Raw genomic sequence first — 72,089 nt, 5'->3', positions numbered from 1 at the left:
CACATGGAATATTTTCCAAAATAGACCACGTTTTAGGTCACAAAGCAACTTTGTCCAAATTCAGAAACATTGAAATTATGCCTTGTATTCTCTCAGCCTACAAGGGAATAAAATTAGAACACACCACCAAAAGCCACCAAAGAAATTCCTGTAACACATAGAGACTGAACAACACACTATTGAACCACCAATGGGTTATGGAAGAGATTAGAAAGGAAATTTAAATGTTCCTGATATTCAACAAAAATGAACACACAAATAACCAGCTCCTGTGGGACACAGCAAAGGCAGTACTCAGAGGCAAGTTTATAGCTCTGAGTTCCAGCATCAACAAATTGGACAGATCTGAAACCAACAATTTAATGACATATCTGAACCTCCTGGAAAAATAGGAGCAAGCTAAACCTCAATCCAGTAGACAGAAAGAAATAATTAAAATAAATCAGAATTAAACAAATTATAATCCCCCAAAAACCATATAAAGAATCAACAAAACAGAGTTGGTTCTGTGAAAAAAATAACAAAATTGACAGACCCTTAGAAAATCTTATCAGAAAGAGAAGAGAACACACCTAAATTAACAAACTCAGAGATGAGAATGGAAACATCACTACAGAAACAACCAAGATTCAGAACATTATAAGGGAATACTTCTCAAACCTTTATACTAATAAATTTGGGAACCTAGAAGAAATGGACCTTTTCCTAGCAAATACTGACATGCCAAAACTAAATCAAGATGATTTAAACCAAATTAACAGGTCCATATCAAGCATTGAAATAGAAAGAGCAATGAGAAACCTCCCATCTAAGAAAAGCCCAGGACCAGATGGATTTATAGCGGAATTGTACAAGGCCTCCAAACAGAACTCAAAATACTTCTCCAACTCTTCAATGAAATTGAAAGAGAAAATTCACTACTGAGCTCTTCCTATGAAGCCATCATAACCCTCATCCCAAAACCAGGCAGGGACTCATCAAAGAAAGAGAACTATACACCCATTTCTTTGATGAACATCGATACAAAAATTGTCAACCAAATTTTGGCCAATCGATTTCAAAAATTCATCCAAAAAATCATGCACCATGATAAAAGAAGATTCATTTCAGGGATGCGAAGCTGTTTCACTATGCCCAAATCAATTAATATAATTCATCACATCAACAAGATCAAGGATAAGAACCACATGTTATTTCAATAAATTCAAAATAAGCATTTGAAAAGATCCAACACCCTTTATGATGAAGGCTCTGGAAAAACTTGAAATACATGGAACATTCCTCAGTACAATAAAGGCTGTGTATGACAAACCTACAGCCAGCATTATAATAAATTGTGAAAAACTAAAGCCATTTCCTCTAAATTCAGGAATGAGACAAGGATGTCTACTCTCTCTACTTCTCTTCAATTTAATATTAGAATGCCTACGCAAGCAATAACAAGATGTAAACATAAAAGAGATCCCAATAGGGAAAGATGAAGTGAAACTCTCCCTCTCTGCAGATGACATGATCTTGTATTTAAAGAATCCCACAGAATCCACTCCCAAATTACTTGAGCTGATTCGAAACTTTGGCAAAGTAGCAGGGTATAAAATTAACCTTCAAAAATCTATGACTTTTCTGTATGCCAACAATGAGAAGAACACAGCTGAAATCAGGAATGCAACTTCATTCTTAATAGCCCCACAAAAAATAAAATACCAAGTATTAGTTTAACCGAACAAGTGAAGGACCTCTATGATGAAAATTTTAAAATCCTGAAAAAGGAAATAAAAACAGAACTTAGAAAGTCGAGAAACCTTCCATGCTCCTGGATTGGCAGGATCAACATCGTGAACATGGCAATACTTCCCAAGGCTATCTGCAAATTCAATGTGATACCTATCAATATTCTAAACTCATTCTTCAAGGAAGTAGAAGAGGGAATCCAAAACTTCATAGGAAACAATAAAAGACCCTGAATAGCAAAAATGATCCTTAACAGACAGAAGAGTGCTGGAGGAATATCGATACTAAATTTAAAACTCTATTATAAAGCCATAGTAATCAAAGCAGCTTGATAATGGCACAAGAAGACACCTCAAGACCAATGGAATAGAATTGAAAACCCAGAAATGAACTCACAGACCTATAGTCACCTAATCTTTGAGTTAAAAAATAGAATGGAAAAAGCCAGCCTCTTCAGTAAATGGTGCTGGAAAAGTTGGTTAATCACCTGTAGAAAACTAAAGTTAGATCCTTATATATCACCCTTCACCAGAATCAACGCCAAATGGATCAAAAACCTGGGCAAAACAGACACCCTGAAAACATTACAGGACAAAATAGGAGAAACCCTAGGTCTCCTTGGCACAGGCTGAAATTTTCTTAATAGAGACCCAGAAACACAACAAATCAAAGAAAGGTTGGACCAATGGGATTGTATGAAGTTGCAGAGCTTCTGCATGACAAAGGACACAGCTAGTAATATCAATAGAAAGCCCATGGATTGGGAGAAGATCTTCACTAGCCATAAAACGTACAAGGGTCTCATATCTAAAATGTACTTGAAACTCAAAAAATTAAATCCCCCAACAACAAATGCTCAAAAAAAAAAAAAAACAAAACAAAACTGCCCGATAAATAAGTGGGCTAAAGACTTAAAGAGAAACTTGTCTGAAGAGGAAAGAAGAATGACCAATAGACATCTGAAGTAATGCTCAACCTCTCTAGCCATAAAAGCAATGAAAATCAAAACAACATTGAGATACCACCTCACCCCAGTTAGAATGGCTATAATCAAGAACTCTAATAACAACAGATGCTGGAGGGGATGTGGCCAAATGGGAACCCTACTGCATTGTTGGTGGGAGTGTAAACTTGTTCAACCACTTTGGAAAATATGGAGGTTCCTCAAAAGACTCCACATGGAGCTCCCCTATGACCCAACATTCCCAATATTGGGCATTTATCTGAATGATCACAAACAAGACCATACTAAAGCTACCATCACAACTATGTTTATTGCAGAATTATTTACCATAGCTAAGATATGGAACCAACCCAGATGCCCGTCAGTAGATGAATGTATCAATAAAGTGTGGTATTCTAGGTCTCCATCAGAAAGAATGGCTTTGCCCCATTTGTTAGGAAATGGAAACTCTTGGAAAAATTATATTAAGTGAAGTAAGCCAGATTCAAAGAAACATAGGTCCCATGGTTTCCCTAATTTGCAGTAATTTGTATATGTCAGAAACAAGCAGAAAAGATACCATGTGATATTTTGGTTGCTTTGTATGTCCTTCCCCCATGGTATAACCCAGGTTTTCACTGTATTTGATGTTGGTATAATTTGGTTAGGGGAAGGGAAAAACAAATTGTATAATAGGGATACAGTTTGACCTATTGCAACAATGAGGTGTGCAAGATGATATGACAAAAACCGAACTTTACTGTTTAGGCAGGGAGTGGGGGGAAGCAGAGTGTAGTTGACGAGGTATGAGGGAAGGGATGATGGGGGAAAACCAAAGGAGGAGGCAACAGTGCTTGGTATGAAAAGTACTCAACACCTTGTTCCTGTAACTGTAACCCCTTTGTTCAGTTTTTTTCACGACAAAATACTTATTAAAACAAAATATCTGTTTTAGGTGGAGGAAAACCTGGAATATGTTAATCCCTGCATAATGTAAAATTTACTTTTTGTCCATACCAAAAGTAGACAGTTGAATAAAAATATTTGTATAAAACCAATAAAATATGACGTAGAAATATAAATACATAAGCAAGTAAATACTAAGGTAGTACATTTACATAAATACTCATCTATTCTAATTTGATATATCTAGCAACATTTGTATATTTATACAGTTATTAGTATATCATATGTTAATAATTAAATCTAAAATGCAAGAATATTTATAGGGTCCGTAAATAGATCATAGGACACATTAATAGTGAAGAGAAATTAAATTGATACAATCACCTTGGAGAATAAATTAATATCAACATCCAAAGTCAAAACCAATTGCAATCATATGTTTATAAAATACAGATTTTAAAATTACTTTGAAAAATATACTCCATGATGCACAATTCGTAAGAAGAAAGAAATGAGGGCAAAATAAATTTTTACCAAATGGATTATAGTTTTGCAACTACAAGAATTCTGCCTGCTCTTCAATAATACCCAATGTATGTATGTGTTTGAATTATATTTTATCTGATTGTACAAGAATTTAGCTTCCCAATTAGACTGTGAATGCTAAAGAAAAAAGTAATGACATTAATATTCAAGTCTGCAGTGTTCCAAGTATGTCCATTGGAAGCAAGTGAATAAATAGACTAAAGTGTCTATGCCAAATTTTACTACAAACAATGGTTTCACTTAGCTCCTTGCTACTCAATGATCCTCTGACCTGTACAGAATCTTTAATAAGATTATAGATGATTTTGTGTACTTTAATGTTAAAAATGAATTGAACTGAAACATTTAGTTGCAAATTTATCTCTGTTGCTTGAAAGAACATAAAATTTAGGGTCAACCACCTATTTTCTCTGGCTCTCACCCTTTTCAGTTGTAATACCGGACATTCATTCATTGCATCTAACTCAGATGTGTGAATATGATTTTGATACTATCAGTATCTCAGACTTTTAAAGGATGACAGAAATTAATTTAAAATAATTTATGATATGATTGACTTGTAAACTGCCTTTCATTTTCAGTACAAATAGAAATAGAGGAAAAATCTATCACTTGACTTAATGTAAAAACACTATTTGTGCAGCGAACGCCTTCTCGGCCAGCGAGAAAGAACGACCACCACACCAGGAGTCTTCTCAGATCACACTTTATTGGAGAGCCTTTTAATTGATGGGAGAGCTTGAGCGCGAGAGAGCGTGCACCCAAAACATGGCCGCTTATATAGGGAATAGGAACATGGGTCTTTCTACCATTGGTCGTCTGCCTTTCACCGTCACCAGGTGCCACGGGATTGGCTGGGGACTGTACGTGGCTCGCGTATGCGCAAAGCCCAGGACCCACCGTCCCGCCAAGCACCGCCTGAAATGGAGTGGTTACCTCAAAGCTGCAAGGGAGTGGGCGCCATCTTGTAATGGCGTTTACCCTGGCTCCCTACAGTTCCCCCTTTTTTGTTTTTTGGCAACAGGTAAGAGTAGAGGTTGGGCCTCTGTCTAAAACATTAGGACCTTGCACTGGCCTTCGCCTGAGGGGCGCCTTCCCCAGTGATGACCAGGCCCGTCCGATGCTTTTTTTGCAGAGGTGGGATCTTGGGCATCAACCCACTTGCAACCCAGCATGCTCTTCTTGAGGAGATGGTCCTCCTCAAGTGCAGTGCACTTGCCTTGCACCCTGTCCCAAATTGCAAGTTGCATACCTGTCCTGGTGCAATGGGATCCCCTAATCCCTCGGGGTGCTAAGGCTATGCAGGATGGTAAGGCTTAATTGCCTCTCAGGGCCGACAGCCAGATCTGGGGTGAGGATCCACTCTCCAAAGCGGCTAATGCTTGCAAGATAACAACCTTGTCCCCTCTGGTTTGTGCTTGAAGGCGACAGACCAACCGTAGGCAGACCACGCATCCTCCCAGGCAGCAGGCTAAAAACATTCTGACTCCCACCCGCTCTTTGAAAAAGGAAACCGCAGAGGCAATCCAGTCTTCCATCCTACAATCTGCGGAAAATAAGGTGGGGAGAAAAAGGGAGTCTGCATGCAGGGGCATAGGAACTGGCCAGGCCCTGGTGATGGCCCACAGCCATTGGTTTAGCTATCACAGGGGTTGCTATTAGCACTGTTGCTAACAGCAGGAAGATCAGCTGCATCAGGAGATGAGCGGATGGCATCTTCAAGAGGGGGTTCTGCTGCAGTCTCCACCGGCCTGGTCAGTCTCGTTGGCACCCAGTGAGGTACATCTTGACTCTGTGGAAAAACACAAACAGCTCCCCTGGATCTCGTTATTACCGGATCCGGTCCATACCATTTATTATTAATAACATCCTTCCACATAACCATGTCTTTAGTATCCATGGGGTCTCTTGTCATATGCCGATCTGAGGCAGACTGATCGTTGTCATTTAGAATTAAAAAATTAAGGGTAAAGAGCGCAAGAGAAAGTCTTTCCCTGGGGGACGCTGACTCAGCAATTCCCCCTTTTTGTTTTTGAAGCATTTCTTTTATGCTTCTATTAGCTCTTTCCACTATACCTTGTCCTTGAGGATTGTAGGGCAGTCCGGTGGTGTGGGCAACCTGCATTTGTGCGCAAAAGGCGCGAAAACCATGGGAAGTATAATCAGGGCCATTATCCGTCTTAAGTCTAAGGGGCTTTCCCCAAGCTGCCCAAGCTTCTAAGCAGTGTATTTTGACGTGAGACACCTTTTCTCCTGCCAAAGGTGTGGCATGAATGACACCAGAAAAGGTGTCCACAGACACATGTAAATATTTTAACTTACCAAATTCTGTCAGATGAGTAACATCCATTTGCCATAGGGCGTTTGGTCTCAACCCCCTGGGGTTTACCCCCACATGGGGAGGATGAAGAAAGGTAACACAGGATTTACAGGCTTTAACAATATCTCTTGCCACATGCCTGGACAAATTATATCTTTTCCTAAGGGTATTAGCAGGTACATGATACAATCTATGAAAGTCTTTTGCCAATTCTACAGGATCAGCAGCGAACAGAGCCACAGCCCGAGTTGCCTGGTCCACCAAATCATTGCACCTTGCCATCGGGCCCGGCAACATAGAGTGGGCGCGAATATGTCCAATATAGAAAGGGTGTTTTCTGTTTAAGATAAGGGATTGAATCTGTAACAAAACATTAGAAATTGTACTGGCCTGCTTAATTGAAGCAGCAACTTCAAGAGAAGCAACGGCATTTACAACATATAATGAATCAGAAAATAAATTAAAAGGTTGATCAAATCTTTTAAAAACTTCAAGCACAATTAAACATTCAACAGCCTGTGGGGCATTCGGCCGAAAATTAAAGACTACCGGCTGTTTGTGTCCTTGAACAAAAAAGGCACCTTGTCCAGATTTTGATCCATCCGTAAAGATGGTCAGAGCATCAACCAAGGGCTCCTTTGAAGTGACAACAGGAAAATACACTAAATTTTTGTTAACTATGGCAAGCAGAGGATGCTTAGGATAATGGTTATCAATTACATTGGGAAACGAGCAAACAAGAATTGCCCACATATCCACTGTGGCTGCTAAAATTTCAACTTGTTCACGGGTGTATGGAATAATTAATTTATCTGGAATTTTTGCAAAGTGCATCAAACAATACTTTATACCCAAAATTTCCTGCTTAGCCACTAATTCAGGAAAATATTGAACAGTTTTTGCTCCCACAGAATTGCCGTGGAGCCACCATAAGGGGCCATTTTGCCAAAGAACCCCCATGGGATAATTTTTTGTTTTTAATATGCATAAATCGATAGGTAATTTTAAATCAACCCGTGAAAGTTGAGCCCTAGACAAAGCTGCCTCAACCTTTTGTAGGGAATTTAGTGCTAAAGGTGTCAGGGATCTAGAGGAGGTGACTTCAAGGTCGCCCTCCAAAATGGCAAATAAAGGTAACAACTCTGACCGAGGGAGATTAAGAAACCCCCTTATCCAATTAATATCTCCTGCCAATTGCTGAAAATCATTAAGTGTTTTGAGATGACCAGTTAGAATGGAAAGTTTTTGTGGTTTAATCTCAGTAGGAGAAACTATGGTTCCCAGAAATTGAACAACACTAGTCTGTTGCACCTTCTCAGGGGCAATAATCAGTCCTTTATCAGCTAAGGTCTCCGTTACCTGCCCAAACACTTTATGAAGAGTCTCTACCGAGGGAGCAGCCAACAAGATATCATCCATATAATGGACAATCCGTACTTTTGGAAATTTTTTCCTGACAGGGGTTAATGCAGCCCCTACGAACAATTGACAAATTGTTGGGCTATTAGCCATCCCTTGGGGGAGAACTTTCCACTGATAGCGAGCATCCGGGGTTTCATGATTAACAGAGGGCAAAGTAAAGGCAAAGCGCTCCCTATCCTTTTCATAAAGAGGTATGGAAAAAAAGCAATCCTTAATATCTAAAGCTAAAATACGCCACTCTCGAGGTAACGCAGAGAGCCATGGAAGTCCCCTTTGGATGGGTCCCATAATTTGCATCTGGGCATTTACTGCTCTAAGGTCATGTAATAATCTCCATTTTCCGGAGGCCTTTCTAATCACAAAAATTGGGGTATTCCAAGATGACACTGAAAGCTCAACATGCCCCAGCTGCAGCTGTTCCTGGACAAGAGTTTGAGCCGCTTCCAATTTTTCTCGAGAGAGGGGCCACTGAGGAACCCACACCGCCTTTTGTGTTAACCAAGTTATGGGTACCCCACCTTCAGTGGAAGCTTTGTTTTCAGAGGCCCCTAAGAAAAACCCAAACCCTTCCTGTCCTGTTTAGGAAGTGGCTCTATCGGCTCCTTGCGTCCTTGGAGATGCCGACCAAGCCCCAAGGCTGGCACAAATCCTTGTTGTTTCATCATATTCTGACTGGCCTCAGAATAATCATTAGTTAAAGTTAGCTTTAGCTGTTGCTGCACATCTCTTCCCCAAAGATTGACAGGGACGTCTACCACAAATGGCTGCATTTTTCCAACTTGGCCTTCATCTGTTCTCCAAGTCAATTCTTTTGCACTTAACTGTGGGGCATCGGCATAGCCCAGCCCTTGTAAGGTCTGGGAGGATTTCTGAGTTGGCCATTGCTTTGGCCACTCCCCTCTTTGGATGATGCTTCGATCTGCCCCTGTATCCACCAGTCCCTCAAATCTTTTCCCTTCCACTTGGAGAGTTAGCATGGGTCTTTGGTCTAAAGTTATGGACAGGCATGTAAGGTCGACTCCAGTGGAGCCTAGCCCTTTATCTCCTCTCTCTATCTCCTTAGCAGGGAAGTTGCCATGAAGAGAAGGCATAAGCAGGAGCTGTGCAATTCTATCCCCGGGAGAAATGGACACCACTCCATGGGGGACATGGCAAAGGACCTTGATAGTCCCCGTATAGTCAGGGTCAATCACTCCCGGGAAAATTATTAATCCTCTCATTGTGGAGGAGGAGCGTCCTAAAACTATTGCTACAGTGCCTTCATCTAGGGGTCCTGTCATGTCTGTCTCCACAATCTGGACACCTATCTGCTGTGTTAATACCCGTCCGGAGGTGGCACAGAGGTCCAACCCTGCGGAGCCTGAGGTTGCTCTCTTTGGCTGGGGGTTTGTTGCGGGTGCTGTCCGGGAGCCAGAGTCTGAAATGCCCCGTAAATTTTCGGGTCCTGGGGACGAGGGCCCTCCTTCCCGTTTTTTGGCTCTGGTTCCGAATCAGCGTTTGGAGTAATTTGGGGGATAAAATGTCCATTGATGTCTCTAACTGACCTGCACTCGTTGACCCAATGCTTTCCCTTTTAACAACGAGGACACACTCCTGGAGTCCTTGGCGGCCTGGGTACGTTTTGCGCAGGACCACCATTTTTTGGGCACTGTTGTCTAAAATGTCCCAACTGACCACACCGGAAACACCCTTTTCCTTTACTATCTTTTGCGGCCCCGGCAGCCGACAAGACAGCAGCCGCCAGCCCCGCATTGGTCAGGGGGCCACCTACTTCTCTGCAGGCTTTTAACCAAGCTTCTAGGCTTTGAGTTCTTACTGGGGTAATTGCCCTCTGACATTCCTTGGTGCTTTGTTCAAAAATGATTTGCTGTACAAATGGCATGGCTGTTTCCAGATTTCCTAACACCCGCTCGGCTGTCTCTAGCATACGGGCAACAAAATCAGAAAATGGCTCATTAGGGGCCTGCATGATTTTTGTTAGATTGCCAGCCATCTCTCCCTTGTTTGGGAGGGCCCGCCAGGACTTGTAAAAGATCTCGTTTACCTGGCGGTATACTTCAAAGGGATATCCTGTCTGGTCTACCGTGTAGGGCCCCTGCCCGAGAAGCATATCTATGGTCCAGTCCGGGTGCCCGTCACGGACATTTTGTCTGTATTGGGCTTGAGCCTTGCCTTGAACAATAGACCAGAAATCGAGGAACTGCCCATGATTGAGACAGGTACGGGCTACCTCAAACCAGTCCTTGGGCGTCATAGCATTGACAGTCAGTCTTCGGAGCAGGGCAGTGGTATAATTAGCCGTCACTCCATAAGTCCGGACTGCCTCAACTAAATCCTTAAGCTGGAAGTAGGAAACCGGCTCAAAATTTCTTTTATTAGTAATTGGATTTTCAAAAACTGGAAAAGCGGCCGCCAGCCGCTACCAGGTGCTTCCTTTTATAAAGTGACTCCGCCCCGCCGGCGGGTACGCCCGGGGGGCCGACGGGTGAGGGCCAGCTCCGTTTCCTCTTCCTGGCTGCTGCGGTACTCCCACCCCTAGGGGGCGCCACCCCCCATATCTGTCTGCCTCATACTCCGCCGCAGCCTCTTCTAAGTCTTCACTATCAGCTGGATCGAGCTGCTGCTCTCCCTCCTCCTCCAACATTTCTTCCTCTGAGTGGCTCACAAGATCACTGCATTCTTGGTCCCGCCCTTCCACATGTAGGGCTGAGAACCGGTTTGCTTTTAAAGAAGGGCATGGGGGTCTCCTTGAGACCCCCTCCTCCCTAAGACCCTTCTCCTTTTGTGAGGGCTGCAGTCCCTCCTGCTTTAATTCTTTAGGATCCTTTTGTCTTTTTTCCCTTTTTCTTTTAGGCCTATTTTCCTTCCCTTTACTGGATGCTGCCTCTGATAGACTATCCTGATGCCCTGTTAGTACTTTGCATCCTTCCTGGATTAAATCAAACCCTCCCTCCTCAAGGCAAGTGCGCACCATCAAAAAGACAAGCCACAAAGGAAGAAGCAATGCAAGCAACCAATAAATATCTAAATCTACAGTGAACAGCATACCGGGGGATACTTACCGACGTCCCCTCTCCGCGTGTTGAGTTCTGGCTCCTGTACGGCCTCTCGCGCGGGTCCCGTGTTTCGGCACCACTTTGCGGTGAACGCCTTCTCGGCCAGCGAGAAAGAACGACCACCACACCAGGAGTCTTCTCAGATCACGCTTTATTGGAGAGCCTTTTAGTTGATGGGAGAGCTTGAGCGCGAGAGAGCGTGCACCCAAAACATGGCCGCTTATATAGGGAATAGGAACATGGGTCTTTCTACCATTGGTCGTCTGCCTTTCACCGTCACCAGGTGCCACCGGATTGGCTGGGGACTCTACGTGGCTCGCGCATGCGCAAAGCCCAGGACCCACCGTCCCGCCAAGCACCGCCTGAAATGGAGTGGTTACCTCAAAGCTGCAAGGGAGTGGGCGCCATCTTGTAATGGCGTTTACCCTGGCTCCCTACATATTTGTAAGAAGATAACAAGCAGAATACACATTTTAATCCTTGCTTGCATTACTCCTCTCAGTAGAAGCATACCTAAATAACATGTCAAATTATTTCTTGACAGCAATGATCTAGAATTCAACAGTGCCAGCATAAAAAGCAGACTGCATGACAGAATTGTAGCAAACTTTTTGTCCACATATTAATTGGAGCCTCTTTGCTAGCTAACATTCTGTCAATTATCTTGAGCTCTAAGATCTTGCCACTACTATACCAATGTTTGATGTCACAGTGTTCATAATGCATGTGTGCAACAAGCAGTTATCCTAACCTTGATACCAAGACAAAATACATACACTTATAGAGGAAAAAGAAATGTCAATTGCAAAAGCCACAGTCAGCCTGTGGCAATACTGTTGATTAATTATTTATAAGAAGATGTGTGTGTGTGTGTGTGTGTGTGTGTATGTGTGTACCTGTGTGTGTGCACGCATGTGCATCTGCATAGCTCATAAAGAATAGCAATATAGCACAAAATATATCAAATGAAATAAAAAAGAAGACAGAATTTTTAAAATTTTGTGATGTAAAGGCGCTTATATCAGGGTTCAGTTCAACACTGGTATAACTTTAACAAACATAGCACACTATGCTTTACTGTTGCCATCCGTAAAGTTTCTGATATAATGAAAGTATCACTATCAAGGGTTTGCTTAGGGATATTTATGAAATAATGTAGATATGGGTTATTATTATTAGAGAAATGACACATATATTCATATGTGTATATTGTGGGTTTTAAATCTGGATTTTTTTTAAAGCAAGTGGTTGGTGAGATTTAGAACTGTTCTCTACCTTTTGTTTACACCCCTCAAAGGTACGTGAGATAACTTCTAGGAGAAAATTTAGTCTTTCAGCTGAGCAACTAATTTTATTTTGCCATAAATGAAAATATTAGTGAAAATAATCAATTAGTTTCTTATTTTTTTAATGTTTTTATTGTGAAAACACTGTACAAAGGGGTTACAGTTAAGTTAGGTAATGAGTACATTTCCTATCGAGCATTGTTACCCTCCTTTGTTTTTCCCTTACCATCCCATCCCTCCCACCTCCTCAACTACACTCCCTCCCTTCCCCACAGAGGGAGCAGAGGGAGATCTGCTTTCAGTATCACAAAAGAGGGACATGGCTTGTTCCTCTAGCTTGGAGTTGATATGATGAGGCTAGGTTCTGGATAGAGTTAAGGCCTATCAGCAATCACTAGCTTTTCTGTGAGGGGCTAGCTCCTGAGACACTCACAGAACCCAACCTGGAGCCATTCTCAAGGTTCATGTTTACTGAGTTTCAATTGTTTGTCTTGGCTGCAGCAGGGAAGTGTAGCCTCTAGCTCTGTTTACCCAGTGAAGAAAGTCAGTCCTCTGGGGGTTGAGCTGCCTCTGCCTGGGCAGGGTGACTTTCCCCTGGGTGTGGCTGAGCCTGGCAGGTCAAGTCAGGTTCCTGTGACCTGCTGAATTGCCACTATTGTTTTCTTCCAAGGCCTGAGTTGGAGGTAGCTTCTTGGCTGGGCCTTTGTCAGTATCAAAGATGGAGATCTTCTCTGGTGGTGAGGGAGGGGCTTCCTTCCCACCACTGCTCCATGAGGAGTGAGGATGTCAGGGTTCTACTCATGCCATACTCTTGTTTCCTGAGCCATCCCTGGTCTGCGATCAGCAGGATGAAGATTTTGGTTCCTTGTCAGTTCTTGCTGGTGGTGAGTACAATCTGCTAGCATGTTGCTTCTTGTGCCTTTGCCCCAGACTCACTGTTGATATGGCAGCTGAGGCAGCCACCGCTGGTGCTGCTGCTGCCGCAGCTGTGGCTACCAGCAAATGCTCAGATCTGTTTCTTTCACCAAGCTGCCTAGATTTTCTCTCTCTGTCCAAACTCTCTGTACTGTGGTGGCACACTTTGCGTAGCACTGTTCACTAGAACACTAAAAGTGCTTTCTATGCGAAAGCTTGTTTAGCCTCCAGCTTCTCCTCTGCCATCTTTCTACCTTTTCTCCAGTTTAAACAGTTTTGTTTTCCTATTTTGGTATGTTTTTTTTTTTTTTTTGATGATTACTGATAATACTTGAATACCATAGGTCTAAGAGAGGTAAAGCAATGCAGAACTACAGATGTTAAGTAGTATTTTAAAATGAGTATAAATTTGTTATATACATATATCTATATATGTATATTACATAGCATTAAGAACAAGAGAAAATTATAACTCATTTAATATTTTTATGGCTTAAATAATGTAGATTAAGCAAGTATCCCAATTTCTATGACACCAACAAAATAAGTTATTGGCCAATAATTCAACATATACAATGTCATCTGATCCTTAGAATAGTTCTGGAATTGTTGTTATCTCCAGTTTGTAGGGAAAGAAGCTAGAGATCACAAAGATCAAACTTGTTCATATTCAATACCAGTCTGGCTATAAACACTTCGCAGGTACATATTACAAACTATACTGCTTCTCCAAATTGTTGTGGAGGAAAGGAAAACACATCTGATTGGTGGTAGATCAAGGTTTTGAAAAAATAGTAGTACTTTACTCAAGGCATACTTATGTAACAAATACACCATGCTAGGAGTTTTGGCATATTATTATATTCTAATTCATTATTTATAGCAATCCCATGAGCACCTATTATTAAAAATTTTTACAGATAAATAAACTGAACCCTAAACAGAGACGATGACTTGCTCAGTGGCCAGTGGCTATATAGAAGAGAAGCTAATGCATAAACTCTGCTTCCTTAGAAGCTGAGCTAATGCAACAAATGTTGGTTCTTTGACACAAACCCTCAAGCTCTTTCCATTTACCTGAACTATTTCCCAGACTTGCATTTTGTGAAGAGTAGGTCCTTAAATATTTATTGAATGAATCAAAGTGTCTTGAAAGATATTTAAAATCTTGATAAACAAAAATGTACTTAAAAATATTCCTAAGTGAAGGAAAATGATAAAAAGTACAGAAATGGTGTTCTGTGGAAGTTTGTGGCTGCCACTGGATAGTTGAATTTAGATTAACTGTAGAATGCAAGTAGAAAGTCAGTAGAAGATGAAGTTGGCAAAACATCTAGTTGAAAAAAAAATTGTTTGAGGTCTAAAGATGAGCCAAATACTGCCAATAAAGTGCTTGAATAGTATGTTAAAAATGACCATATATGCTATAATAGTGTCATAAAATGCAGATATCTTAAAGATTTTTCAAAGGGTAATGATTGTAATTAGCTTAGTAAAATGAATGCAATGTGTTGGGTCTTCGTGGTAAGTGCAGCGACCGGGAGACAATCAACACAGCGGGGAGCCAAATCCAGCAGGTAGAAAACTCATTTATTAACAGAATGCAGCCCTTTTTAAAGCCAAAAAGGGTGGGTGGCATGGCAAGGGAGGAAGAGGAACCAATCACTGTCAAGGTAACACCCTATCATGCACCTAAGCCTTCACCGGCTGGTTAGGCACTGATAGTAAAGCAAATTGGGCTCTGCCTACTCTACTCTTGCCCAGAGCCATCTTTGCTGCCCATGTGCTCTGCAGCAATGTGCTAGATGGACAGCATACACTGACAAGAATAAGCTAATATTGCTTTAGTTTAGGAAAGAAGGTCTTGAAGGACTGTAGTTGGAGCTATTGCTTTTGCAGTGGATGCAAGAAACCTTGCAAAAGATAATTTCATAAAATTAGAATCTGATAAATGAAAAGAAATTGCCAAAGAAAACTTAGAAAGAGAAAACAAAGTCACTAATAATATTAGAAAATTCATGAGTATCCTCTAGCTTAGGGCAGTGACAAAACATTAACTATGACAGAAATAGAACTACACATGCTTCTTCAATTTTATTCATAAAACCAAGTCTATATGAGAAAGCAAAACATTAACCCCCATTTTTAGTTGAGAGGAAGATTCACTGAGCACACAATCAGTGTGAAGCTGTGACATTTATATGAGTTGACTAACAGCACAGCTGATACTTCTAACAGCAGACAAGTGGAATTTCATATATGTTGATTATGTTTCTGTCCAAACAGAATGTACAGGTATTGAAAGCAAATGATTGTCTTAATTTCAACAAATTAAGAGCATTATAACATGCAATGGTCCAGTATCATTTCATTATTTAAAATAATGGCAAAAAATGTGATCAGTCACACTTCTTGGTATTAATATTAAGAAAGAAATGTACTAACACACTAAGAGTTACCATGGATGTGGAAATGATAAAAAAAAATTAGTGGACTATTTTCCCATTATACCTATGTTAAGTTTTTTTCTAAATGTGATCAATCATGAAGAATGATTTCTAGAGATCTGTGTCTTGGGACTATTTTTGACAACAGAGGACCTAAGGAATCTTTGTCAATGACATCAGAAAAATTCCTTTCAGGTACTGATTGCTCCTAGGAGTTTTCCACAAAATAAAGATGAACCAACAGAAAGTGGCATTTATCATAGAGGTTGCTAAAATATCAGTTACTGCCTAAGGATAACCAGTGTACCCATCTGTTTAAGATGGCCTGGGTATAATGAGAACAGCATGTTAAAAAAGATGCTCTTTGATACAAAATGTCAGTGAAAACTGAGCAATTTCTCTGATACAAATGTTTTGAAATTTTTGTCAATTTTTCCTCATTTTAACACAATTTTCAGTCTTACCAGTAGATGGCAGTATGCTTCTTCAACACATCATAAAATAAATTGCTACTAATGATGTGGAAACACTATGATTAAAAATAAATTAATGATAAACCAATTATTACAAAGGTGTAATGCAAAGAATTCCACTTTCTCCTGTTAGGCTAGTCTGAAGAAAATTTTTCTGTTTGGACCCATTTAGTTAGCTTTTTTGACTCTACTATCAGCCCATCTTAGAAAATTTTTTTCTTATTCTTATTTCAAAAAGAACTTCATATAATTTTAGCTTTTCTTCATCATCTCTGTAAAATCTGATAAATACTAGAGACCTTCATCATTGGTTACTAAATATAAAAATGTTATGTTAATTAAATCTAGAAAAGAACTGGTAAGTTTCAGAAAAATATTTTGGCAGGAAAAAAAATAAAGTCAAGGTGTTATTACTGAAACCGATTTTTGTCACCTTTAAGATTAAATAACTTTGAATATAAATCTGATGCTATCATGGGTACAAGTTTTGAAACTTTATGTGAAAATAAAGAGCATCAAAAGATTTTGTATTCTTGGTTGAAATTGTTTTCTTCTTAATCCAACATCAACCATAATCCTAAATCAAAATTGTTATAGGTACAGAGGAAAAGAGAATGGGGGTTGGACTTTGAGGACTGAAAGACAGGTAAGTTCTGGACCCCTACTCAGGTGTGTGCTCACTTTCCCTCCCTGTCCCTTTCATGAATGTAAGGAAAGCAGTTTAGAGAACTCTAGCAGACTTCAACTTTCTCACTTTTAGAGTGCTTTTATGCAAACTTTCAGAGAAGATTTAGTTGAAAAAAATAATATAAACCTCAATCAAAGTGATCCTTGAGCTAGGAGCATAATGTTTCTTAGCCTTCCTAACTTAATGCCCAATATTATTTCCAAAATATACCATAAAGGCTTTGTGTATTTTTTCTGTCATAAAGTTATTAAATTTGCTCATTTTCATGCAATTGCTATGTGCAGACATTTCAATTACAACAATAAAGATTATTCTCAATGGATACTATAGAAATGTTAGGATATGGCCTATTTCCAATTGTTTTACATTTTAGTGGCTCTTATTTCTCCTAAAATAACTCCATTAAATCACAAAGAAAAGAATGCTGGATTGTAAACCACGATTAAAATACCAGAGGCAGAATGCAAGAGTAGAAAGAAGAAAGACTTTGGAGTCATATTGACTTGGTTCAACAATTTTAACTGTTTTGACCATGGGCAAATTACTAACAGCATCTCAGCTGTATGAATGATAGAGTGGAGATAATAGTATTACTGTTTAGCATATCAAGTTAGTTAGCAGAAGGATTACATGGAAAAAAAAATGTAGGCCCATTACTAGACCTGGGTAGCAGTGGGGAATATGTTTTAATTCCTTTTCCTTGTCACTGTAGTCAATGTTCTCTTTTGGCTTTTATTTAAACACATCTGATTGGAAATTTCAACAGAATTTATCTTAGCTGTCTCACTCTAAATTGCCTCTAAGCTCTGCCATTTCATGGTTATGTAACTACTGTTATTCACATAGTTTTAATACTTGTTTCTCCTACTATTAAAGTGCACAAAGATCTCAGAATTCCTATATTTTTACTAAATTAATATCACTATTATTGATCATAAAACAAGGCAATAAATACCATTTTACCAGTCTCAATAGCTCACACCTTTAGTCCCAGCTGTTTAGTAGACAAAATTGGGAGGATCAAGGTTCAAGACCAGCCAGGACCATAAATTGTCAAAACTTTTTCTCAACAAAGAAGTCACGTCCAACTTTGCAGGTGGTGATAGGTATGTTATTATTTGAAGCTGGTCCTGGGAAAAAAACATGAAACCTTAACAGAAAAATAACTAAACTAAAAATGGGCTGGGGTGGGGCATGTCATAGGGCATCTGCTTAGCAAGCAAAAGGACTGGAGGGCAAAACATCATTTTTTATTTTTTAAGTATTTTTCTAATTCTGCCTCTAGCTAGTGACTCTCTTTAGCACTGGTGGCTCATGCCTGTAATCCTAGTTATTCACTAAGCTGAGAATTGAGGATCAGGATTTGAAGCTAGTCCCGCAGGAAGTCTCTGAGCCTATCATCTACAGTTAAATACTGTTTGAGGTCAACTTTTTAAAGGTCAGTGAATTTATATGGCTCAGAAATACATCAAGCATATATTTTTTCTTGTTTTTCTTGTAAAATACTGTACAGAGGGGTTACAGTTACATGAGCAAGGTAATGAGTACATTTCTTATCAAGCATTGTTGCCTCCTCCTTTGTTTTTCCCCTACCATCCCTTCCCTCCCACTTCTACAACTAACCCACCACCACCTAAAATTGTAAAGTTTGTTGTTTAATAGTGTTTTGTACATCTTGGTGTTACAATGGGTCAACCTGTATCCCTATTTAAACATTTTGTTTTTTTTCCTTTCCCTCCCCAAATTATACTGAGATCAAATACAGTGAAAACAGGGGTTATACTATGGGAGAGGAACATACAAAGCAACAAAAATATCTTTATATTTATCTCAACAAAGAGGCAAAATACTCACGACATTCAAACAATTTCTTGTGGTTTTTAAGTGTGTTATATGGGATTAATATTAAGTATATTAAAGAGAAACTTCTGTGCTGTGGACATAGGAATGGCCAATAGACACATGAAGAAATGCTCAACTTTTCTAGCCATAAAAGAAATGAAAATCAAAATGACATTGAGATCCCACCTCACCCCAATTAGAATGGCTATAATCAAGAAATCTAATAACAACAGATGCTGGAGGGGATGTGGCCAGAAGGGAACCCTACTGCACTGTTGGTAGGATTGTTAACTTGTTCAACCACTTTGGAAAGTAGTATGGATGTTCCTCAAAGACTCCATATAGAGCCTCCCCTATGACCCAGCAATCCCACTTTTGGGCATTTACCCAAATGTTCACAAACAAGGCTATACTAAAGCTACCAGCATAACTATGTTTATGGCAGCATTATTTACCATAGCTAACATATGGAACCAACCCAGATGCCCTTTAGTAGATGAATGTATCAAGAAAATTTGGCATGTTTATAAAATGGAATTCTATGCCTCCGTCAGAAAGAATGACATTGCCCCATTTGTTAGGAAATGGAAATATTTGGAAAAAATATTTTAAGTGAAGTAATTCAGGCGCAAAGAAACATAAGCCCCATGGGTTCCTTTATTTGCAATAACTAGTATACACGGAGGACAAGCAGGAAACGTCAAAAGCTATGTATATATGACCATATAAGATAATGTTTAGTGAAATGAACCTCAAGATAGGGACACAGGTTGTTTTTTCTTTTTGCTATTGTTTTACCATATTTAAAATGTACTATGTGATTTTTTTTGTTTCTCTTGCATGTTTTATTCCCATTGTATAACCCCTGTTTTTACTGTATTTGATTCCAGTGTTCTGCATCTTGTATATACATTTTTCTAATTTTGGGCGGGGAAGGGAAGTAACAAAATGCTAAAAGAAGGATACAGGTTGACTCATTGTAACAATGAAATGTACAAGACATTATGTTGAAAACGGACTTTACAATTTGGTGGGGAGGGAGGAGTTGGGGAAGTGGGGAGGGAAGGGATGGTAGGGCAAAAACAAAGGAGGAGGTAACAATGTTCCATAAGAAATGTACTCATTACCTTATTCATATAACTTTGTATAGTATTTTTAAATTTAAAAAACTACAAGTGTGTAAATACTGTCCACCTTATTGCCTTTCAATTTCATACTAACTTTAAAAGTTGTTTTATTAACATACATTCCTAATGCAAAATAAAGTATTTCAATATATGCATATAGTGTATTTTGATTATATTCATCAACTATATTAAACATTTTTCATAGAAAAATCAACTCTGGAGCCAGGCATGGTGGCACAAATCTGAAATCCTAACACTTGGGAGGCAGAGGCAAGATGATCATATCTCTAAGGCCAGTCTGGACTACATAGTTAGATGCTACTCAAAATAAAGTCAAACATGTCTAACTGAAATCTGTGCATTCATTACAATACCCTACTATTTCATACATGCCATAGATGGAAATAATACTCATAACCAGTATGTCAGTATAACTCATAGGGCATGGAAAGCTAGGCTTTGAAAGGTTTCAGAGATTTGGTAGGTGTGCTGTTTTTCTAAGCAAGTTATTATACTAGTCATTTTTAAACATGAAGGAACTAGAGTATGAAGGAAAGCATCAGTGTGTGTTTATTTCAATTATAGAGATAAAGAAGTCAAGCAAGGGGAAAGAAACCATGAACTAATTAAGGCTAAGAGAATAAGAACATTCTCATTATAATTTTAGAAATTGCAACATATTAGAGGATAATTATTTTAGCAGTGGTACAGTATGTTGACTTTTTTCAATGCTTTTCTTTTTCAATTTCTGCCATGATTGTAACTCCATTAAAATGGTTGACAAATTGAAAACATGAGTGAATAAAATGTTATTTCCTGCAAATATTGCCAAATATATTGTTTATTTAAAGAACACATTATGCAAATGTTTAAAATGTGTACGTGTACCAGTCAAATATTCGTGGCTCATGCCTGTAATCCTGGCTACTCAAGAGGCTGAGATCTGAGGATCACCATTCAATGCCAGCCCAGGCAGGAAGGTCTCTGAGAGTGTTATCTCTATTTAACCACCAAAATTCCGAAAGAGGACCTGTGGATCTATTGGTAAATAGTAATCTTGAGTACAAGCACAGGGACAGAACCCAGGCCCTGAGTTCAAGCCCCAAGACAGGCACCTACACACACACACAAATAACAAATTGTGTACCACTGTCATCCTGAATTAGGATTGTCTGTGTTTCAGCCTAGAGTTCATAGTGTATGGTTCACACAAACTAAATTGCTGTAAGTAGGGAAGAGAAGCTTCATGGAGACACTAAAAAAAAATTGGCAGTTTCCATGAATATTCTGTTTATGGAAATAAAACAACTGCATATTGAGTAAGATTGGATTGTAGTCTCATTTTATTAAGCCTAAGGAAGCTTGAAAATAGTAATACAAATACTAAGCAGTTTCCTTAAAAAAAGTTCTCATAGCATAATCTCTTCAAAACTTTTGACTAGCTTGAAGTATAATCATCAAAGTGTCTATTTTCACTTAAAATTTCATTATTAGTCTCTTATTTATTTGTTAATATAGCCTTCATACTCATCAGCTTTTAAAGTAGTATATGTGTTTTTTGAAATACCGTGGTGAAACTTCTTTGAAAGATTAGCACAAAATTTAAAAAGAAGGTCAGGAATGTAAACTAGGTCCTGTCTGGGATGAGACTACTGGGGAAGAGGGAATGGCAAATACAAAGTGTAAATACAGTCAAAATAATTTGTGTTCTTACATCAAAATGAAACAAAGTTTGTTGAGGTTGATTTGTGTAGAGAGAGGTACAATGAGGGATAGTGACAGTGATGGAGATGATGAATCTGATCAAGGTACATTCTTTTCATGTGGAGAAGAAAATGTGACCCTTTGTATAACTTATTGATGCTACTAAAAATGTGGAAAAAATCTGAGTGCCAGTGACTCATGCCTGTAATTCTAGCTACTTAGGAATCTGAGATCTGAGGAATGAGGTTCAAAGCCAGCCCCAGCAGAAAAGTCCATGAGACTCTTATCTCCAATTAACCACCAGAAAACTGGAAGTGGTGCTGTGGTTTAGTACTAACCTTGAGTGAAAAAGCTCAGGGACAATGCCCAGGTCCTAACTTCAAGCCTCAAGATTGACAGGAAGATTGGAAAAATAAAAAGAAAATCAAACATTGGATCAATCTCACTCTATATTATTTGCTTTGGACAAGGAGAGTAAGAGGGGTTGTGGTTCAGTCTCCTTTCAATCAATAATCATCAGTTCAATTCAATTGAAGGAATATCTATGAAGTATATATTCTACCTTTAACATGGTATTAGCAATATGAAGATGCAAATAACATTGCATTTGGTTCTCCTAAGTTAGCCATTTGTGCTGAATTATCTATAGTCAGTCATCCTTGTTAGGGTTTGCACAGACTTACAATATATTTATACTTTTAGGTACACTATGTGACTGTAGTATACAATGTTGTTAATTCATCTAAACCGAGAGGATTTATAACTTTGATCTTGTTAATCACATGCTATACATTCACTAACCATTTAATTACAATTATTTATTAATTTTTGCTCCTTTTGTTATGTTTACTTTAGGAGACTTCAAAGAATAAGAACTATTTTTCCATTCTTCTTTTTATTTATTATCTACCTATTTCCATTCTTTTATGAGAAATTATACTAATGTGTATGAATCTTGGCTTATTTTCTCATGAGATTCTTTATAACTTAATTTTATTTTAATTAAAATTAACAAAACGATAAACCCTTGCAAAATGACTTAAAAGAAATTGAATATTTCTTTTATGGACCAATAAGGCTATAAAACTGGGTTGATTTGCCAATATAGGGAATACATTGTTTATTTTTCCTGAAATCATCCCAAAATAAAAGCAGTCCAGTTTCTGTATTTTCCTGATGATATAATGAGAGGAGATTGCACTGACCCAGGAACATGGCCTGAGAGTGGCCTGGCTCAAATACTCTCAGCCTCAATTTCCATTCTGTAAACAAATCTGTTGTATTTTCTTTGAAGTCTTTTCAATGATAGCGTTCCATGATTATCTAAGCAGTTACAAAGAATCCGTTCTACAAGTACCTTTAGTAGAGCTTGATGACACAAATTTGTATTCCTAGCTTTCCTGGAAACCAAGTTAGGACTGAAATCTGAGGCCAGTTTGTGCAGAAGTGTGAAATATTAGCTGAAAAACAAACTGAAAGCAGAAAAAATACTGTTTGAATCAAGTGGTTGATTTTTGCCTAGCAAGCCAAAGGACCTGAATTCACTTCCAAATAACACTTAAGAAAAATGACATCTTTCCTTTTATGAATTTTTATTATGAAAAAGATGATGTACAGAGAAGTTATAATTACATAAGTCATGTTAGGTGAAATGAACCCCAAGATAAAGATTCAAATTCATTTTTTCTTTCTTGTGATTGTTTCTAACATATTTATAAGATGATTTCTTTATTGTTTTATATGTCCCTCCCCCACGGTATAACCTCTGCTTTCATTGTATTTGATATTGGTATAATTTTTGGAGGGGAAGGGCAGAAACAAAGTGTTTAAATAGGGATACAGGTAGAACCACTGCAACAATGAGATGTACAAGACGTTATGAAAAACGATCTTTAAAACTTTGGTGGGTGAACGAGAGGGGCGGGGGGGGGGGTGGAGAGTGTTGTGATGGGAAGGGATGGGACGGGGAAACAAAGGAGGAGGCAACAATGCTTGATAAGAAATGTACTCATTACCTTGCCCATGTAATTGTATCCCCTCTGTACGGTATTTTCACAATAAAAAATTTAAAAATAAATAAATGAATAAACAAATAGCACTGTAGAATGAAAAAGAGTACATTTATTTTTGAGCAACATCACCCCTTCCCTTGCTGTCTCCCAGTTTTTCACTCCTGTTCATTACCACAAGTACAATAGTTCATTTTGAACATAGTGGTTAGTAAGTACCACTGCTGCATTGGCTCAACCTTTGCTCTACTATTCCTGTGCCCTCTCTTACCCTCCCAAAGGCAGGTAAATGAGCAAACAAGACATAAACAAAAGTAACAACAAAGAGAAAAAAAAACCCTCGTCTCCATTTCCTAGAGTTCATTTCAATAAATATTATTTGATATGTGCAGATGCACATAGGTATTACACTAATAAGTATTATTTTATATGTTCAGATGCATATAGCTTTTGCACTTTTGCATTTCTTCCCTAAGAAAAATAAGCTATTTTCAGTTGTGGGTCTTGAACTTATGGCCTGGGTGCTATCCATGAGCTCTTTTGCTCAAGGCTACTGTTTTATCACTATGAGCCACAGTGCCACTTCTGGGTTCCTGATGGTTAATTGGAGATAAGAGTCCTATGGACTTTTCCTGTGGACTTTCTCTGTCTGGGCTGGCTTTGAACTTCGATCTTCAGATGTCAGCACCCCGAATAGCTAGGATTACAGTTGTGAACCACTGTCACCCAACAGAAAAATAAATTACTTTTTAAGTGGCAAAGGGATATAGAAAAATTTTGCAAGATCCGGGCGCTGGTGGCTCACGCCTGTAATCCTAGCTACTCAGGAGGCTGAGATCTGAGGATCGCGGTTCAAAGCTAGCCCGGGCAGGAGAGACCGTGAGACTCCTATCTCCAATAAACCACCAGAAAACCGGAAGTGGTGCTGTAGCTCAAGTGGTACAGCGCTCGCCTTGAGCTGAAGAGCTGAGGTCAGCGCCCAGGCCCAGAGTTCAAGCCCCACGACCGACAAAAAAAAAAAAAAAAAAAAAAAAATTATCAAGTTTGTAATAAAGAAAGTAGATTCTTGTTTTAGGCTTTTGTGAGTGAAAGTAGCAGCAGTAGTAAATATGAGCTAGACTCAAAGACCAGCTGCACAGGATAAATAAAGCTCATGAGAATCTTAGTGCTTTTGAATTTTAGGACCCTAAACAGTTATTTAGAGCATCAAGACAATCTTGGTTACAAGTTGAAGGAAAAGATACTGATATTGTTTAATTTGTCTGATCTAAGGTAGTAAAGAATGAGAAAATAGTTCAATTGAAACTGAGAAAGGGATGAATGTTCTTTACTTTCTGTAATAAATACTTAGAGAAGCTGAAAAACCTTCCCCTTGTCAATCAAAAGAAAGAAGTTTAAACAATGGACTTTCTAAATGGAACAAAGGGGCCCAGACACTGAATATTCCTGTGGCTCTCAAAATGGAGTGAAGATCATAGGAATCTTCTGATGGTTTTCTTTCATTTACTACTCTAACCGGAGAAGGACATAAACGGATACCAATACTGCTTGTATTCTTATCCCTCTTAGTTGGAGCTTCAGGCAGATATAGGTTGATTTAGAAAAAGAGTAGAGAAATGGGATACTTCTTGCATTTGATAGTTACCACTTAAATGCTTATTCTAAATTGCAAAATGAGTATCTGTGCATTTTCTATTCCAAGTATACACACACACACACACACACACACACACACACACACACACATAAGATTAAAATGACTCTTTTAGAAAATACATTAAGTGCAACTGTGAAATATATTTATTCTATGAGTAGGGAAGTTTCTACTATATGGCTGAGAGCTGACCTGACCTATATCATTGATTCCATTACATACTTTTACAGCAATCACCCAAGAGAAAAATTCTTTCTAAGTAATGCACACTTTTATCCATGGGGTTTCCATTAAATCAGTGCAACTTGAAATCAATGCAATATTTTATAATACTGCTATATTTGGGACTAGCTTGTTGAGTTGTTACAGAATATTTATAAAGAAATAGCAGGAAGTGGCCCTGTGGTTCAAATGGTAGAGCACTTGCCTTGAACTGAAGAGCACAGGGACATCACCCATGCCTAAAGTTCAAGCCCGACAACAAACAATACAAATCAAAATAGAAAACTGATCATTTAGGGCTGGGACAGTGCCTCAGTGGTAGAATGCTTCCTTGCATGCATGAGGCCCTGGGTTCAATTCCTCAGCACCACATAAGCAGAAAAAGCTGGAGGTGGCACTATGGCTCAAGTGGTAGAACACTAGCCTTGAGCTGAAGAGCTGAGGGACAGCACCCGGGACCAGAGTTCAGGCCCCATGAGTGACAAAAAAAGGAAGAAAGAAATAGCATTACTACAGTGATGTAATTTTTGACTGCTGCTTCTAGATTTTCAAACCATCCTTTTACCTAAAAAGTGATATTTGCAAATCTTTCCTTGAAAGAAAAGACTCATGGTACCTGTTGAGAAGAAAATAAGAATGACAGTCAATTTGATCTCTAGTTTATACAATAATAGTAACATTTAAATCAGTAATAGGACTGATTTGCCCTAGCAAAGATAGTTATACCAAGCCCCTTTCTTAAACTATAAAATATTTATCCAGCACTCTGCCTATATTCAATTGTGCCACATAAAGTCTCTACCATTAGTGCCTTTCATTTAGGTAACAAATATAAAGTAGAATATATTAAAGATATGTAGATATATAAACTTGCATGTACTTTTCCAAAGTACATTTAAAGCTCAAAATAAGTGTGCTGCCAAACTTCCCAATAAATGAGTAAAGACAGATTAGGCAGAGGTGTAGACACTAACAAGGATAAACATTATAATCTGTCAGAGGATTTATCCTGTTTGTCTTGAATAAGTTCTAAATGTCTTACTTCAGAAAAATGCCTGAGGATGATTATTTAAAATGGCCTCTGTCAATATTATATTGCCAAACAATATAATATTTGGCAGCTTGTCCCATCTCTACTGCCTCTTAATCACTGGCAACAGTTTGCATGAATAATTTACAGACAACGTAAACACCTATAATAAGTGCTGAGATGGGGCATATGCTATGATATAAAATCTTTGATAGTGCTGATAATGGTTATTGAAAGTTGCCTTGTGAAGATAAAACAGGTTTTGTTGTTCATTCATCAACAACAGTTTATAGAGAAGCAAATGCCTGATTTCTAATTGTTTTCTTTGTAGTGCAGATTCATTTTTATGCAAGGATGCTGAAAAATGAATTTCTCAAAAGGGACACATTCCAGAGCTTCTGCTTTTATGATGTGTTCATTAACAAGTGGAAGAAATGTTTTAAAGAAGAAAACAACTAAGATGTATGTGTTCTGTCTTTTCCTCTTTGTCATAGCTTTCCTGTTTTGAAGATCTACTTTGTCTTTCATCTTGGAATACTACTGCCTTGTGAAGATTGTAAAGGATCAGTCTGTGTGTTACTGCTGAATATATCTGAAGGAAGATTGAAAGAGCCATTTTTCTATTGCTTTTTTCCTTGTTAAAAGTGTGAATGCTTCATTAACACATTTTAAAGTATAAGTGAAATAACTTTATGAATGTAATGGAAATCTTATGTCCTGCCATTGCTTACCTAATCCTACACCCACCTCTCTTCCCTCCCCTACGGAATGAATTTATTTAAATTTGTTGCTTTCTTTTGTTGTTGTTGGTGGTGGTGATCATGGGGCTTGAACTCTGGTCCTAGGCACTGTCCCTGAGCTCTTCAGCTCCAGGTTAGCACTCATCACTTGAGCCACAGCACTACTTCTGGTTTTCTGGTGGTTTATTGGATATAAAAGTCTCATGGACTTTCCTGCCTGGTCTGGCTTTGAATTGCAATCCTCGGATCTCAGCCTCCTGAGTAGCTAGGATTACAGGTGTGAGCCATCGGTGCCCGGCAAAATTTGTTGGTTCTTTACCATAAACCACTGCTGACAAATTTTTATGTGAAGTCTAAGGAGAGCTTCTTGTTGCTTCTTCTTTCCAATCAAAAGAGCAAAGCTCCATTTACTTGTTCTTTGGCAAGTATTAAAGCTCAACAATGGCTATTGTCAAGACAGTATTTTGCCAAAAATCATTTTATCCTGATTTTCTCTCTACAAAGGTGTTTATACATGACAGAATGTTATATTTATCTGCAATAAAATACCCAGTAATAATTTACAGATATGTTCTGAGTGGTTATTGTTTCCTATTAATAACTCAATAAATATAAATAGGGACCAAAACAAATGGGAAATGTAATAGGCTTCAATTTTATACCACTACTCTGCTCTAAGACCATGGTGATATTTTAGTTGAGTCTTATATTGCCATTATAAAACTGTATTTAATAGCTTGTAATTTAATTCTTAATAAACTAAAACAAAAACTTAACAAGTCATATATTATGAATATTATCAAATACATGCAAATATTTTTGATATAGTAATTTTCAACATGAATTCTGGAGCCAGGTTACCTGGATTCAAATTCTAGCTATTACTTTTACAAGCTCTGTTTTTGCATACTATTCACTTCTGTTGTCATATGTAAAATGGAAATAATTAAATTATATCTGTTTAATAGGGTTGTTGCCAGAATTAACTTTCTAAAACTATAATTATTTGAATGTTTTAAAAACCTAATATATAAGAGTTTCTAAGGGTACATTAGCAATTATCATTGGTGGTATCTTCCCAAATTGTTTAAAGAGGGAAGAGAAGGGATTTACTGAAAGGTATTTTCCAATTACACAACTCTCTAGTTCACAGTTAACCAAATATCTAGGGAAGAGGATATGTCCAGTCCAAATGTAAATCATTGTTGTTTTGAACTACTGTTATTACTTTTATGATTCTTGAATGTATTAAGATTGGAAAGCAAGTCAACTGAGTCTACTACAGAGAAACAAGTATGTATAATAACAAACTTATAATCTCTGGGTAAGGTTTGTGGCAATCTGACAACACTAGTATTATTTTCCATACTGTACACATAAGGCAGCAACTCTCTAATAGGTGTGAATATTCATAGGTCATACAGGTAATATGTAGTAAAATCTGGATTCGAAATCTGGACACTTTATCTCAAAAGATTTTAGTTGTTTCCTTTCTTAAACTCCACCAGATTCATGTTAAAAAAAATTCCTGAGCAATAAAGCACAACCATAAGCAGCTGGGAAATGAAGGAACTACTGAACCATGTATGACTTTAAAGGATGGAGTACCATTTCATTTGTTAAAAAAAGCAAGAATTTCAAATGTTGGTATATAAGTGTAAAGGTAATGAAGGATTTTTATACATGGGCATGATTGCAAAGAACTGTCTTTGTATGTATCCTGTGTGTAAAGGACTACCAGTTTGACATTAGTCTTTTCAGTCATACATATACACAGATGGGAGGAGATCAAAATGTAAATAGAGACATATGCTATTGCCAAAGATTAAACTGAAGCTGATGTTTATAGCAGAAAAATAATTAGCAAGTGCATAAATCAGGGGCTTTTTTTTTTACATTTTCTGTAAATTATATGTGTTTTTGTGTATACATAAGGATGTTTTTAAACCTAATAAGCCCTATCTTTTATTCACTAATGACTACGCACTGTAGGAAATCTTAAATATTTTAGAATGTGGTGAAAGAAATAGAAACATATAAGTTTATAAATTTAAAAATCATTATGTATGATATAGAAATCTCAGATTTGTCTTCTAGCCATTATATATATATATATATATATATATATATATATATATATGTATATATATTATATATAGAGGGAGAGAAAGTAGGGAAATAATTTTGCTTTATTTGACTATATTAAGTTTATTGCTTTTATTATTAACCATTGAAAACTAATAGGAAACTTTTTATTTTATTAATTTTTAGTGCTAGTACTAGGATTTGAATTCAGGGTCTTGTGTATCACTTGGCTACTTTGTGTAACTCTAGTACTCTACCACTTGAGAAAATGCTCATATCTTGGCCTCTCAAAGTAAGGAAACTAAGCAGCATTATTTTGTTTTATTTTTTGTTGGCATGCATTAGTTGTTTAAGGGGAATTTCATTGGGAAATTTCCACAAAATGTATACAACAATATTCCCTCTCTTTATCACTCTCCTCTAACTTGCTCCTCTTCCAATAAACAGTTTAAAAGATAGGGCCAGAAGGGAACCCTACTGCATTGTTGGTGGGAGTGTAATATTGTTCAACCACTTTGGAAAGTAGTATGTAGGTTCCTCAAAAGACTTCACATAGAGCTCCCCTATGACCCAACAATCCCACTTTGGGGCATTTACCTGAATCATCACAAACAAGGCCGTACTAAAGCTACTAGCACAACTATATTTATTGCAGCATTACTTACCATAGCAAAGATATGGAACCAACCCAGATGCCCCTCAGTAGATGAATGGATCAAGAAAATGTGGTATATATATACACAATGGAATTCTATGCCTCCATCAGAAAGAATGGCATTGCCCCATTTGTTAGGAAATGGAAACACTTGGGAAAAATTATATTAAGTGAAGTAAGCCAGGCACAAAGAAACATAGGTCCCATGGTTTCCCTGATCTGCAATAACGAGTATATATATGAGACAAGCAGAAAAGGTCAGATAAGTTGCTGTTAGGTGAAATGAACCCCAAGAGAAGGACCCAGGTGGTTTTTCTTTCTTGCTATTGTTTCTAACATATTTATAAAGTGATTTTTTGTTGATTTGTATGTCCCTTCCCGATGGTATAACCCCTGTTTTCACTGTATTTGATGTTGGTACAATATGGGGAGGGGAAGAAAACAAATTGTTTAAATAGGGATACAGGTGGACCCATTGCAACAATGAAATGTACAAGATGCTATGTCGAAAAATGAACTTTACAACTTTGGTGGGGGTGGGGACCTGGGGGTGAGGGGAGTGTAGTTGTGGAGATGGGAGGGCAGGGATGGTAAGGGTAAAACAAAGGAGGAGGTAACATTGCTTGATAAGAAATGTACTCATTACCTTGCTCATGTAATTGTAACCCTTCTGTATGGTATTTTCACAATAAAAAACATTAATAAAATAAAAAATTTTCATTTGTATTAGTTATTCTTTACAGATTTTATAGTTTTCTGTATTGAACCCATTTGTTCCTAGGATTTCCTTTGTTGGGAAAGTATTTCTATTAAAATAATATGCTTTCTTGGTATAGATCTGTTTAAGTGGTTTATGTTCATTTAGTTTAGTTTTGGTAGATCAGCTAAATCTAGAAATGCATCAATTTCTTCAGGATTTTCCAATTTTCTGGTATACAGTTTTTCAAAGTATTCTCCCAAGACCCTTTGGATATTTTGGTATTTGTTGTGATATTCCCTTTTTTCATCTCTACTTGTACTAATTTGAGTCAATTTCCTGCTTCTTTTGGTCAAGTTACCTTGAGTTTATTCATCTTATTTTATCAAATTGACAACTTTTGTTTCATTTATCTTTTGTGTATGGATTTTTAAAAGTCTCCATTTAAACAATTTTTGCCCTAACCTTTACTATTTCTTTTAATCTTATAACTTTGGGTGAGGTTGCTTCTTGGTTTTCTAGAAGATTGAAGGACATTTTTAGGCTATTTATTTGAAAGCTTTCTGGTTTTGTTTGATGTTGGAATTCATAGCTATATATTTTCTGCCTTTGCTGTTCTGGTAGGTTGTGTTTTCACTTTCATTAGATACCAAGAATTTTTTTTTTTAATTTTCCATTTATTTCTTCAGTGACACATTTGTTTTTGAATAAGTTCATTCTGTACTATCTTTTGCTACTGAATTTAAGTTTAATTCCATGATGGTCTAATAGAAAAGAATGAATTATTTAAATTTTATTATATTTGTTACGATTTTCTTTATGTCCTAAAATATGATCTATTTTGGAGAATGTTCCATAGACTGCTGAAAAGAAAGTCTATTGTGCAGCTTCTGGATGAAACACACCACAGGTGTCTATTAATCCACTTGGAGTATGATGTCATTGATTTCTTAGGTTTAGGTTTAAAGTCTTTTCCCCCTAATCTATCTATTGATGAGAGAGGGATAATAAAGTGTCTCACTAGTATCAGCTGACACCTATTATTGTAATTCCAGAGTGTTTGTTTAAGGAATCTAGGTTGGCCACTACATGATTGTATATGTTAACTACTGTAATTTTCTCATTGTGGATAATTCCTTTTATTAATATGAAGTAAAGTATTTTATCTGCTCTAACTGATTTTAACTTGACATCCATTTTATAAGATGTAATTATGTCCATTCATATCTGATTTGTGGGTCCATTTACTTTGAAAGATTTTTTGCATTTTTTACCCCAGAGCATATATTTGTATTGGCTAGTGAGATAATTTCTTGCCTTTCTTTTCTTTTCTTTTCTGTTCTTTTTTTTCTTTTCTTTTCTCCTCTTTCCTTTTCTTTTTTTCTTTTCTTTTCTTTTCTCTTCCTGTCTTTCTTTTTTTGCTTATCTTAAGGGTTGAACTCAGGTTCTGTGCACTGTCCAAGAACTTTTGTGCTCAAGATCAAGGCTAATACTTTACCATTTGAACCACAGTTCCACTTCTAACTTTTCAAAGTAGTTAATTATAGATTAGGATGTCACCGGCTTAACTGCCTAGGCTGGCTTCAAACTATGATGCTCAGATCTCGGCCTCCTGACTAACTGTACTACAGAATGAGCAACTGGTGATTGATAAGCTGGGACCTATTAATCTGGATTAATCACTTAATAAGATTTTCTCCAAGACTATCCTTTTCTTGCAAATGGGGCGGTGTCATTCTTTCTGATGGAAGCATAGAATTCCATTAGATAGATAGATAGATAGATAGATAGATAGATAGATAGATAGAGAGATAGATAGATAGTCCTACCTCTCTCTGTGTGTGTATATATATACATATATATATACACACATACATATATATATACATATACATATATATATATACATATATATATATATGTATATATATATATATATATATATATATATATATATATATATATATATATCACAGTTTCTTGATCCATCATCTACTGAGCGGCATCTGGGTTGGTTTCATATCTTACCTATGGTAAATAATGCTTCCATAACCATAGTTGTGCTCATGGCTTTAGTATGACCCTGTTTGGGATCCTTTGGGTAAATGCCCAGAAGTGAGATTGCTAGGTCATAGGGGAGCTTTATGTGTAGTCTTTGGAGAAACCTCCATACTGCTTTCCAGAGTGGCTGAACAAGTTTACACTCCCTCCAACAGTGCAGTATGGTTACCTTTTGGCCACATCCCCCTAACATCTGTTGTTATTAGATTTCTTGATTATAGCCATGCTAAGTGAGGTGAGGTGGAATCTCAATGCTTTCTTATTTGCATTTTTATGGACAGAGATGTTGAGCATTTCTTCATGTGTGTGTTGCTATTCTTATTTCCTCTTCACAGAAATCTCTCTTTAAATCTTTAGACCACTTATTAACCAGACGGTTGTTTCTTTGAGGATTTATTTTTTGGGGATTTAATTTTTTGAGTTCTAATTATATTTTGATATGAGGCCCTTCTCTGTTGTATGACTAGTGAAATATCTTCTCCCAATCTGTGGGCTTCTTATTGATCTTGCTAGCCGTGTCCTTTGCCATGCAGAAGCTCTGCAGTTTAATGCAATCCCATTTGTCTAACCTTTTTTGTTATATTTCTGGGTCTTTATTAAGAAAATTTTGGCCTTGCCAAGGAGCCTTAGGGTTTCTCCTATTTCTTCCTGTAATGTTTTCAGAATGTCTGATTTTATATGAAGTTCTTTCATCCATTTGGAGTTGATTCTGGTGCAGGGTGATAGATAAGTTTCTAACTTTAGTTTTCTACACGTGTTTAACCAATTTTGCCAGTACCGTTTACTGAAGTGGCTGTCTTTCTTCCATCCTATTATTTTTACTTTTGGTTCCCTTATCGAAGATTAGGTGGCTCTAGATCTTTGTGTTCATTTCTGGGTCTTTCATTCTATTCCATTGGTCCTCAGGTCTGTTCTTGTTCCAGTATCAAGCTGTTTTGAGTACTATCACTTTGTAATAGTGTTTGAAGTTCGCTATTGATATTCCTCCAGCACTATTCTTTCTGCTAATGATTGTTTAGCTCTTCAGAGTCTTTTATTGTTCCATATGAATTTTTGGATTGCTTCTTCTATTACATTAACGAATGAGGTTGAGATATTGATGGCTATTACATTGAATTTGTAGATAGTCTTTGTCAGTAATTGCCATTTTCACAATGTTAATCCATCCAATCCAGGATTATGGGAGTTTTTTCCAATTCCTTTAATTAATTTCCTTTTTCAGGTTTTTAAAGTTTTAATCTTAGACGTCCTTCACTTCTTTGGTCAAGTTAATTCCGCGGTATTTTATTTGGGGGGGGGGCTATTACAAAACTGTGTTTGACGTTGGTGCCCTGTATCTTGTATATACATTTTTCTAATTGGGGAGGGGAAGGGAAATAACAAAATGCTGAAACAAGGATACAGGTTGACTTATTGTTACAATGACAAGTACAAGACACTATGTTGAAAACTAACTTTACAACTTGGGGATGTGCAGGGGGAAATTGGGGAGGTGGGGAGGGAAGGGTTTGTAGGGGAAAAAGAGGCGGAGGTAACAATGCTTGATAGGAAATGTACTCATTACCTGTAACCCCTCATGTAACTGTAACTTCTCTGTATACTATATTTTTTTAAATAAGAAACAAAAAAGGAGTTGCTTTCCTGATTTCAGCCTCATTCTTCTCATTATTGACATGCAGAAAAGCCATTGATTTCTAATGGTTAAGTTTATACCCTACTATTTTGCCAAAGTTTCTGATCATCTTGAGTAACTTGGGAGTGGAGTCCATGGGGTACTCTAAATACAAGATCATGTCATCTGCAAAGAGGGAGAGTTTCACTTCATTTTTCATTATTTGGATCCCCTTTATGTTTTCATCCTGCCTCATTGCTCTAGCTAGGCATTCTAATACTATATTGAAGATGAGTGGAGAAAGCAGACAGCCTTGTCTTTTTCCTGACTTTTAGCTTTTCACCATTAAGTATAATGTATGAGCTATTTCTTTTTCTTCTTTTTATTACTTTTCAGTAGTTGTACAAAGAAGATGACATTTAACAAAACAATTTCTGTATACAATGCATCTTGATTAGTATCACTTCTTTCAACATACTCACCTATTGTTCTGACCCACTCATTCCCTTACTTTTCTTAATTTAATAGTATATATACTGAATTATTGACTGCATTCTCCCCTCTTCTCCAGATTATTTTCTACCCATCTCCCTTTGAATCCACCTCACAAATGCTTATCTTTGGTTTTGCTTTTCTAAAGAATTTACACTATTTGAGTTCTCCCTTCAATCTACTGTATTTCATTAATATATTTGTTTACATTTCCAATTGTTTCTTTGTTTCCAAGCTGTCAGATATGTCTCAGTCTCAGATCCTGTCTGACCTCAGGAAGCTTGCAAGCAATTAATGTTATCTGACATCATGGGTACCTCATCTCAAACAGTAGGTCATCTTATTACATGGTACCTCAGTGTTACTCTCTGAGACTAAGGAAGCAAAAGGATTTCTCATCTGATTCTGGTATGTCACACAGGGGAAGTCACTGAAATGTCAAATTTTCACACTAGTGTTTGATGTTTGCAGAAAGTATACATTTGTCCTAGGGATAGGTCTACTGGTCTGTTACAGGGTGATGATGCTTACTTTGTGGTGGGTACTTCATCTCTCTCTCTCTCAAATGAGATAGGGTCTGAGGATCAAACTGCTTACTAATTTCTTCTATTATCTTTTCGTTTTACCACATTGTTTAGCTGCCCTCTTCCTTTCTGTGGTTGCCACTGCTCTTCTTTTGCTTTTCCAAATAAAATATTTTCTTTGTTTCTCAAATCCTTCTTATTCATTTGATGAACAAGGTTCTACTCTAATCTTGCTCTGTCTTATTTCCCATTATTTTAATTAAGACACAAACACAAGCAAACAACATAATGTGTTGGTGATGAAATAGAAGATCTTTTAATGAACAAGTTAGTATAAAAAATCATTATGGCATAATGAGGCATTTAGATGAATAAAACAAACAGGAGAAACCTTTGAGTGTTTGTGGAGCAAATAAACAACTTATAAAGAATTAAATTAGAGGGCTGGGAAGGTGGCTCATTGGTATAGCGCTTGCCTTGCATACATGAGGCCCTCAGCAACACATAAGCAAAAAGAAATAAGCCGGAAGTGGCGCTGTGGCTCAAGTGGTAGAGTGCTAGCCTTGAGCTGAAGAGCTGAGGGACAGTGCCCAGGCCCAGAGTTCAGGCCCCATGACCGGACCCTCTCCCCCCCCAAAAAAAGGATTAAATTAGAGAAAAAATATATAAGGTCAGTGACAAGCAACCATTTGAGCTGTTTTATGAAATTTTAGTAGTGTCACATCTTATAAAAGAATAGTAAGAAAGTAGTGCTCCTGGAAGAAAGAGACATCTCTTATATTCTTTCTTTGTGTTCCTCAAACTTCTTTAAAGATATAATAAATAGCCATTATTCACAGATTTGGGCTACTAGATCTTTAACAGATATGATACTCAGTTCTTTTCCATCAGTTTAAATGACAAAATGAGTTTCATACCTGGGGCATAATTTTGCTTAGGTGTAGCTCTACCTCTCAGGAATACTTCATTAATCCGATACAAAGGGTAGATTTATGATCTCTTCATTCCTTAAGGCATCTTTCTTCCTATTCAACTAATTCTCACATGGCCTTTTGGAATTACACCTAAAAAACAAAGAATTTTCTTTCTGTACTTAATTATGTATTTTGTGTGTGTGTGTGTGTGTGTGTGTGTGTGTGTGTGTGTGTGTGTGTGTGTGTGTGTGTGTGTGTGTGTGTGTGCTATTTGCCACATTGGCATGCCTCATAGCTTGGCCATAATTCATAATAAGCTTCCAGTTGCTTCTAGTTGTCATTTAGAGGTAAAGGCAGCCAGACAAAATTATCATGAGAATTCTAAACTAAATTTGGTAATGAGAGTTAATATAATGCTATTGCTGACTTTTTTCTTCCTCCAAAGGATTACTGAAGGGTAAACACAATTGAACGATCTCTCTATTTTTCTATCTCTCTTTCTGTTTTATTCTCTCACCACACACACACACACACACACACACACACACACACACGCATACTGTACCACACATGCAAAATATATATGGATGCGTCAACATAACCTGGACAAATATGAAGATCCAGATAAAATGTAAGTGAACCAACATCCAAAATCTGTTGGGTAAAATGAGGAAATAAAACAAACCTTAGAAACAAGTCAAATGGCTTGTAGATGTGAAAACTGGGCTTTCAAGCTGTTTCTGAGCACAAGAAATGTAAATCAATGTCTGAAAAAGAGATAGCCAGTCAATAAAATCCACAAAAAGAGGTAAACAATCTACGGAAATCCCTACTAACCTCATTTAAGCCTGTCCTTAATCCCATATCAGGAAAGCAACAGTGTCTTCACCTTGTAATAAAATTTTCTCCTATTCTCTTTATCTCTGTAATTTCTTTTACTAACCTCTATTGCCAAAAACCCAGGATAATTTGCTTTTAAATTGTGTCTTTTCTCACTATTTCAGTTATTACTTTTCATACAATGATACTCACTTTTATTGACTTACTTTGACATACTGTACAAGATAAGCAACTTTAAAGATAAACATTAAATCTTTAGACATATCTTGCAACCAATTACCATAAAGTAAATCTTTCCTGTGGTTAATTGTTAAATAAGGTAATTGAACGGATAAGTGGTTAACTGTCACCTAAAATAGTTGAACAGATTAAATACAGTTTTCACAGCAATAACTTCATTAGCCAATTTTTTGGGAAAAGATACATAACAAAATTAATAATTTTCAACCATACATAAGAATTATTCTAAGTACAATTTGAATTGGCATTAGTTTTCATCTTTTAAAATAAATGGTACATATAGTGTTGATGTCTATTCAAACACAGGAGTGACAGGGCATTAGCAAAATTTTCATAATTTGTATAAAATAATACATTTAATTATGCAAGGACTTCATCAGTTGAAGTTTTCATGCCAATAAATTACACTGTCTTCCCCTTATGATTCCTGAAAAATGAAATTTCTTTGATTGAAAATTCAAACCTGCCTCATAATTAATTACATCTTTTCATCTCATCTTCCTCAGGGTTCATTTATAAGAGTTTTGGCCCATAGTTTTCTCTTCTAAGAAGAGACATGTACATGTACATGATTCTGCAATAAAGCAGAATCATGACAGATGTGACAATGACTAATTGTAGCTGATACTGGCAATATGGCAGAGGGATTTTCTCATTAAAGGTAAAGGTCAGAGGAAGATTTGAGAATGAGAAAGCAATGTAATGGGGTCAGGGCAAAATGACCACCTCAGGCCTTAATCAACCCATGTGGAAAGTTGCTTGAAAAGCAGGTTAGCAATTTGAACCAGAGTAAAATAAAGTATAAAGAAAGCTTATTACACATGCATAGGATTGGCCACACACATTCTCAAATAGTTTTACAAATCATTACCTTTTTTCTGAGTGAAAGGTTTTACCCATACCTATTATAATTATTTTTCAATCTCATTAACACTTAAGTAATTATAAGAAAACTAAATATTATTCAGCCTCTTTATTCAGTTCCTTTGTCTCAGTACCCTCTTTACCATGTCTATTTTCACTATCCTATTTTCAGGCCATCAAACTATCTCTCTTGGATCAGTGATATTCTCCAACTAGTCCCTCTACATCAGGGTTTTCTTCTCTTGAAGGCCTGCTTTCTATACGTTCACAAAGCTTAAATGACCCTATAGAACATAACATGAAAGTCAAACTTCTTAGCCTTTCATTCTAGGCTTTTCAATAGGACCTCAATCTATCCAGTTGTAATCTTAACCTTTACAACTAATCTGCATTTTCTGTATCCTCCAGGCTCATGAAAATATTGTTCTTATGAACCTTTTGTTTTGTCACCTTTATCTTTATACTCATTTCATTCTTTTCATCTTTTCTTTCATTGACTGTAATTATTTTCCTAATCTGTTTGTTGTAAGCCAATGGCAGCACTTATTATTTTTTACTAAATTCTATTTCTAAAAATGCCTTCCACTACTAGGGACCAGGATTACATGATACATTTCTGGTTGCTTATCTCTTCTGAATAATCCTTACCATCTTCTTTGCCTGGTGTTTTCATTTAAACAACCACTAAGCATCAAAGTTTTATAAAAATTTAGGCCAATGTACTCTCAACATCATATATTCCCTTCTTAGGAAATCTTTCCTATGCTCAAATATTTATGATTATGCATTACTTGTTTATTTTTTGAAAAATATTTAGGAACTATTTATAAAATTTCCAGAACTTTATATTCAATCGATTTTTGTGAATCTCACTTTATCACATGCATTATATTAAGTCAAGCAAAGTTGAGTAATTTTTTTCCCTTTTTTTTGGTGCCAGTCTTGGACCTTGAATTCAGGGACTGGCTTCTGTCCCTGAGCTTTTGTGCTCAAGTATATCACTCTACAATTTGAGCCACAGCTCCACTTCCAGGTATTTTGGTGGATAACTGGAGCTAAGAATCACACTGACTTTCCTCTGCAGCTGGATTTGAATCATAATCCTCAATTCTCCAACTCATTCTGCATATGATTCATTTCTCCTTATTTGATATATATGTATTTATATATTTATATATTTATATATTTATATATATATGAAATCAATATACTTTAATAATAGATTTCCTATTTTTTCACACACTAAACTAAGTCATACCCACTTATCCAATTCAGTTTGAATTTTTTTGAAGATTACAAGTATGAACCACAAGCAATTGATTACATAGTAATTTTTTTAACTTTATATACATTTCTTATTTTAATGTTACTTATCTCCAAAGATGACAGTGGCATAACTCATTTGGTGAAGCCAGGTTATCTCTACTACCATCATATTCTTTACTCCTTTCATGCCCTTTACTCCTTCATATACTTTATACCTCTCATGAGAATTTGCTACCATTTTTGTCTGATTTTTCATAGATTTTTATTTTAAAAGTATGTTTAAAACTCCCATATTTTTTCTATTTCCCACTTGAAACATTGCTAAAAACTAACAACTTAATCTTACTAAAATTCTATCACTGTCTACTTAAGTAACTTTCACAACACACTTGGTTTACATCTTCAAATTATAAATTTGACAGCATTGAGATTTCTGCTGAAATCAGTAACATTATGCTATTGTTTTCAGGATAAAGCTCTTAATATAGCTAAAGGATTTTTATATGGCATCAGATTCATCTGTTGTTCCTATAGCTTGGATTGTGTTTCTTTTCCCCTTTTATTAATTAACATATTAAGTTCAAGCTGGGTTTTTTTTTTTGGTCGTGGGGCTTGAACTCTGGGCTTGGGCACTGTCCCTGTGCTCTTCAGCTCAAGGCGAGAGCTCTACCGCTTGAGCCACAGCACTACTTCCGGTTTTCTAGCTGTTTATTGGAGATAAGAGTCTCCCGAACTTTACTGCTCAGTCTGGCTTTGAACCGCGATCCTCAGATCTCAGCCTCCTGAGTAGCTAGGATTACAAACATGAGCCATCTGTGCCCGGCTGTTTTTTTTTTAAACTTGTGAAAATACCGTACATAAGGGTTACAATTACATGGGCAAAGTAATGAGTACATTTCTTATCAAGCATTGTTGCCACCTTCTTTGTTTCCCCTTCCCATTCGGTCCCATTTCACCCTCTCCCCCACCCCCTCGGCCAAAGTTGTAAAGTTAATTTTTCGACCTAAAGACTTGTACATCTCATTATTGCAATGGGTCAACCTGTATCCCTATTTAAACGATTTGTTTTTTCTCTTCCCCTCCACAAATTATACCAACATCAAATACAGTGAAAGCAGGGGTAATACAGTGGGGGAGGGACATCTAAAGCAACAAAGAAATCATCTTATAAATATGTTAGAAACAATCGCAAGAAAGAAGAAACCGCTTGAATACTTATCTTGGGGATCATGTCACTTAACATCAACTTAACTGATCTTTTCTGCTTGTCTCAAACATATACCAGTTATTGCAAATAAAGGAAACCATGGGACCTATGTTTCTTTGGGCCTGGCTTACTTCACTTAATATAATTTTTTCCAAGTCTTTCCATTTCCTAACAAATGGGGCAATATCATTCTTTCTGATGGAGGCATAGAATTCCATTGTGTATAAATACCACATTTTCTTGATCCATTCATGTACGGAGGGGCATCTGGGTTGGTTCCATATCTTAGTTATGGTAAATAATGTCAAGCTGTTTTTTTATCCACTCATTTAAATTCTATCCTTACATTTTAAGTTGCCATTACATTGTCTTGGTAGAATTGTTCATATTGTAATTTAAACTCTACTTATGTCATTAGTTTGGTAACACTTTTATTTATCACAAGATTGACAAGTCCATTATGAAAGGGGTTAGATAAGTGTTACTTTTGTACTACTAGCACTGGGTATAATAATGAGCAAAGTGCATGCTTAATTATTATTTGTTGAGTGATCTCTACTAAAATTTATATTCATTCATACAACAGAGATAGGTTAACCATCTATTATTTGCTATGCACTGATACCCAGAGATTTTTATCTACATTTTCTTTGTCTGTTCCATACTGCCTTGATGAGGTAATTGCTATGGATTATTTTGTCCTGCTAGGACTTTAATTCTCATGGAAAAGAATGTAAAGTATGACACCTTGAAACTTTTTTACATTTTATTTTGTTATAATACAACTTTATATTTAATACAAATTTACATATAAATTCCACTTCATAGTTTATCATTATTTTCACATATTATTCCATTTTAATGTAAAATAAGTATTTTGCTTTCTTTAACACATGAAGATACAGATTTTTGAGTCATTAACTAGACAACCAGAAATAGGAAGAACTAAGATTTGATTTCTCTTACCTCCTTGTCCAGTGTTCTAACCATTATAAGTTTGCCATATATAATTAAAAGAAGTAGTCCATTAAGGACAAAATCGACACTTATATATTGAAAATGTTCTACTCACAATTTGATAGAAAAATTGTTAAAGACTATTGATTGACATGTTGTTAGATTTATTGGGCATTTGTGTCGCCTTCTGCCATCATAAACTTTTTATGTCAATTCCATTTAAACTACACTTTAGAAACAACTTCAATTTATAAATGCAACATGTTTCCCATGCTGAAAATAAAATTATATTGAATTGTCATTGAAAGTAGTAAGGAAAGATTCTATTCAGTCAAAAGGTAACACAAACTGTTCAGTAAATATTCATGGGACCATTGACTCATGTTATTTAACAATTAGAGAAAGCAGAAAAGGATACCACCCATTGAGAACTAATTTAAACATTGATCAATTTGGTTTTTCAATTCATGTTTATACTATTGAAATCTAAAACAAATTGTGAAATCTTCTTTGTATTATTTCATAGTGCAAGAAATGTTCAAATATATGCATCAGAAAAATTTATTTAATTTTTACTTTTCAATATGTAAAATGATCAGTACTATCAGTGAATTGCCTCAGTCCAAACATCAGTTGTTTTCAAGAATATAATGATGTTTAGAGTTTTTCAAAGATAAACAGTGCTTTAAAATCTTTTTAAAAATTCAAACTGAATTGGATAAGTGTGTATGCCTTAGTTCTATGTGTGAGAAAGTAAGATATCTATCATTAGAGTATTATATTGATTCTACATATAATTATGAAATAAGCAGAAATGAATCATATGCAGAATAAGATGAATTACAGCTAAATAATCACACATCGATATTAAGAAACCTAAATTAACAAAATTGTTTAAGTAGTAATCTCCTGTTAATATTATTCCTAGAATTCCTATCTGTAATTCAAATTTTAATCTTTTGTGTTGAGAATAATTAACTCATTTATAAAGATTCCTTTACAAACTTACTTATGCTTTCCATTATTTTTCTGAGCTTCTCATTTGAACTTATGTGTACTGCCTTGTTCACTGAACTTCTTTACAGCAATTATTTTACTTTATCTTTCAGGCAATTTATGGATTTCTGATTCTTTGGGGTCAGTTACCTGAAGTTCAATGCACTCCTTATGTGGTGTCATTTTTCTGTACTTCTGTAATATCCAAATAGCCTTGAGAAGTTGTTTGTATTTGAAAAAGAAGCCATGTTTTTCAGACTTAATGGTGAACTGTTTGTTAAGCCATACTCTAGTCTGCACAGTGGAAGTATAATCATATTATGATACATTGTGACACTAATCAAGGAACACAAGCCTCCAATGATGGTAGACATACCACATATACAGCCCAAGGGTGGGGGGTGTCATTAACTGAACCAGTCTGAACTGTCGTTGGTGGTAGACCCACCACAATGGGTGAGAGAGCTGTTGACAGTGTCACCTCTGCATCCAACAGCAAAGTGTTGGGGCATATAGCTGTGGAGAATCAGAGCCAATAATGTGCATATACCCAGGTACAGGGACTAGTTGTGGGCATGTGTGGCATAAGGAGCCAGATGCAAACTCACACAAGGTGGTGGGGGTTAGGTCAGAGGCAGGAGTTAGCTATGAGCTCAAACAAGGTGGTGAGGGCTGCTGTGGTGCACCTGAACAACTACAGTGGGTAGCTGTGGGCTGGTGACAGAGGTAAGGTTGGCTGTGGAAGAATGGGCAGTTGTGGCCTAGAATTGGAAATTGTGCATACCCACACAGTTGCAGTGGCTTCCTGTGGTTTTAAACATGGTGGTGAGGGTAAACACTGGGGGTAGGACTCTTTATTCAGGCACAGCTTTTGAAATTTTCATTCACATAAGTATTAGAGGCTCTGTTTCCCAAAGTTGTAGAAGCTGAAAAAACAAAAGCTGGAAAGGTTCTGGAAGTGCAGATGGAGGTTGTGGTGGTTCAGACACCTGGAGAATGTGAAGGGGAGATTGCCACAGCACAATCTGTAAGTATCTGCTTTGTGTTAGATGTTTGTTTTCTCTGAGGTGAGATATGCTAGTGTCCTGTATGGGGTGATTTAGGATCATCAGTGGTAGGTACATAGGGTCCTCAAAGATGTAGCTTTCAACAAACAATTCTGCTAGAACCCTGTACAGACCAGGTTGTGGGAAATTCCATGGATATTGCTTCTTCTCTAATATTGACAGGTACAAAACCTCTTTTTTTACTCCTGTAACACCAAACCTGTCAGCTCTATAGGTACACATAGCAATCTGGATGGAATGAAACTGAAGCTGGTCATTAGAACAATGTGTCAAAGAACTAAGGAAGCTGGTATTTATCCTTGATCTCCTTTTGCCTGAAAGGTTAGATCAACTAGGGAGTTACTCCTTGCTGAGAAGTGAAAGCCTTGGAAATGGGAAAAGATAGAATAAAGTCATGCATCTTAACTGTGCAGTAGTGTGTTGTTTATTCTTCCATTGCATGAGTTCTTCCAGATTTATTTTCAACTGCAGACAGCAGCCAGATTATTGTTGTTTGTTAGAAAAAGTGAATCTGTGATCTCCTACACTGTTATCTTACTGTAAGAGGTGTACAATTTTGTGCTAAATATTGAAATACAACCATATTCAACTAAAAAATGTACACATACAATGTTACTTTTAGAATCCATACATCAAGTAAATACGAATATCTATTGGTTATGTTACACTGAAATTATAATTAGAGAAAAGGAGATGACATATTTGACATCTTTCAAATGTTACTATTTGGGATTCCCTTAAAAAGTAGGGAATACAAAATAACTTCTGTCTAAAAAAATTCCACTTATTAGATCATGAACTAACAGAAATCCATTGAAAATATTTAGGTGTTTGAAAATAATAACTTCATAATAGTTATCATAAGCATATACTTCCTTCAAAAATACATGCATATTCTTAGCCAGGCACTAGTGGTTCATGCCTATAATATTAGCTACTCAAGAGTCTTTCCAATGGATTACCATTTTAAACATGTGAATGATTTCCTCTGGATTATAATGGAAACTGAAAGGCAAGACGTAGTCTCCAATATTTCCAAGTCCTAATAGAATCATTTTGCACTATTCTAAAATAAGAGGATTTTTTGTAACTGTCCCTTGATTTATGAATATATCTTGTTTCATATATTGTATTGAAAAGATTGAATCCTATTTCATCATTGGTAGTACAATTTACAAGTACTCCTTAAAAGCTTCAAAACAGAAGTTCAAAATGCACTGTGCTTGTTGATCTTTTACAGTATTAGGTTGTTTTTGTCTCTTTTGCTTTGAAAAAAATAGTGAATTTTCTTTTTAAAACTGTAGAGCATTGCTTTCAATTTGAGAAGGAATAAAAATGACAGCACTAACACAAGTCAGAGTGAGTACACAGAAACAAACACAAATGTACAGCAATTTATTTCTTCCTTGTTTTTTTTTTTCTAAAGCTCTAGGTAGCCAATTTTCCCAAATGGTAATTCAATTAAAATTCTTTTTTCCCATTGAAATTCTTGACATGTAATGCTAGGAGTCATTTGGTCTTTCAGTCCTAGAGAAGAATATTTACAGCAAATTGCTTTTATATTTATGTATAAAAATTTATATATTTATAAAATTTTCTATAAATTTATACAAATTTCTATAAACTATATCACCACAGGTTCAGTGGATAGAGTAAAACAAAAACAAAAAAACAACCAAACCCACCAAATTCATTGGATGCATCTGTGTAAAAATTATTTTCTAAAATGAGGCAATAAAGTAGTGACATCAGGATCAAATTGATAGTTTTCAGTTCTGAAATGGTTTCATTGCTTGCTACAATGTGGTAAACAAGTTTGTAGTCATTTAGTTATCTCCACATAGTACTGGTGGTATAAAGCTGTAATATATTATAAAATAGCAAAAGGGTTTATGGTATACCTTCTAGATTTAAACACAGGAGGGAGAATATAATTTATAATCAACTTTCAAAGAGTAAGTTTCAAATTTTCCATTTTTGAAAGTGTTTTGTTCAAAAAATCATATTAGTGAAGTAAGCCAGACCCCAAAACCATAGATCCCATGATTTCCCTCATTTTTAATAACTAGTATATGTCTAAATTAGTCCTAGTAGATGAGCAGAATACCTCAGTAGCTATGTATATGTGACCATATAAGATGATGCTAAGCAAATGAACTCCAAGACATGGAAACAAGAGGTTTTCATTTGTTGTTTTTAATGAAGTATGTAATTTCTTTATTCTTCTATTTTTTCCTATGGTTTATCCCCTATTGTCACTGTATTTGATTTTAGTACCCTAGGTATTATATATAGGTTTATCTGAATTAGGGAAAGGAAAGGTGAAAACAAAATGGTGAGACAAAGGAAAAAGAGTGAACCTATGCAACAGTGATACAAGAAAATATGTTGGAAATGAACTGTACAAATTGAATGTGGGGTGGAGGGCAGGAAAGTGGTAGAAAATTGAGGGAATGGGTAGTAAGTTTGACAAGAAATGTACTCCTTACCTTCCATATGTAACTGTAACCCCTCTGTACATCCCCTTGACAATAAAATTAAATTTAAAAGACTTCCTTAATTATATTTAAAAACAAGAAAATGAAACTGTATGCAAAAGAAAAATATATATGCATATATATTCACATACTACATTGAGTCTTTGTTTTATTGGTTTGGTGATAGGTGTTTTTGTTCCTACTGTTGTTTAGAGAGAAGGTCTGACTACATAGGCCTGTCTGGCTTCAAATTTACCATATCTTGCTTCAACTTCTGAACTGTGGAGATTTAACATGTACACCAATATACCCAGTACTTCCCAGTGTTTTAAGGTTATTTGTGTATTGTTATAAACATTGTGTATTATCAATTTAATCAAATAATAAATATTTGTATGAAGTTACTCAATTTAATATGCAAATTATTAATGCGCAGCTGAGAAAGATTAGTAAAAACAAAGGAAGCCAAATGTCAGTGCCTCACTTCTAATCTTTGTCACTCGGGAGACCAAGATCAGTAAGATCACCATTCAAAGGCAGATTTATATCTATCACAGACTGTTTGTTATTGTTATATTGAGTTTTGTAGTAAAGCCCAATGTGAAAGTGTCTAGCCAAATTATCTTCCTTTATCACACTTATTCTCATAGAAATTATACTTCAGTAAAACCTCATTAGCAAGTAACAGTCCAAACTATGAAAGGCAATCGTTATTACTTCAAGACAGAATGCCATAGGAGAATGAGTAATAAAATTTAATTTTCCATTATAACTAAAACTATAAATGACAATCAAACAAGAAATTTTAAAAATGAGGGGTTGGAAAGGTGGCTCAGTGGGTACAGTGCTAACCAATGAGTGAAAGTGACAGGCACATAGTTCAAGTCCCAGTCTTGAACCAAACAAAAAAAGAAGAAAAGAAAATTTAAAAATGAAAGGTATGAGTGATCTCGAAATATTGTTGGTAACAATAGTTTCAAAGTATCATTTTTGAAAATCTAGGTTTTTGAAACAATTTTTTTAATTGGCAAAGGAATTTTAGTTGAAAATTGCCTCTTATAGAACAAATTTATATACATGTATATGAATATGAATACACAAATATGCCTAGACTCAAACGTCCACAAACACATACTCACTCAAATATATATATATATATGTATATATATATATATATATATCACTAAGAAGATATCAACTTGAATCCTTTAGTATTAATTAATGATATTAAAAATTGATTAACTCTAAGACAATGGTTAATCTTACTGAAAATTGACTGATAAAATAACTTTACTTAACCCAAGTATAGGATCTTGAATGTCCATCCAAAACTCGACCTAAAGTTTAAAACTTCTAGAACAAATCAAGGGAAGCATTTTCATAGCAACCTCCTACTTTCCAAGTCTTTCTAGGTATTATGTGTCTATTTTAGAAGCAAAAGCTATTCCTGAGGCCAATCTGTTCTGTGTGCTTTAAAATGTTAACTATTTAAAGAACCATGTAAATGTTTCTCAACCACATTAAAAGTACCTACTAGTGCTGAGAGCTGGTGGCTCACGCCTGTAATCCTAGCTACTCAGGAGGCTGAGATCTGAGGATCACGGTTCAAAGCCAGCCTGAGCAGGAAAGTCCGTGAGATTCTTATCTCCAATAAACAGCTAGAAAACCGGAAGTGGTGCTGTGGCTCAGGCGGTGGAGCGCTCGCCTTGAGCTGAAGAGCTCAGGGACAGCGCCCAAGCTCAGAGAAGTACCTACTTGTTGAGACAAAATTGCCACTTTTGCCCTTCGATGGTGTGGTATTATGAAATACATTATAGATAATAACTACCACTAAAACTTCCCATGTTTACTACATGTAGTAATTAAAGCTCTTTCTCTCTGGGAGTAATGTTAATGGATTATCATTTTTTTAGCTTACCAGCAGGAACTCTCCATGGAAATGAATGGAATATAATAGTGCATATATTTGAACCAAGCACATTCTTTTTCTGTAAATAGATTTTTATCTCAGCATGCACAACATGAAAATGCATATTATTTTTAGCCCTATGAACCTTGGCATATTGCCAATAATATGTTCTTATTTAGGCAAAATGCATGTTAATTTTGATGATCAACTTTTGAAAATACATCATAGCACCATTCAATAGAAATATTTTATTTTCTATTAATAGAAATTAGTCTGTTTTTCATAAATGAACCAAAATGAAATGAGAATGTATTTGCTGACAAATTAAAATTTTGATATGTATTATAATCTTTTCCTTGTACAGCATGATAGCAATATAGGTATACAATAGCTTAAAGATAGTTGTCACTACAATTAAATCCTTATTATGTAAAAATACAGAGGTGCAAAAAGTTATTGCTACCCTTATGGGTAGTTATATGTAGTAAATATGCATATAACAAACTATGCTTTCAAAAAGTTACTGTCCACATTTTATTACAGTAATAGAAATATTGCTGCTACTAGTATGTGTGTATCAAAATCTTTAATTTAATTAAAGAATAGATATTGTGGATTGTGTAAGGCACAAACCTGTTATTTGAGCAGGCTATGATTAACAAAGTTATTTTTGTGATTGTAGTATTCTTTTTATTCTGAAGTACATGTGTGGTAACTATCACTAACTGTAATAAAATTATAACTAAAACATAACACAATTAAAAACAATAGTTTCATAAATGTTAGAATGAAAGTGTACTCATTAAAGACATGATAATCTTGTTTAAAGAATCAAAAATTTCACTAAAAATTTAAAACGTTACTTTCACTAAAAATTAAACCATTATAGAAAATAGTTTTTCTCATTCCAGGAAACTGTATCATGCCTTCTTACAGAATTAAAGTTTAATTTTCACCTTGCTATAACTAGGCACAAAGTAGTCTTTATTTGACAATATATACACATGATGCAGATTATAGAATATAATTTCTTGATAATTGGCCAAAGTGAATGGCCTTTGAGATATCTAAAAGCTAGTATATTTCTCTGTCCACAGCTCTAATATTGATCTATGTGCTAAGATGAGTTTGGTATATATATATATATATATATATATATATATATATATATATATATATATATATATATATATATATATATATATATACCTTTTTTGTTGCTCAAAAAAGGAAAGTTTGTATCTTAATATTATAATATCAGCAAGTACCATCCCTTTATTTTTAAGTTTTATTTTTTTAACCTGGAACACACCAAAATTTTAGCAATACTTCTCCAGAGCTAATTTCTTTCATTTAGTTCTGTTATACTGTTACTTTCTAACAAAGTTTTTTAAAAACTGATTCTTGTAGCCTCATATTTTATATATCTATTTGCACTATGGTTTCATTTTTATTAGCTATTATAAAATCATATTAGTTTTTTTATTAACTATTTTGTTTCCTTCAAGAATGTGAATTTCATGAGTAAACCTAACACAATGGTCTTGATCACTATTATATGTTCATTGTCTGAAAAAGTCTCATAAATATTCTCAATATATAATTACTGAATTAAACATCAGTAGATTATTATAATGTTGAGTGTGAGGAAAATTGATTGCAGACAAGGGACTGGTTAGTTAGGAAGCTTTTGGAGAAACAATGAGACCTAAATTAATTTACTTCTGCAGAAATATAGAAAAGCACATTTTTGGAACATATTAAAATAGCAGAATGAAGAAACTTGTTCTAACATTTCTTAAATTTTATCATTAAAGGTAGTTTGTTGAGTGAAAAACTGAGCAGCAAAGTACTCCAATATTTATTCTTTCATCCTATTGAGGCCTCCAACAAATTTGGAGTCCTATTCACATTGAGGAAGGCAAACTGTTTTATACAATCTAGTGATTAGGATGTTAATCTCTCTCAGACATATCCTCAGACACACACAGAAAACGTGTTTATCCAAAATGTTGTCAAGCTGTGGTATAGTAAAGTTAACATATAAAATAAATCATCATTACATTCTCTAAAGCTGTTTTTCACTGAATTCTTTAAAATGATGTTCTAGCCATATGCCAGTGGCTCATCCCTGTCATCTTAGCTACTCAGGAGGCTGAGATCTGAGGATCACGGTTCAAAGCCAGCCTAGGCAGGAAACTCTGTGAGACTCTTATCTCCAATAAACCATCAGAAAATCAGAAGTAGCATTGTGGATCAAGTGGTAGAGCATTAGCCTTGAGCCGAAGAGCTGAGGGACAGTGCCCAGGCCTCAACAAGCCTCACAACCAACTAACTAAATAAATAAATAAATGAAATGATGTCCTAACATAATATTCCATAAACTATTTCATCATCTTAAAACATGTGATCTTTATTTTTAGTATGGCCAGTATCATCTGCAAAGCAGGAAGGTCGATAGTGAAATTTAAGTAAGATAATTCATAAAAATTGGTTGGCACTTTATTTTTTGGAATATACTAGGTACTCAAAATTGTTACATAGCAACATTAATATCATAAATATTTTAATTCTATCATTATTTGTAGGATTATCTAAAATGTAAATTGGTGGAGATAGTTGTAATAAAGAATTTCAAAGAAAAATTTATACAATAGATTTGTCTCATGAGACTGAGCTATAGGACCCGAGACTTGAACCCGTGAAAATTTCACACTACAATCAAATGTTCAGTTTTATTTTGTATGATCTAAATTTCTCATAGAGATTGTCTATTTTATCTTTTGTCTCAGAAGAAAACAATTGAAATACATGCTCAATAAGATATGTACTGTTTACTTTGTTTCTTTAGTCATTCAAATTCTTGACTTATCTTCCCATGTCTGTAAAGGATATGCTCCTTCCATTCAGAGGGATGTAGATAATTAATGTATCACACCATTATTTTAGAAAGCAAAATGATGGTTTCCAAATATTTCAAAGGATAGTTCGCTTGTTATAAGAGAATAGCCTTGCTTTTTGTTATTTAGTTACATGAACATAATGATGCTTACTATCAAAATGTTAGAGTACTAAATTGCATTTTAATTTATACTATTTAGTTAGATTAATTCAGATGCCAAGCTTAGCAACCACATACAGTAGTTGAGAATCATTTTCAGAAACAGAATAAAACTTAAAGAGTAAGTTTTAATTTTTTAAAAAGCAGCTGCAGTAACAAAGAACACCAAATACTCTATTAGTAATATAGTTCAAACCACACTTACTTTGGGATTTCAGACTTCTGCATTACTTCTCTATAGTTCCATGTAATATATGATGTAGCACCAAGAATATAACATTTTCTATGAAGAAAATAATGTCTTCATTGCCAAAGCACATACAGAAAATTGCTGAAGATTTTATGCTTTCTACATTCCAGTAGTATGCAATGTCTTGTACCAAATGAGACAGTTGCAAACTGACGCTAAAAGTTATATGACATCATATGCCCTACACAAAATGGTTATATAATAGAACTAGCTGGTTTAGTTAAACAGTTTTAAAATATCATTACTAGTTTGCTGTATAGAATTACAGATGAATATATACTACCTGCTCAGAAAGATGAAGCTTAACTTTTTAAACCTCCAAATTTCAGGTAAATTTAAAAACTTATTTTCAAAGTACGTAATAGGCAAAGTGCACAGGAAATAACTTTCCCAATGAAGAAATTGAATAATTGAAACATCATCCTATTACTACAACAAACAATAGCAAGCTAATTAAAATATATATCAGGTTATAATTGGATGAGAATGGTACTTTATTGTTATGATCTTTCTCCCTAAACATACTAATTTCACTATGCATGAGACTGACAAAATGGGATCAAATTGAAGGACAGCCTATTAAATACTTGAGTTTCCCCAAACCTCTCATGATTTTCATAAAAAAGGCTGAGAAGCAGTTATATTTGAGAGAAAACTACAAATAAATATAACCATGTTTTGCATGGAATTTTGACACGTTAAAGATGGTAAGAATTTTAATTATGTATTTAAGTATGTATTTTAATTAATAACATCTATATTGTCTCATTGGTGGTCACAAAGATACAGTCATTTCAAATGAAAATAATTTCTTTTTTTATTGTGAAAATACTGTACAGAGAGGTTACAATTACATGGGCATGCTAATGAGTACATTTCTTATCAATTTATCATTCTTATCATTTTACCATTTTGATTGAAATAAACCAAGGAAAAAACAATTATATTTTTCAGCTGGACAAATATTGGAAAGGGTATATAAGGTGCTTTGAGGTACTAGAGCACACAAGAACAAGCAAGGCTTCATTTACCTATCCAGGATCTATCCTATCCCAATAAAATTCATTTAATACATAGTAGATATCAAGGAAACCTAGACTGATTCATATTGTGTTGTTTCTGCCTTCTTGTTGCTTTAGGCCCAGGATAAAATATAACATAAAGCCAAATGTGGATGGCTTGTGTCCATAATCTTAGCTACTCAGAATGTCGAGATCTGAGTTTGAAGCCACCCCAGGCAAAATAAAATGGTATGATTACTATATCCAATTAACCAGGAATAAAGTCAGAAATGGAGACCTGTTCTAGTGATAGTGCCAGCCTTGAGGAAAAAGCCACATGAGAACATGAAGTCCTGAGTTCCAGCCCCAGTACTGGTTTGCATGTGCATGCACATACACATGTATACAGGCAAGCACATGTGCACATACACATACACAAACACACACCTCATAACATAAAAAGAATTAGAAAAGGTATACAGATGCAACTTTCCTTTTTGCATTGTTTTGTTGAGGTCACAAAAAATAAATTATCTGTAGCAATATTTCTGAACTCTTTTCACCTTTACCAAAGAAAATATTTCATTGTAACATAAGAATTCTGATTGTATTTCTGACTAGACTACCATTTATAGCCTGATTGTTGTATATCTTTGCCTCAAATTATTAAAGCAAATGACATAAGATTCACTTGCAAGTAGATTTCCAAACAAAATTAGTGAGAGTGAATGAAAGTGTAAGTCTTATTTAATTTTGCATAGAAACTAGGATCTTTCTCAGTTTATATGTTGAAATAAGCATTGTTTAGCACCTTTGTCATATTTCTTATCAACAGAGAATGCACAAGCATTAAAAAGAAGCTTCAATTAGTCTATGACAAGCAACCAAACACTTGGATATTCTTGCCTATTGTATTTGATTATATCAGTTTGCAAATAATTTTAAAGTAGTGTGAATCTAATTAAAGCCTAGGCAGTTCTGAGGCTTTTAATCCAAAAGTTCTGTTTTTCTAAGTACTTCCTTTTATGTTTGCATAATCTGATTATTTCTTCCTCCTTCCAATGTTCCTCATAGATAAGTATCTGAAACTCTCTCATATTATTCCCAATTGCATGAATAAACAAACTGTATTTTGCCTTGCATTTCCATGTAATCTGCGATTATGAAAACCCACATAAAAGTGACATTTTATATACATTAACATTCTGTGGTGGAAAAAAGTAGAAATTAAAATTGCTTCATTTTCTAATTGGGACATTTTCAGATTTTTTTAAATTTTTTTTCTTTCTTTTTTCTTGTTGGTCTTGGGGCTTTAACTCTGAGCTTGGACATTGACCCTGAGCTCTTCAGCTCAAGGCTAGCACTCTACCACTTGAACCACAGCACCACTTCCGGTATTCTGATGGTTTATTGGAGATGAGTCTCACTGACCTTCCAGTGCTTGCACTTCAGTCCTGCTGCCATTGGGCCATCATGCCAATGTCGTGAACACCCACGTGCCCTGGGCCTCAGGGCCAGACAGGCTCCTCTCTGAGCTCGGCCAGTAGCTGGCGCAGGCCATAGGGAAGCCAGAGCAGTATATTGCCGTGCACGTGGTACCAGACCAGTTTAGGGCCTTTGATGGCTGGAGCGAGCCCTGCGCGCTCTGCAGTTGCGCAGCATTGGCAATAACGGTGGTATGCAGAACCGCACTTAACAACAAGCTGCTGTATGGACTGCTTGGCTGGCCGAGAGTCTGCGCATCAGCCCAGACAGGAGCTACATCAAGTACTACGACATGAACGCGGCCAATGTGGGCTGGAATGGCGCCACCTTTGCCTGAGAAAGCACCAGCTTGACTTGCCAGCACAGCCTCACCCTGGCCACTGCAGCTCTCAGTGTTAAGTGCTCACCCTCCTCTTTGTGGGTGAGAAGAAATAAATGGTTTAGAGGCAAAAAAAAAAAAAAAAAAAGAAAAGGTCTCATGGACTTTCCTTGCCAGGGCTGGCTTTGAACCCTGATCCTCACATCTCAGTATCCTGAGTTGCTAGGATTATGGGAATGAGCCATCAGCGCCCAGCTGACATTTTCAGATTTTAAAGTCCAGGGCACATAAATTTTCAATCACAAATGGTTCCATGTATATATAGATATCTTGTTTTCCTTAATGTGTTTCTTATATATAAAACATTAAATAAATCAATTTGACAATTTCAAGTTTTATAATTCACTATAACTAAGTAAACTTACATTTGTGGACCACCATCACTACTATCCATCTTCAGAACTTAATCTTATCTTCCAGTACTGAAGTTATGTATTTAGGAAGTTAATTAATGCAGAATCCGAGCACTGGGTGGAGAATTTCCTCCCAGCAAGAGGTACCAAGATTGCTGTAAGAAGTTACTTAGAATTTGAAATTTGACAATTGAATAAGGTTAGACATTTTTGCTAACAAAATATATTAGATGGCTGGGTCTCAGTTTACCCAGCCTGTGAAGAGAGGCAGTAATTCTGTTAGCAAGGCATATCAGAATATGAATTGAAATCATTTAACACCTAGAAGAATGAAGAAGATTTAGCTTGGTGGAAGAGAGGGGGAGGGTGTAGAAAACCCACCAGGTGTCTTTTGTCTCTTCCTAGGTGTCAGTTTCTTGGGTCAGTAAAGAGAATTGGGGGGAAGGGTTGCTGGGCAGGTTTTTAATGAGAGGAAATGATTGGATAGAGGTATCCAGATAGGGAAGAGGTGAGACAGGAGGGATTTTAATTTTGTAGCCTCCTAGAGGAGTTTAGCTTAAGGGAAAAATTAAGAATTCAGATACCAAAGTGGGTGAACTCAGGAAAGAGAAAATAATAGGATTAGGCCTGAGTCCCAGAGACATTTTTGGGTCAGAAAAAGAGAGAGCCAAAAAAAAAAAGGCAGTAAAAAAGAGAAGCTGGTCCAATGTGTTAGCCAGCCAGCCACTATCAGTGATGGATTACCTACAGAAACAGGGCAGAACCCCATTTATTTAGGGTCTAGAAGGGGCTTGGGAAATGTAAGGTTTATGACCACAAGAGAGGCAGGGAGGGAGGCAGAGACAGAGGTTAGCAGGAGTTTGTAGTAGACGAAAAGTTTAGTTTAGAGACTCTATAGCTGCTACAGAGAGGAAGAATATACAAGAGGAACCGGAACCACTGATCCAGGATGGCTAGCCCTTGAGAGGGAATGGAGGGGGGAGGGAGGGTTCCTGGGACCCTGCCTGCATCTTACTCTCAGGGCACAACTCAAAGTGCTTATCAGCAGGAGTGGTGGCAATTTACTGGGAAATGATCTACAGTCTGGAGAAGGAGGGAGGAAGGGGGGGGAGAGAGAGAGAGAGAGAGAGAGAGAGAGAGAGAGAGAGAGAGAGAGAGAGAGAGAGAGAGAGAGAGAGAGAGAGAGAGAGAGAGAGAGAGAGAGAGAGAGAGAGAGAGAGAGAGAGAGAGAGAGAGAGAGAGAGAGAGAGAGAGAGAGAGAGAGAGAGAGAGAGAGAGAGAGAGAGAGAGAGAGAGAGAGAGAGAGAGAGAGAGAGAGAGAGACCAGACAAGAAAAGTTAGAGGAGATGACTGGGAGATTTATAGTAGAGAAGGACTTAGTGGGCAGTGTCAGGCAAGTGGGAGCGGTGGAGTAGAGTGAGTATAGGAGGGCTTGGAAAGGGGAGGGGTGGACTAGACCTGGAATGAGGAGCAGTGGCACAATTATCTTTGAGAGCTTGACTGGAAGGAGGAACTGCTGAGAAGTGGGAGGGAGTGAAGTGAGAGAAGGGGCTGGGACAGTGACTGCCCAAGGGAGGAGACATAGGAGGACTGCTGAAAAGGGGCAGGAGGTACAGCTGGAGTGGGAGGAGGGGCTGAGGGGGCAGGGAAGCCACTGCTAGCATGGGAGGCAGGAGCCTGAGCTGACTGGGACCCTGAGAAGTTAGAAGGGGGAGGGGTTGAGAAGTCTGGAGGCAATGGAGGCAGTGACAATAGGAACAGCAGGGAAGGCAGGAGGGAAGAGAGTTTGAAGACAGTTTGGCCTTGAGAGGGAGAATTTAAATGATTTTTAGTTTGGAGAGAGATGATTTTTAGTCTGTAGGTACTTACAGAGAGAGAGTGAAGAAAAGAGTATTTCTGGATGTGCTCCATTTTCCCAGTGCTCACAATAGTTGTATAGATCCCAAATAATGATGGAGTTAAAGGTGCCTTTAAGCGGCCATTTGGATGGGATCCCTAGGTTACAATCAGGCCTTGCTCAGTTATACAGATCAATAAGATGCTGGCACTTAAGGCCAGGAGCTAGGTGGAGAGAAAGCATATATGCCAGTATGGGGGAGTCAGATGGGATCTTAGACTGAGAATTACTCATTGGTGACTTGATCTAAGGCCAAAACAATCCAGGCTTCCCTGGAATATTTCAGTCTTAGGGAGAATGTGGCAGGAGACAGTGGTAGGTCCTCACCTGACCCCTGTGTCCTGGACTCTCAGGTCTGAGTCCTAGGTCTGTGCCTCAGATAATAAGTCTTCAGTTGGAGACTTGCAGCAGCCAGGTACTGGAGCTTTTGGGTGTGGATTAAAGAAAAGTTGGCACTAGGAGTCTGAATAAAACTAAAGAATGTCACTATAGGAATCCCAAGTCCACTTACCTCATGCAGATGTATGAAGGCTAGTGAATTGGAAATGGGAGAGCACTAGGTGGCAGGAGGGAGGGCGCATGGTGGCTCTGTCAGTCTGGTAGAAGTCTGGGCTCCCGGAGTTGCAACTCTCAGGGTAAGAGGGTGACTAGCAGAGAGGCAATTGGGAACCAGGCTCACAGGATGAGCAAATTTGTGGAGATAAACCTAGTTCCTTGCTATTCAACAATGTTAGTCAAGAAACCACAAGGACATCCAGGTTAGAAAGAACAAAGGAAAGGTTTGTTCCCAGTAAAGGCAAAGATACCTTCTCACCAGGTGAGAGGAAGTGAGAAGTGCCTGCTGTTGTCTCAGATGACCTTTTATAAGCTCTGGGATTTGGGGAATCTCTCTACCTTATATGGTCATACCTATCCCAAAGAGGTTGGGGGAAGTGGTGTAGGGGCTAATAATTTGCTGCCTTCACTACATAGGCCTAGTGTTGCCTAGGGAAGCAGTATGTTAAGTTATGGGGTGGGGCTTCTGGGCTAACAATGTGGTTGTGGAATTATGCACTATCTGTTTATTATTAGTTTCATTTACCATGAAGTTTAGGGACATTCATGTTTTAGCATGTATAGAAAATATCTAGGTGCAAGTTCATTTTCTCTGCCAACAACAAAAGGCAGGAAAGTCTTTAAGATTAAAAGAGTAAGTTTACTTGAAACTAATAGAAAAGCCACAAAAGAAGACAATACAATGAATTGACCTCTTTAGGTGGTTCTTAATCTGCACATGATCCTGAAGCCAGATAGACTAGGGGAAAATGAGGTGTGGTCAGCTTACAGCAAATACAGAAGATATTCCTTCAAGTGTTTCCTTTAAGATTAAGAGAACTAAAGACATTTTAGGTGAAATGAAGCAGGATAACTTAAGGAAACAGGCCTGGTGAAAGTAACTCAGAAATATGAAATTTAGAAATATCAAGTGCTGTCTTTGCTTTAAAGAGAGGCAAAAGGATGCATTCCTTCTTGAGGGATGCACTACTCACCCCAAGAATTAACACTTGCCTGATAGGATGTATGCCTTCCTGAGAAAAATGCTTCCACAAACTTCAGCCACCTCCTCCCCCAGAATGCAGATAGCAAGGTGCCTCCTTATCTCAAGGATAAGGACCTGTTTTATGGCAGGATGCAGTCTTACCTGGAAACTCAGAAAGTAGCACCAGGTATGATAAGAGCAAAAACAAAGCACCTATCTTTACATAACTTCAAAGCTAGGCCCCCTGTCTTTACCATATAAATACCCCAACAGCCCAAGGAGCTGTGTGTCTCTCCTTTTGAGAGCACCCACACTCTGTTACAGAGTGCCTTGTCCTTCTATGTGTTTGTCTGATTTTTGTCTGTTTGGTCTGCTTACCGGCTTGTTTATTTAATGAAGCTATGACAAGTTTTCTTACCATCATGACTTTTCCAGAAATTCTAATTTAGGCATCAAAGTCAAGGACCCTAGGTGAAGAGTTCTTACATTTAAAAGGAAATGTCATTAAACCTCACCCCAGTAAAGTGACAATCCTTTGAGTAGAAAGATTGCGCCACTCAAACAAGATTCCAGTCTTTACCCAGGGAAAGGAAGAATACTTTGACTTAGGTCTGGCATGTAAGGGAGGCAAGGTTTTCAAGGCAAGAAAGCCTGTACTTTTGGAACCTTTGATCATATAGCCAATTAGGGATCCTGAAGCAACTCAAGCCTATCTGAAGGGAATATAGGGAGACAGCCTTCCCAATAAGGAAGTTGGGAATCTTATTTGTAAGTGCTCTTAAGAGGCTCTAGGCTCTCCTTCATTGGGTAGGAGTGAAATGTCTTTCACCTATGCTTAAACTTCACAGTCCTAGTGGTGATAGTTTGGAAAAAGGACCTGAACCTGAACTTTTTTCCCTGTCCATGTCCCAGATCTTATACTAGTATTTTGTTTAGCAACTCATGACTAAGTGCTTGACTACAAGGACCAGGAGGGCCAGTGGTAAGGAATGGAATCCCCTGGAGCTCCTGAATCAGATTCTTAAAATTCCATCCCCCCCATACCTCCAGGTGGCAATGCCTGATAGGGTTTTTACTAGAGGTAAGTGGTGGAGGCCAATTAGGAGATGATTTGCTGGACTCTTTTTATCCCATTTGCACACCTTGCTTCTGTGGAATTGGAAATGACCAGAAGGAGCACATGGTGTTCCAAGGTGAATGATAAGACTGGACAGGCCCTCCAGGGACAGAGTCCCATAGCCCTATAACAGCAGAACCACACATACTACCGACAGAAATGAAAACTTTAGGGACTAGAGTTGGAAAAGGTGCTTTTGAAAAAGAAGGAAATTAAAAAAAAAAAAAGATGTTGAAACTGGCACCAGTGGCTTATACATGTAATCCTATGAGGCTGAGATCTGAGTCTCACTGTTTGTAGCTAACCCAAGAATGAAAGTCCCAAAGACTCAATTTCTGATTAATAACCCAGAAGCTGAAAATAGAGCTGTGGCTCAAGTGGTAGATCTCTAGTCTTGAGCACAAAACCTCAAGGATAGCATTCATCCTCAAGTTCAAGCCCAGGACCCTACCCCCTACCTAAAAAAGATAAGATTCACACTATGACATCATTTCTAAAAATTGTGGCCCATTTTTATTGATAGAAATATTTCCTTCAACTCATAACCTCAAATTATAAAAAAAGCAAGGAATTCAGCGGGAGTCTATGGTGTCCTCAAAGCTCTCACATTCTTTGAGTACTTATTTTGCCATCTGTGGCAACTTGCAAAGTCAACTATGCTGTTTTTTCCTTCCTGATCTCTGAATTTGAAACAAAGCTGAAATAAATCATTTAGGAAACTCAATATAGGTTATATAGGTTAGTATACTCAAAAAGTTACTGGGGACCCTTTAGGGTTCAGGTAGAGAAATAATAATAGCGTTTTTCCATGTGACTACACTATATATCAGGAGGTGAGTAGAGCAAAGGGAAATAGGAATGCCATGATTTTTCCTTCTTGAATGACACTTTCTTGATTGCAGTAAATCTTTTGTTTCAAAAGCTCCTATCTTACAGTCTTTAATTTTTTTTAAGAAAAGTTTTCTATATGAGAACAAGACCTGGAGTCTCCAATTTTCTGGCATGATTTCACTACGGCATAATTTTACTCATACAAATATATAAAACATTATTTTAGAAAGATTTTGAAGCTGGGCACTGGTGGTTTACTCATATAATCTTAGCTACTCAAGAGGCTGAGATCTGAAGATAATGGTTTGAAGCTGGACTGGGCAGGAAAGTCTGTGAGACACTTATCTCTAAATAACCACCAAAATACTTGAAGTGGAACTGTGACTTACATGGTAGAGCTCTAGAATTGAGAAAGAGAGAGAGAAAGAAAGAGAGAGAGAGAAGCTCAAGGACAATGCATGGCCCTAAATTAAAGCTCTTATAAGCAGCACACAAAGAAAGATAGCTTGAGATATTGTTATAAGATAATATGATATATATTATATATAATATATATAAATTGTATGTCATATTTTAGTATATATAATTTATAATATACTATTATTTTATAAATATGTTATATTATACTACATAATACAGTATATATTATATATCTTATATCACATATGATATATAATACAAAATATATATATTTATTATATAATATATAATATATATTATATAATATTTTATATATTATATAAGATTTATCATAAGGTAATATATATTATATATTTCATATAATATCTATAATACATATTATACATTTCCTATATATTATATATTTCATATATATTTATATATAATTTATATATATTATATTTCATATATAATATATATTATAGATATTATATAAAATATAAAATATAATCTATTATAAGATATAATATAAGATATTATCATCATTATCATCAAAATATTTATTATAAAAAAGTGAAGTTCAGATTCTTGATATAGTTATACACTTTCTTCTTATTTTAAAACTACTGCTCAGTTCCATACTTTTGAAAAAGTTCTCAACAGCTTCAAGCTGGAATATTTATGCCATGGAAATGGGGTGAAAAAACAATAGCTATCTTTAATATCTGTCCTTAAATGTGTCTCATGTCTCTATGACAGAACTTTATAGCTTTAGCCTAAAATCATCAAAGCCTTAGCAAACCAACATTAAAATAATGTTCATGTGAAGAATTTTAATTGTAAGATATTCTTTGCCTTCTCAGTTCATACTGTTCTTTAAGGAAATATAGGTAGGAGTAAAGTGGTGGGTATAACCATTACATTCTGTTAGCTTTTGATTAAAAATATTATATTTAACCGAAAAGAACAAATTTTATGCTAAAAACACTATAGTATCATGTTGTTTGGGAAAAACTTCAAAATACTGTTAATTTAGACATGTTTATCGCACTGATATTAATTTGCATATGCACCCAGGAAGGGGAGAAGTTCAAATAATTTGACCATATTATATTGAATCTAAAATATAAATTCAAAAATATTTATGGAAAGTGGGATAAATGTCAGTTGTGCCATTTTTCTTGTTTATGGATATTTAAAAATACTAAACTTAGTTTGACAATAGTGAGACCATTTACGTATTATGTATTTGATGTCTTATGAATTGCATTACTGCATAAAGTACTTAAAAGTAAATGAGATCAGGCAGTAAACCAATGAAGCATGTGGACAGTTTATAGTTTTTTTCTCATCTCCTTTTATTTATTTATTTATTTAGACATTTTTTATTGTAAAGATACTATACAGAGGGTTACAGTTACATGAGTGAGGTAATGAGTACATTTCCTCTTGAACAGTGTTACCCTCTCCATTGTTTTCCCCCTACCATCCCTTCCCTCCCTACCTTCCCCAAGGTTCTTTTTTTTTTTTTTTTGATTGTGATTAAGTGATTTCATAATTTCACGAATTTCACAGTATTGTGGAATAATGATGCTCATTTAAAGTCACAAGTTCATTCTAACTTTCCTGGAGCAAATTGACTATCACAGTCTATAATATATAACGGTGTTCACATGTTATACACCATACATGTGATCAGCAGCATGGGGTTATTTAGTAGTGGTTCGACCAGATGAGTGGGAGTTCTTTGTTTCTTAAGTGTTGTTAGTTTTGTCGTATCACCTAACATTTTGGATTTAGCATCCACTTATCAGGGAGACCATGTACCGTTTGTCTCTTTGCTCTTGGCTTACCTCGCTCAACACGATTCCTTCTAGCTCCATCCATTTCCCTGCAAATGCCATGCTTTTGTCATTTCTAATGGCTGCATAATATTCCATTGTGTATAGATACCACAATTTTTGGATCCATTCATCTGTGGTGGGGCATCTAGGTTGTTTCTATATCCTAGCTATTGTCAACAGTGCTGCAATAAACATGGAGGTGCACGTGTCCTTGTATATTGGTTCCTGTTGTTCTGGGTAGATGCCTAGAAGTGGTATGACTGGGTCGTAAGGGAGGTCAATCTTTAGCTTTCTAAGGACCCTTCAGACTGCTTTCCAAAGTGGTTGTATAAGTGTACATTCCCACCAGCAGTGTAATAGGGTTCCTCTTTCTCCACATCCCCTCCAGCATTCTGACTGGGACATTCTGACTGGGGTAAGGTGGTATCTCAGGGTTGTCTTTATTTGCATTTCCTTCTCCACCAGGGATGATGAACATTTCCTCATGTGTTTCATTGCCATCTTTATTTCTTCATTTGAGAAGTCCCTCTTTAGTTCCCTTGCCCATTTAGTAATTGGTTTGTTAGATTTGGGAGGGATTATTTTCTTGAGTTCCCTGTATATACAGGATGTTAACCCCTTGTCTGATATATTGCTGGTAAATATTTTTTCCCAATTAGTTGGTTGTCTTTCTAGCTTGGTTGCGATAGATTTAGCTGTGCAGAAGCTTTTTATTTTAAGGTAGTCCCATTTGTCGAGTCTCTCTCCAACTTGTTGTGACCCTGGGACTCTGTTCAGGAAGTTCCTTCCTGTGCCTATTAGTTCAAGTGTCTCTCCTACTCTGTCCTGCAGTAATTTCAGAGATTCAGGTTTAATGTTAAGGTCCTTAATCCATTTTGAGTTGATGTTGGTGCATGGTGATAGGCTGGGGTCCAGTTTTAGTTTTCTGCATGTGGCCTCCCAGTTTTCCCAGCACCAGCGGTTGAAGAGGCTGTGTTTCTTCCATTGTATGTCTTTGGCTCCTTTGTCGAATATCAGCTGGCTGTAGGCCTGTGGATTTATTTCTGGATCTTCTATTCTGTTCCATTGGTCTTCAGGTCTGTTTTTGTGCCAGTACCATGCTGTCTTTTTTATTATAGCTCTGTAGTAGAGTTTGAAGTTCGGCATGGATAGCCCTCCCATATTGTCTTTATCCCCTAGAATTGTTTTGGCTATTCTAGGTGTTTTGTTGTTCCATATGAATTTTTGGACTGTTTTCTGTATTTCAGTGATGTACGTCATTGAGATTTAAATAGGAATTGCATTGAATTTGTATATTAATATCGTAATTATTACCATCTTTACTATATTAAGTCGGCCTATCCAAGAGCATGGGAGGTCTTTCCATTTCCTAGTGTCTTCTGCAATTTCTTTCTTTAACTTTTTATAGTTTTCATTAAATAGTTCTTTTACATCTTTGGTTAGGTTAATTCCTAAATATTTTATTTTGGGGGAGGTTATTGTGAATGGGGTTGCTCCCTTTATTTCCTTCTCTTCTTGTACATTGTCAGTGTACAGGAAGGCAACTGATTTTTGTGGGTTTATTTTGTATCCTGCTACTTTGCCGAAGTGATTTATGATTTCTAAGAGTTTGGGGATGGAGTTTTTGGGATCGTGAAATTATATTATCATGTCATCTGCAAAAAGGGATAGTTTAACTTCTTTCCCTATGCAGATCCCTTTAATGTCTTTTTCTTGCCTTATTGCCCTGGCTAAGGGTTCCAGGACTATATTGAAGAGGAGTGGAGACAGTGGGCATCCTTGCCTTGTTCCTGATTTTAGGAGAATTGGTTGTAGCTTTTCCCCATTAAGTATAATATTGGCTATTGGTCTGTCATAAATGGCTTTTCTTGTTTTTAGAAATGTTCCTTCTATTCCTATTTTCTCCAGAGCTTTTAGCATGCATGAATGTTGAATTTTATCAAAGACCTTTTCTGCATCTGTGGCGATAATCATGTGATTCTTGACCTTGGCTCTGTTGATGAGTTGGATTACATTTATTGACTTATGTATGTTAAACCATCTATTTTATTCTGTAAGTTTGAGAGCGTTTGTTTAACATATCTTGGTGCACCAATATTTGGGTCATATAAGTTGATTATGGTAATATCCTCCTCTTTGATTGTTCCCTGTATTAATATGTAGTGTCCGTCCTTGTCTTTCTGTACTGATTTTAATGAAAAGTTTATTTTGTCAGATATCAGGATAGCTACACCTGCTTTCTTACTGGGGGCATTTGATTGGTAGATCCTTTTCCAACCCTTCACTCTAAGTTTGTTTGTATGTTTGGCTGAGAGGTGAGTCTCCTGAAGGCAACAGATGGATGGGTCTTGTTTTCTGATCCAGTCCTCAGTTTGTTTTCTTTTAATTGGTGAATTCAGCCCATTTATATTAAGAGAAAGTATAGAGAGATGCATTCCATTTTCCTAAGTTTTTCTTGTTTCCTTTCCTCCTGTGCTTGCTCAGTTAGACTTTGAGTAATGCCTGTCTGGGGCAGGTCCCAGTTCCTGGTTGCTTTCTTCAGGTTATGTCCCCCCTCTTAGAATTCTTTGTAATTCTGGCTTAATGTTTATGTATTCATTTAGTTTTTCTTGCTATTAAAAATTTTCAGTTCTCCATTGAATGTGAATGCTAGCTTTGGCTGGTATATTAGCCTGGGTTGGCAGTTATTGGCTCTCAGGGCTCGTATGGTGCTTTCCCAGGCCTTTCTTGCGTTCATTGTTTGTGTGGAGAGATCTGCAGTGATTCTAATTTTTTCCTATTGTAGTATAGCTCCTTCTTCATTTTTGCTGCATGCAGGATTGTTTCCTTATTCAGATCTATCGTTTTTACTATAATGTGTCTAGAATTGTTTCTCCTGGGATCTTGCTTGTTGGGCGTTCCATATGCTTCTGTTATGTAGGTAAGATGCTCCTTTTTGAGGTAGGGAAAATTTTCACTGATTATCTTGTTGAATAGGTGTTGCATTCCCTTGCCCTGGAATTCCTCACCTTCATCCACTCCAATTATACGAAGGTTAAATTTCTTGGCATTATCTGCTTGCTCTTGAATTTCCCTTTGGTTTAATTTGAGTGATTTTTCCATATCTGTCACTTTTTGGTCCAGTTGGTGTATTCTGTCTTCTGTATCTGACGCTCTACCTTCCATTTCATTCACTCTGTTGACCATGGCTTCTATTGTTGTTTGCATGGAGGAAATGGATCCCTTTATGGATTCAATGTTGGTTCTCATAGTACTGATCTCAGTATGCATTACCTCTAATTTGGCGTTTATCTCACTTCTTACTGAGGTTTGTGCAGCTTCTATTTTTGCATGCATCTCTTGTTTGATATCCTGTATCTCTTTTGATAGTTCATCCTTGTGCTCTTTCAATTTCTGATCAATTTCTAGCTTTATTTCTTGAGTCATTGCCTCCAGCAACCCTTGGATGTAGCTTTTGTCTTCCATTCCTGGTTTGCTCCCACTGGGGTTCTTCCCTGCATGGCTGCTGCCTATTGAGTTTAGCTTGCTGTCTTGGGTGGTGGTAAACCTTGTAATTTTTCTCTGTGATTTTCGCATAAGAGTTCAGGAGACTGATCTGCAATTTTGTTTTGGTGTGTCTGTCTTTGCTTGGTTGCGGATTCTGTATTGGTAGAGAGAGTCTGTGCCTGATCTGGGTTCTGTTGGGAGCCTATTTCCAGCTGCTATTCTGACCTACTTAGGATTCTCGGCTCTCTGCTGTCGATTGCTGGCAATTCCCGCCTTTGGAAGGTTGAGCAGCCTAAACTGCTTGTGTTTGCTCCTATGGGTGCTCTTGGGAATATCAGATGCTCTGGATGCCCTCTCCCAGATACTGGAGTCTGCTATGGGCTCCTGATGTGTTTTTGTTTGTTTGTTTGGGGCTGGTTGTGGGCTTGAACTCTAGGCTTGGGTGCTGTCCCTCAGTTCTTCAGCTCAAGGCTGGCACCCTACCATTTGAGCCCCAGCACCACTTCTGACCCTTTTTGCTTTTGTGATGCTGAGGAATCAAATCCAGGGCCTCATACATCCAAGACTACTCTACTACATCACTTTACTGCTGAGCCACCTTATCAGCCTGAGCTCCTGCTTACTATCAGGTGCTGGCGGCCTGTGTTGCCCAATTCCCAGCCTAGAGTATATGGGTGGGGTTTTGGTCGGGTTTGGGCTTCTCTTGTCCAGAGCCTCCAGGTCTTTTGTTGTCACAGGCATGCTTCCTGGGGAGTGCTGTTTCCTGTTTTTCTCCCCTCTGCTGAGGTGTATGCTCAGCTTTTGACTTCAGTTGGGAGGAGTTGGTTGTGTTGTTCCAGTGCCAGATCCCCAGGCCTGGTTCTGGCCCCCGCCTGGAGCGCACTCATTAGGCCTGTGCTGCTGTGTATACCACCTAGGTTATGCAGCCTGGGGTACACAGTTCAAATTTCTTCTACTGTTGGTAGTCTTGACCCAAGGGTGCTGTTCATGGCTTGGGCATTTAAGCTCCCTTCCAGAGGCGCTCTTTCTCTAGCCTGGCCAGTGGAGTGTGCTCCATGGGCTGGTGGAGCTCTCCAACAGTTCCCAGTTTTAGTGGGTCCTGTGGTCCGGGTGTTGGGGTAGGGAGTCTAGGTCAGGGTCTGGGGATTCCCTGCAGCTCTCGTCTCCCTTGAGGGATACACTGTCCCCCTGTGGGGTACTCACCCTGGAGCTAGTTGATTCTGTGTGGTTTAGGTAGTCAGTTGCTGTTGCAATCCGAGTTTAGTTGGGGTGGTTGTGGGCTGGGCTGGGCGGTGGTGGCTCTGTGTGATTCTTTTCTGTCTCTGCCTCTATTGAAGCTGTCGGCTCCACAATGTCCACGCTCAGGCGGCTTCTTGGCAGGTGATCTGCAGGTAGCCCCCTGTGTCTCTGGGATGCCGGGTTGTAGAGATTAGTGGGTCTGATGCCAGTGCCTCAGGTGGCTTCTGCGAGCGTGATCTGCAGGCATCCCCCTGTGCCACTGGGACCCGGGAAGCCCCCGCTGGGAGGGGTCTGATGCCTCAGGGGGCTTCTGTGCGGGTGGTCTGAAGACAGCTCCCTTTGTCGCACTGCTGGTGCCGTGCGGCTTTGGCAGGATGGAGCCTCTCTGCTCAGGTGGAGAGGGAGGGGTGGGGGTGGGATCTTCTTGGAGACTCCCAGCTGGTAGGTTTCTCTGTTCGTGGCAATCAACTGGTCTGCAAACTGGTACCTCAGGCGGCTTCTGCGCAGGTGATCTGTAGGCGGCCCCCTGTGTCTCTGGGGCTCTGGCAGCCCCCACTGGGCCTGCTGGCCACGGCTTGGTGCACTGCTGCATGGCCAGTAAAGGTTGGGGAAGGGGTCTTCGCTCTTCTCTGTTTTGAAATTCTTTTCCTCTCTTTCTTTTTTGTTATTTTCCACCTCCTGTTTTTCTCTGAGTGTTTGTCTTTTTGTTGTTGTCAGTCTCTTGGAGAGATTAAGCATTGGAACTAGAACTCTCTTTTTGGTTGGGGAGAGCTGTGGCATTTCCGAACTGCCCCATCGCCATCTTGGTCTGTGGACAGTTTATTAAAGGAAACAGAGGCAGACCTACCTGCACACTGTTTCTCTTGTTTTTCTTTTAGCTGATTTGCCTCATGCTGTTAATGCTGAAAGGCTTTCCCATGAGAAGTATGACCATACCTGCATTTAAATATGTTAAATAATTAATTATAAATATATGTTATATTACTTTTTTATTTGCATTTTTTATTGTGAAAATACTGTACAGAGGGGTTACAATTACATGGACAAGATAATGAATACATTTCTTATCAAGCATTGTAACCTCCTCCTTTGTTTCCCCTTCCCATCCCTTCCCATAGTCCCCCCGCCCCACAATCCTCCCCGCTCTCCCTCCCCCACCACCCAAGTTGTAAAATTCGCTTTCGACATAACGACTTGTACATCTCATTGTTGCAATGGGTCCACCTGTATCCCTATTTAAACGATTTGTTTTTCTCTTTCCCCTCCACAAATTATACCGACATCAAATACAGTGATTGGAAGATTACTATTCTGTTTTTTGAACTCCGCATGACAGAATTTTCATTGTCAACTGCTACTTATACAAATTATTTCAGGTATACAAAAATACTTGCTATTAATCATACATATCCACATTGGGATAATAATAAATGAATACATAAAGTACAGAAAATGTAAAGTAAAATTTCTTTTAGTCAGTTTCAGCTTCCAAGTTAGTAGTCTCATTTTATAACTACTCACAGAAATACTACATTTGGCTGAACTTGTTTCAGGGTCATGCTAAATTCTTCAAATACTTAAGCTCCACAGCAATAAGTAAAATGTGGAGTGTGCTGGTTCATTTAGAGAAGCATTGATGCTTTTCTGATTTTTACCTTTTCTCCAATTTCTCACTGCAGCATGTCATTTTACTCAGAGCTGGAAGCTAAAGTGAGAATGGCTTGACTGCTTCTGGGTCTACTAAATTAAGAACAATACTGACAAAACTGTTTCTTGTTCAGGTACCTAAAGGAAGCCTTCTAACAAATAAGCAAAAATAGAGAAAAAGTTTATAGATAATTCCTAAAGTGGTAGGCTAAACAAAGTATAATTTTATAGCTGAAATAATAATAGCTACCATATGTGGAGAAATCATCACAGTTATTCTGTGTCCATTAAATTATTTTTAAAACTCTAGTTTTTCATTGAAACCTTATTTGGCTAAAAATTTGGTTACAATTTTTTTATGTTCAAGCCTAGACAATTATCACTGGGCTTTCCCATGGGATAAGCTGCTTTTCTTCAACAGACTTGATATACAGTCCATGCTTTGAGTCCATGAGTAGTTTATAGGCAAGGAATCTTGGTGCCTCTGGATCAGGTGCATTTAAACAGTCATATTTTCTTGTATGCCTTTATTTGTAGCCCGGGTACATTCCTTTAGAGGTATTTTTCATCTGGGCATTTGGCCAAGACTTTCTTCAAGTACTTCTGCCAACTGGTGAAGGAGAAACTTGAAGATGTATTTTGTTTGCTCTTACTCAGTGTTCCATACTTCTTGATTTTTATTTCTTTTCCCTCCTCCTGCTCCAAACCATAAGTCCATAAAATCTCAGGGAGGAAACTGTACTCAGGTTTTCCTTCCCAATGAGATCATTTTTAAATTCTCTACTGAATCACTTGGACATACCAAAGCCAAGTTCTACAGAGAAAAGAAGAATAGAGGTTTAACCTCTTATACTATTGCATTAAGTGATTATAGGCATGATTTATATATTATATGTAGTCTTGTATCCCATCCTTAAGATAGCTCAATATATTTATTTAAATACATATGGTCTGAAAACACCAAAATTTGAAATACTTCTATTCCAAAGCACTTCAGATAAGAAAAATTCAATCTGTAGTATGCACCAGGCACCATATGAGCACACAAGCAAAATTGTTTATGTTGAAACTCATCTCATGACTGAGAATGTCTCACTGGAATAGATAATTTCTCCCACAATTGGTTTAAAAATTAGTTTTCCAGAAAAAATAGAACATGATATAAATCTTGATAATTTTCTTCATACTGTATGCATTAAATAATTTGTTTATATTTGTTTATATGTTGTCAGAAATATTTCTTTCTAATTTCACAGAAAATATAGAATTATCAAAGAAGAATTCAAAGTTTTCTTTAACAATAATTTATGCAATTAATGTTCTTAATTGACTTCAACCAATAAGTGGAATCAGTTGACTGGTGATCCAGAAAACCATCAACATTGTACAAACAAGAATTTAAATACCATGTGTTCTAGTAGATAATGTTCTTAGGCTGCTGCAAGTTGGCCAGTCAGTCTAGATAGTTATTTCAATCGCAATCAGTATTCTAGTCTCTATAATTTACCACAACAATAGCTGCTTCCATATTTAGTTGCAACAAAAAGGTATTTAACTAACATATCTATTTTACTTCAGCAATAATGCTCCTTGTTAGATCAGCAGCTTTGTACACAGTTTATATACTTAACACTTGCCAAGAAGTGAGCCCAATAAGGTCATCAGATAATTACCAGTCTTATCACACATGTCAACTTTACAATTATCCCTAATTAACTGAAACCTTGGTGCAATCACCAGAAGTAATCAGCAGTAATCATCTCTGAACTGTTCGCCTTTGACTCCACCGAAAGTGGGCTATTGGATAAATGTCCGATTTTCAGCAAGTTTTACAGAAATACGGGCCTGGAAATTCTTTTTAATAATTAATTTTAAAGATTTTCTAAGACTTCTCTCATTAATTTTTCCTACCAGCCTTTCAAAACAGTCAATGGTTCATGATAAGAGTATGTATAAAATAGCAAGATGAGTTAGAAAAGATGTTGACATAACCATGTGGTTCTTATCTTTGCTCTTGTTGATGTGATGAATTATATTAATTGATTTGCGTATATTGAACCAGCTTCGCATCCCTGAAATGAATCTTGTTTGATCGTGGTGTATGATTTTTTGGATGAATTTTTGAAGTCGATTGGACAAAATTTGGTTGAGAAGTTTTGCATCAATGTTCATAAAAGAAAAGGGTTTACAGTTCTCTTTCTTTGATGAGTCCCTACCTGGTTTTGGGATGAGAGTTATGATGGCTTCACAGAATGAGTTCAGTTGTAAACTTTCTCTTTCAATTTCATTGAAGAGTTGGAGGAGCATTTACAAGGTATTTCTTTGTTGCTTTGTATTCCCTCCCCCATGGTATAACCCTTGTTTTCACTGTATTTGATGTTTGTATAATTTGTGGAGGGGAAGGGAATAAAACAAATTGTTTAAATAGGGATACAGGTGGAGCCATTGCAACAATGAGATGTACAAAATGTTATGTCTAAAATGAACTTTACTATTTTGGCATGGGGTTGGGCAGGGGGAGGAGTGAGGGAGATGGGAAGGGATGGTAGGGGGAAACAAAGGAGGAGGCAACAATGCTTGATAAGAAATGTACTCATTACCTTGCTCATGTAATTGTAACCCTTCTGTACAGTATTTTCACAATAAAAATAAAACAAACAAACAAAAAAAAAACCCAACCAGAACTAATAGAGCTGGAGGTGTGAAATGAGGGAAAGAGTACTTACTAAGCAAGCATGAAGTAGTGAGTTCAAAACAATGTACTGACACATTTTTTAAAAATAAGAAAGTCCATTACTAAAAAAAAAAAGAAAGAAAAGATGTTGATAAAGAATCTTAGCTTTGTGACAGACAAACATGAATAAAAAGATAAAAAGTTCAAACCATTATGCATAAACGGATATGCTGTACATGAATACTAAAGGCCTTTATTAATTTGTTGAAGAGATTAGTTACTTGGAGCAGGGAAGACTGAGTAGCATCACTACAATCAAACAAAAGGAATGTCATAGAAGTTATAGTAGAATGTTTTCATGGTTAGAACTGAGAGTACACTCTTTTGAAGAGAAGATAGGTAAAAATAAGAAAAAGATCACATTACAGACTCAAATTTGGCAGTTTTCATTGCTATTGAAAGAAATTATAAAGTGGAATCAACTTTGGAAGAAAGTGACAAATATATAAACACACCAGGAAAGAAGAATTGTCTTGGCCAATTTTCAAAGAAGACTAAGTTACTGAGGGGGGATGTAGAGAAAGAAAAAGAGAGAAAGAGATAGATGAACAGAGCCTCAAAAAATAGAATGGATGATAATTTGTGTTAGAAATCCTTGTCACAATCTAGATTTTTTCCTGACTGCTCATGACTGTATGGGTAATTGAATGACTATATAAAGTAGGGTTTTAGTTAACCAAAGAAACAGAAACCATCCCAGAGAAAGGGACTTAACAAGTATGTTTCATTTTTGTTTATTCATACACGAACAAAACACAGAGTAGTTAATCTACAGCCCATCTAGCGAACTTGCATGTTTTTACCCTATGAATTTTTTATGGCTTCTTTAAAACAAATTTGTAAATTCATGCCATGAAATAATACAATGTATTCTTTGAGACTATCAAAAGTGTCAGAATTCCTAAATGAATATTATGGAGCTA

The 72,089-nt window shown here is 36.8% G+C and overlaps 1 pseudogene; it reads left to right on the top strand.

Annotated features, from left to right (window-relative positions):
• The first annotated feature begins 43,217 nt into the window (after window positions 1–43,217).
• On the top strand, window positions 43,218–54,058 carry LOC138839804 (uncharacterized; annotated as a pseudogene).
• The last annotated feature ends 18,031 nt before the right edge of the window (window positions 54,059–72,089 follow it).

This window comes from Dipodomys merriami, unplaced genomic scaffold (genome assembly GCF_024711535.1).
Source record: "Dipodomys merriami isolate MVZ:Mamm:240054 unplaced genomic scaffold, mDipMer1.0.p SCAF_3, whole genome shotgun sequence".
NCBI lineage: Eukaryota > Metazoa > Chordata > Mammalia > Rodentia > Heteromyidae > Dipodomys > Dipodomys merriami.
This window is presented reverse-complemented; position numbering and strand designations above follow the sequence as displayed.